Below are 72,089 nucleotides of genomic sequence, written 5' to 3'. Positions count from 1 at the left end.
AAAGAGTAAACTTGCTCAAACATCAATCACATAATACTAGCCATTCCAAGGAAGAAATTATGCAAAGCATTTAGAAACAAAGACAATATAGCAAAAGTCATTGATTATATAGCACTTGTTCCATAACAAAACAAAGAAAGAAAAGAAAAAGGAAGAAACAAAAGTTGTGTTCCTTGATGAAAGAAACAGGAACAACAAAACAACAATAAAAGAAACTAAGAAAGGGAAGGGGAATGGTGTTCCTCTACAACTTCTTCTTCAACCACATCCTCCAACTTTTTCATCACCACCCCATGATGTAGTTCAACCTGTTCCTTCAGCTCCTCCAAAGTACGAGCCATAGTGTCCATCTTCTTTTGCTGCGCAACCATGGTATCAATCAATTTCTTCATAAGACTTATCATAGTATCAGTTTTGGCATCCAAAGTCCAATGAAGATGATTGTAAAATTTTATCATATGTTGTGCAGGAAGGCAGACTTCATTAACCCAGTTAGTGTCATCCGGATTTTCCGGTTCCTTACCCTTGGAACTAGAGGCAGATGGGGGATGTTGTGAAGGAACTGGGGAGGTTTGAGTGGAAGGCTCATCTGTTCCAGGAATGGAAACAGAAGGTGAAGGGTGATAAATGGGAGGAAGAAATGGTGGTGTGGGTGGAAGAGTTGTGGAGGTGGAAGCAAAAGGATTTGGTCCTTTTATTTCATCCTTCAACTGCTCAAAACTTGAAGGAACAGAGAAAGACGAAGGTGGAATGGAGGGTATTTTTGTGAAGGGAACAGAGAGTTTGGGAGATGGTGGAGGTAGTGGTTCCTTGAGAGTTGAGGGTACCTGTTCCTCATTATCCGAAAGGACTAAAGGAGAGTCCTCATTGGAAGGAACAGGAACAGGAGCAATTTTTCGACGAGTGCTCTTTCTCACTCTCAAAGGAACAGAGGGTTTAGGCTTAGTGGCAATGTGTTTGCGCCTCTTAGGTTTATGTTCCTCTGGTGTAGGAACAGGAATAGGATTATCCAAAATTACATCATTGTCCTCTTCTAAATCTAGTTGAGGCAGTTTTCTTTTTCCTGAGGAACTGGAAACCATTTTTCCTTGAATGAGAACACCTTCTTGGACAGACAAGCCAAGTCCATTGAGGGTCTTCTCATTCAAGATGTTCCCTTGTTTGATGCCTATGGTGGTCCAACCCGAAAGTCTTACTTCAAAGTGATGAAGTAAAGAAGTTATTAGGGCACCGTACCCAATCACACAATGGTTCTCAATACAGTGAGTTAAATGTTGAATGAAGAGGGAAGGGAAGTTGATTTGTATGTGGTGATCTAAGCAAAACATGTAACACATATCCAAGAGACCCACTTCATTCCTCTTTTCAGTGCGAGGAATGAGTGCTCTCCAAACCAAGTTAAACAGTACTTTGTGAAGGGGAGAGAGTAGGTTATGGTTAATTTTGTTTTGGCCAGCTGTTCCTCCAAAATATTCTAAGATTTTGTCTTGAGGAAAATTCGGAAAGGAAACAGTTCCTTTCCTTTTAAAATACAAATCAGTTCCTTTGCAAGGAACTTCCCATACTTTGCTTAAAGTTGCTTGATTAAACCTTATTTTCTTGCCTCTAACTTCAGTTGTGCAAGTTCCATTAGTATTAACAAAATTTGCACAAAACTCGTCCATAGCTAGAGGAACAAGAGCATTATTAAAGGCGAATTCAAACAAGAATTCCATGCCTTGTTCCTTTAGAATGGAAGTTAATTCTAGAAATTCAATTTTATTTGCCCATTCTAAATCGACGCAAAAGCCCAAGACATACCTAGATTCACTTCGTTCGACCCTTTTCTTGGAAGACGAAGAAACAGTTCCTTTGGAAGGAACAGGTGCAGTTTCTTCTTCTTCCCCCTGAGATTGTTCCGGGGTTTCTTTTTCATCATCTTCCCCAATCAATTTTCTTCTTCTCATGCTCCTTCTTGGAGATTCTAATTGCTGTTCCTCGATGGGGTTTTCTTGAATTATGTCGGTTTCAAGAGTTTTAGTTGGTGATGAAGAAATTTCCATTTTTGAAGTGTCGATTGTTTTTGGTGTTGGAAAAGGTGAGTTTCTTGAAGTTTTTGCCATGATTTAAGAAGGTTTGGAGGTTTTTATGGAGTATCAAAGGGTGTGATGAGGTTTCGGATTTGGTGAAGATGAAGCGTTTGAGAGGAACACGGTTTCCTTAGATGAATTGAAGAAGGAAGTTTTGCATGTAATAGTAATTATGACATGCGGGAAAGAAATAAAGCAAAAGGAAAAAAATAAAAATAAAAGAAAGAAAATGAAAAGATAAAAAGAACCAAGATTTGATTAAACTGGTTCCCCTTAATTTTTGGAATTTTATCGGATTTTTCGGATTTTTATGAATTTTAATTTTTGAAAGAAAATAAATGCTAAGGAACTTGTGCTATAGGAACAACTAATGCTACATGTCAATATCCTTCATACCATGCATGTTTCTTGACCTTAGGAATAGTAAGGGAGTATTATGTGACATTTGTGAGTTGTTTAGTTTCTTTGACTTCATGGTTATGTTTTACAACATTTCAATTTGCAATGGTCTTAGGCAATTAACACAATTATTTTTAGCACACAAAGTCACTCAAATTGATTCAAACATGGGGAATTGATATAGGAACAATCACTTAATTTTTATTAAGCCTAACTCAAGCCTTAATTTTTCATATCTATCTCTTTGCAAAGGCTTAGTTAGGATATCAGCAATCTGATAATCAGTTTGACAAAACTCAAGTTTGATCAAACCTTTTTCGACATTTTCTCTTAAAAAGTGATGTCTAATATGTATATGCTTTACTCTAGAATGATGCACTGGATCTTTAGATATACTTATAGCACTTGTATTGTCACAATAAATAGGAACACATTCAAAGTTTATTCCATAGTCACTAAGTTGTTGTTTTATCCAAAGCATTTGAGAGCAACATGCAGCAGCAGCTACATATTCTGCTTCAGCAGTGGACACTAGTACAGAAAAGGCAATTTGCGTCGGATGTGAGGCGCCTATTTGCGTCGGACTATGGTGCGACGCCAAAGCCCTCGACGCAAATGACTCAAAAACGATCTGCGTCGTATGCGAAACGACGCAAATTAGTTAGCTATTTGCGTCGCACGTTATATACGGTGCGACGCAATGGCTACCCAGGCCCAACAACACCAAGCTCAAAGGCTAATGTGCGTCGCACATCGCCTAGGGTGCGACGCAAATAGATTGATTTGCGTCGCACCTAGGGCTACGTGCGACGCAAATTGCCATTTTAAAAAAAAAAATTTTTTTTTTTAATTAAAAAAACTTGAAATGGCACCACAACAAAACTTGAAATACTGTACTGTACCAAAAAAAAGACGCAGAGATACTGCTGTGCTTCATACAACAAAAAAAGACGGAGGACAATTCAAATCATTCAAACAATGTACTGTACCAATAATGATGAATCTGTTATACAATATACTATACAACCGTCTCAAAAATCATATTAAAAATAAAAAATTCAGATCTAACATACAACAAAAAAACGAAATTAAAAAACTAAACCTACAAAAAAAACCAGATCTAACAAACAGAAATTTCACTAAATATATTTTAAAAAAAATTACAAATCGCGAAATGAAACGAACAAATTCGCCAAAAACCAGATCTCGTTCTTCTCAAATCTCGTTCTTCTCAAATCTCGTTCTTCAATCTCGTTCTTCAAATCTCTTTCTTCAAATCGCCAAAAAACAGATCTAACAAAAAGAAATCTCGTTTTTCAAATTTTAAAACAAACATAAATATGACAAAACAAAGAAATTCAGAATAAAATTTAAACTAAAAAATACCTGAGAAAATAACGAATCTTATGTCGTTGGTGGTGTTTGCAGGCGGTGTTCGACGGACTGAGAGACGTGCAACGAAGAGAGAGACATAAATATGACGGAGATTGCGTTCGTAGAGACGTGCAACGAAGAGAGAGACGGACTGAGAGACGCGGTGTTCGACGGAGCTTTGGATTTTGCAACGAAGAGAGAGACGGAGGCGCTGACGTGCGAACGATGAGAGGGAGACGTTGATAGACGGCGTTCGACGGAGACGTTGATAGGCGGCGTTCGACGGAGACGTGCAACGAAGAGAGAGAGACGGACTGATGAGAATTGAGAGAGAGACGCTGTGTTTGAGAAGAGAGAGAGAAAAAGAGGCGATGAGAATTGAGAGGGAGGCTAGGGTTTCTGAAGACTCCTTAATATGCGTGTGACTAAGTGAGGCTAAGGATTTCTGAAGACTCCTTAATATGCGTCGCACCTTAGTGAGGTGCGTTGCAAATTGGTTATTTTTTTTTTAATACATAGACTATTTGCGTCGCATGAGTCAGGGTATCCGACGCATATTTGGCTTTTGCAACGCATGTAATGCAGGTGCGACGCAAATGGGCCATGTTGTGCGTCGCACTCCTCCCACATGCGACGCAAATCCCACCTGTGCGTCGTTTTCGTGTCTGTGCGACGCAAATCATGGGACGCAAATTGTTCTTTTTCTAGTAGTGGGATAAAGCAACTGTGTTTTGTTTCTTGGTACTCCAAGAAACTAAACTATGACCAAGGAATTGTGCCATACCTGAGGTGCTTTTCCTATTAACAAGATCTCCAGCATAATCTGCATCTGCATATCCTTTTAGTTCGAATGTATCACTTCTTGGATAGTAGAGTCCAAGATCATCTGTTCCTTTAAGGTATCTAAGAATTCTCTTCACAGCAGTGAGGTGAGACTCCTTTGGATTTGCTTGAAATCTAGCACACAAACCAACACTGAAAGCTATGTCTGGACGACTAGCAGTTAGATATAAAAGTGAACCAATCATTCCTCTAAATTTTGTTTGATCAACACTTGTTCCTATGGAGTCTTCATCTAATCTAGTTGAAGTTCCCATAGGAGTGTGATTTTCTTTGAATTTTCGAGGCCATATTTCTTTAATAGTTCCTTTATGTATTTTTGTTGGTGAACAATTATACCTTTTTCAGTTTGTTTGATTTGTAGTCCAAGAAAGAAATTTAACTCCCCATCATACTCATTTCAAATTCATTGCTCATGAGATTGAGAATTCTTTGCACAATGTTTCATTAGTAGCTCCGAATATGATGTCATCAACATATATTTGAACAAGCAAAATATCAGTTCCTTTAGATTTTAGGAACAAGGTTTTATCAACCTTTCCTCTTTTAAAGTTTTTTCTAAAAGGAACTTAGATAATCTCTCATACCATGATCTAGGTGCTTGTTTTAACCCATAAAGAGCTTTATCAAGCTTGTAGACATGATTTGGGAGATTTTATTTTCAAACCAGGGGGTTGTTCAACATATACATCTTCGTTTAGATAGCCATTTAAAAATGCACACTTAACATCCATTTGATATAATTTAAATCCCATGTAAGCAGCAAATGCAATTAAGATTCTAATGGCTTCTAATCTAGCTACAGGAGCAAAGGTTTCTTCATAATCAATTCCTTCTTGTTGGTTATAACCTTTTACTACAAGTCTAGCTTTGTTTCTTACAATGGTTCCATATTCATCTAGTTTGTTTCTAAACACCCATTTTAAGCCAATTACTTTTTGTTGTTTAGATGAAGGAACTAGATGCCATACCTTGTTTCTTTCAAACTCATTTAATTCAGCTTGCATTGCAATAATCCAATCAGAGTCAGTTAAGGCTTCTTCATGATTTCTTGGTTCCATCATTGATAGGAACGCATGAAATGCACAAAAGTTCCTTAACTGAGATCTAGTTTGCGTACCTTTGGATATGTCGCTGATATGAGTTCCACAGGATGTGACTTTTGTAATCTCCAAGGTTTTGGTTGAAACTCTCTTATAGGAACATGTTGTTCCTCATGAGTTCCTTGAGTGGATGAGGAACTCTGCTCAGTTGTTCCTCTGTTAGCCTCGGTGGACTCAGTTCCTTCATTTAGAGGAACAGGAGTATCTTCTCCTCCTTGAGGAACAGGAATATCATTGATCTCATTATTTTCGAATTCCTCGTTCCTTTCCTCTTTCACTTCTTCTTCTTCTTGTGAATCTGTGTTCCTTGACTAGGTTGGCTAACCCTATCTCATAGTCATCAACCTGTATGCTTGGATTATGTTTGTCAGATTCATCAAAGATTACATGAATCTTTCTTCAACACACATAGTTCTCTTGTTATATACTCTATAAGCTTTACTATGTGAGGAGTATCCTAAAAATGTTGCTTCATCACTCCTTGCATCAAATTTTCCAAGATTATCTTTTCCATTATTATGCACATAACATTTGCATCCAAATGTTCTAAAATAGGTGATGTTTGGTTTCTTTCCAAAGTAAAGTTCATAAGGAGTTTTATTAATGATAGGTCTCATCATGGCACGATTAATTATGTGACAAGCAGTATTAACAGCTTCAGCCCAAAAGTTCCTTGGAAGTTCACTAGCAATTAACATGGTTCTAGACATTTCCTCCAAAGTTCTATTTTTCCTTTCTACAACACCATTTTGTTGTGGTGTTCTAGGGGCAGAAAAATTATGATCTAGGCCATTATCTCTGCTTAGGTCATCAAATTTATAATTTTCGAATTCCTTGCCATGATCTGATCTAATGTGCATTATTTTATGTCCACTTAGGTTTTGAACTCTTTTAGCAAAGACAAGGAACTCATCATAAGTTTCATCTTTACTAGAGAGAAAAATAACCCAAGTGTACCTAGAGTAGTCATCTACAATCACAAGTACATACCTCTTTCCACTTCTGCTTTGAATTCTCATGGGTCCACATAAGTCCATATGAATTAACTCTAATGGTTTAGTGGTACTTACAATCGTTTTAGATTTGAAAGAGGATCTTACTTGTTTACCTCGTGCACATGCATCACAAACTTGATCAATATGAAATTTTATGGATGGTAATCCTAAAACAAGTCTTTTGATCTAAGTTTCTCAAGTAATGAAAAGCTAGCATGTCCTAGACGCTTGTGCCATAGAAGTGAATCATCTTCAATAACACTAAGACAAGTTAAATTGATTTGAGGAACAAGGTCTAGATCCACAATGTATGTGTTCCCTTTCCTTGTTCCTTCCAAATAACCTTCTTAGTTTTAATGTTGATGATTAAGCATTTTTCTTTATCAAATTTTACAGTATTTCCTTTGTCACAGAATTGAGAAATGCTTAATAGATTATGTTTTAGACCTTCAACTAAAAATACATTTTCAATGGAGTGTAATGGTGACTTACCGACCTTACCCATAGCAACAATGTTACCTTTCTTATTATCACCAAATGTTACACTGCCACCTTCATAGGTTGTGAGTGAGAGAAACTTCGTTTTGTCTCCTGTCATGTGCTTGGAACAACCACTATCGAGATACCAAGTGTTGTTCCCCCTCACTCCAACCTGCAAAAATCAACTAGTTGTTAGTTGAAGGAACCCCATCTTTCGTGGGTTCCTGTTCTTGACTAGGATTTGTTTTGACAACCCATTTTTTCTTACTTATTGTCACATTTTTCCCAATCATCTCAGATTTTAGTTGACATTGATTTATGTAATGACCTACCTTGCCACAATACATACAGAACTTATCACTAGGTAGATCAACATATTTCTTTGTCTTGTTCCTTTTCTTGTAGTTTTCAAAACCAAGACCTTCCTTCCTTTTGGTCTGTGGTTTCTCAATCCACTTAGGAACTTTCATGATTTTGCCTCTGTTCCTTGCGACAACCAGTTCCTTTTTAAGATTACAGATCTGTTCCTTTAAAATATTTTTCTCTTTATTTATTTTTTCAATCTCAGATCTGTATCCTTTCAAAGGGGTTGATCTTATATCAAAGGAACTCAGAACAGGGACAAATTCCTTCAAGTGTGAAATCTCTAAATTAATTAGATAATTTTCATTTTTCAAACTCTCATAACATTCTTTGATTTTTAAGTTTTTATCAAACAAATCAAAAAATCTAGTTTCGACATCAGTTCTCATTTTCTTAAGCCATTCTATGTGTTCCTTGCAAACCTTTAAGGCTTGTTCCGTTTGTTCACGTTTTTCACGTTCATCTCTACATTCAAGAATTGCATCATAAAGAAGATCATATATTTCAGTCCTAGTTTTACCATCTAGTTTTGACTCAAGTCCATGTTGACTTACCTCAATTTTTTTATCTTCTTTTTCGTCGATGTTTGCCATGAGGCAAAGGTTTGCTGTTTCTTCAGTTGGTTGTTCCTCTTCTTCTTCCGTCTCTGAATCTCCCCAAGCAGCTATCATAGCTTTGCGCACATTTGCCTTAGAGAAAGGTGCTTTTGATTCTTTGTTCCTTTCAGCAAAGCGTTCCTTGTTCCTTTCTTTGGTTTTGTCGTTTTCCCAAAGAGGACATTCTTTGATGAAGTGATCTGTACTTCCACATTTATGACAAGCAGCTTTGTTAGAAAATTTCTTAGTTTTACCTTTGAAGTTTCCATTCTTCATGTTCCTGTACATCTTTCGAAATTTTCGAACCATGAGGGCTGCTTCTTCTTCTTCAGAGTCCGAATCATCTTCATCATCTGCTTTGAGAGCAATTGATTTTGATTTGGAGCTTTCACCATATTCAGTATCAAGGTGAAGCTCATGAGTCATAAGTGACCCTGCCAGCTGTTCTAAGTTGAACTTAGTGAAGTCTTTTGTTTCTTGAAGAGCGTGACTTTAGCCATCCATCTATCCTTAGGAAGACTCCTAAGAACTTTCGAACCTGTTCCTCAGATGAAATAAACTTTCCAAGAGAAGCCAACTCATTTATAATGTTAGTAAAACGAGTAAACATGTCTCGGATGCTTTCTTTGGATTTCATGCAGAACAGTTCATATTGATTCATAAGTAAATCAATTTTCGATCTTTTAACTTCATTAGTTCCTTCGTGGGTTACTTCTAGTAAATCCCATATTTGCTTTGCGGATTTGCATCCCATGATCCTATTATGTTCATGGGGTCCAAGTCCACAATGCAATAGTTTAATAGCCATGGCATTTACTTCCATTTTTTCAAAATCAGATTTATCATAATCAGAGAGGGGTTTAAGAGTTACCTCATTTTTGTCATTTGTAGTTGTGACTTCGAAATCACCAACTTCAATGACTCTCCATACCTGATAGTTTTCAGCCTTGATGAATATCTCCATGCGGTTCTTCCAATAGTTGTAGTACTTCCCATTGAACATAGGAGGCCTTTGAGTGGAATAACCTTCTCTCAAGTTTCTCGGTGGTATTCATTGTTCCTTGGATCTTTTCCTCAATAGGGTTTCCTATCTTACGTGAGTTCTAGCTCTGATACCAATTGTTATTTCCCTAGGAACACTACAAGAGGGGGGGTGAATTGTAGGTGTAGAAATAAACGTAACTTTTTGCGGAAATTAAAACTTAAACGAATAAACAAGCTAAAGGAACACAAGGGATTTTTACGAGGAAAAACTTCTTGGGCCCAACAAGAAGAAACAACCTCGACCACTAGGGATTTTAAACTCAACACTTTCACTAATTAGGCCAAACAACTCTGTTACAACCTAATTCTAACTCGAGCCCTACCTTGAGTTCCTAAACTCAAGTTCCTGAACCACTGTTCCCTTAACAGCAGTTCCTCTCAACTTCACTCGAAGTTTTCTCACACATACAAGCTTCACTCAAAGCCTTTCTCTTACAGAACTTCACTCAAAGTTCCCTTACCCCAAAAACCAAAATACAATTGATCGAAATAAGCTTTGGAAGTGATTAGAGTAAGAAGGCAAAGAACAAATGGCTATTATGAGAGAATGAAGGCACTGACACTTAATAAGTTAAACTCACTTAATTACTTAGTCAGACACACTTTGGAACTTATCTAGACTTCTATATTTATAGTGGTAATCATGAAGACGTGGGATAATTTAACGTTTTAATCCATTTACCCATGATGTTCCTTCCCCTAAGGAACACGTTTTACATCATGTCCCATGATCCCATGAACTATAAATGAACGTGGATAAAATGCAGCCATTACTCCTAAATAATAGGAGTTCCTTCAACATTATCCGAAAAATTTTTATAAATCTTTTTATCTTTAAATCTGAATTTCTAATCTTTAAGAAAATAATATCTTTGAAATAAAATCTTTCTAACAACCGGATATTTATTTTCTTATTTTCCGAAAAATAATATCTTTCCAAAACAGATTTTCTTTTTAAAAACTGAATTTATCATTTGAAATTAGAAATAACTAATTTCCTATAATCTAGGCATGACTTACTCCATTATCTTTTAACCGTTACACTAAGTACACGCCTAAGTCTAGTTCCTATATTAGTTCAGTTCCTTTAACATATTTACTAAGTGCCACTGAGTTTGTTCCTTACAGAGGAACAAACGCTTCATTCTCAAATATTCTGCCACAGTTCCTTACCATTCTTTCTTTGTTCCTTTACATTGGAACTAGAAAATAAAACGCCTAGCTTCTATTATTCTTGATCCAATGCTTGCTCCAGTATCAACATAGAAACTTCTTTACTTAGCCTTTGAAATCCTCTCTTGACTTCTTCATTGACTTTGTATTCTCTCAGTTCCTTGCATTGATACCTTAGACACCATACACTTAAATAATTCATTAGTTCACTACTTAGTTTGTTCCTTTGTTTCTTTGTCATTATCAAAACTAGGGTTCAACAACTAGGCTGCTCCCACTAAATTTCTTGTAAACACAAGATTCTTCTTCGCTTTTGAGAAAATTAAATTGTTTAATTGCCTCATCACAGCGAAGATTCCAGCTCCGAGATGCCTGCTTCAATCCATAAACGGATCTTTGAAGCTTGCAAACCCTGTTAGGATTTTCTAGATCCTCAAAACCCTCAGGTTGTGTCATATACACATCCTCATTCAAGAACCCATTCAAGAATGCGGTTTAATCGTAAAATGCAGCAATCGCTAAAAGTATCCGAATTGACTTGAGCATTGCCACTAGAGAAAAGGTCTTATCATAGTCTATACCATGAATTTGCCTGAATCCTTTTGCAACCAGTCTTGCTTTGTAGACATAGACATTTCCATCTTTAAACACCCACTTGCATACAATAGGGTCAACCCCATCAGGCAAGTCGACCAGGGTCCAAACTTTATTCTCAGACATGGAGTGTAACTCAGACTTCATGGCGTTAAGCTATTTCTTAGAGTTTAGGCTCGTCAAAGCTTGTTTGTAGGTAGTAGGTTCTAAATTCTCCAACATCATAATCACCCACTAAGGAAAAATGCCTAGGAGTCTGTTCCAACCAAATTGTTGCATTTAAATGAAATGGAGGAAGTATATGAATTGTTTAATTGTGTATTTTTATATTAAATTATATGATTATCATGAATATATTTTAAGGAAGTGTGCCATACCGTCAAGTTAATATGAAGATCTTCTTATTTTTCATAAGCAAGAAAAAAAGAGTTTATTATTTATCTGAATAATTGAGTTATTATTCTATCTTTTATGATGTATTATTGTGAAGTTACTTGCAAGTTGTTGTATTATTATCTTGTATGGCATAGATATTTATTATTAGTGGATTATATGATATGGACTTGGTTATTTAGCGTCTTATATTACATGTATGCATGTGATCTAATTCATGCAAAGTGATTCCTATGAAATGTATAAAGTATGCATTATGTTTATTTTATTGATTTATAAGTGCTAGGAGAACCTATTACTTCAAAATAAGTCGAGTTGACTAGTTTTAGATACATTAAAGGTGAAGATTATTCTAGTTTATTCCTTTGAAGGAAAGAAGTTCAATATTTATGTTTTTTAGTAGGAATGAAGAAGACAATACCCTATGTTATGTGCTATAATTGTTAAATTAGTCCATTGAAGTTTTATGTAGCTCGATGACCTTTAATGTTTAGTGACATGGATAAGGAAAGTAAATTTTATGATTGTGGAAAGAAGAAATAGGAGATCAATGATTTATACTAGTTTGAACGAATTACTATGATTAATATAATTTATATATTATGTTTAGGGATATAGCGAACACCATTTTAGAAAAGATGACAAATAAGAGATATTATGAGGACCTTATAGGTATAGGAGATACCATATTTGAATTTTAGAAGGTTCCTGTAGATCCTTTTTGTTTTAAAAGGTGGAATTCGTCTATCCTTAGGAAGACTCCTAAGAACTTTTCGAACCTATACCTCTTATGAAATAAACTTTCCAAAAGAAGCTAACTCATTAATAATGTTAGTAAAACGAGTAAACATCTCTTGTATGCTTTCCTAGATTTCACGGAGAACAGTTCATATTGATTCATTAGTAGATCAATTGACCTCTTGACTTCATTTGTTTCTTCACGGGTTACCTCAAGTAAATCCCATACACTAGTAGAATAATTGCTTATTGCTGCAGTGATATTGCTGAGGTTTTACCCATACGCAGCAATATATCACGTAAAAAAATATAAATTAAAATAAAGATATTATTGTGGTTTCGGCCTAAAACCGCAGCAATATGGTGTCAACAGGAAAATTTTTGAAAAAAGTTGACTATTTGACCAGAAATATTGTTGCGGTTCTTGACAAAAATCGCAGAAATATCATTAAAAAAATAATAAGGCGCCTCTTTCCCTTTAGTATATAAGGCGTGTCACTTAGGGGTTTTTTTCCTCCTTAATTTCATCTCTCCTCTCAGTTAGGCAGTTAGGCGCTTCTTTCCTCCTTCAGATCTCACGCCTCTCACTCCTTCTCTTTCCTCTCACTCTCTCAGCCGTTCTCTCATCCTCTCTCACCTCTCACCTCTCACCTCGTCGACATCATCACCGAACAACAAAGCAACGCAAACATATTTTCTCGTCTCGGTGGCTCATCTCGAGATTTTATCATCACCGAACAACAACGCAACACAGATTTTCTCGTCTTGGTGGCTCATCTTGAGATTTTCTCGTCGTCATTTCAAGATGGCGAAGCAACGAAGCTTGTCCCTCTCTTTTATCCTCACCATGGCGAAGCAACACAACTTTTCGGCCTCCGACGAAGCGAAATTCGTCTCTAGATTTCTGTTTCTTTTTTCGTTTTTTTTTTTTTGTTTTTTTTTTTAGATCTGTTTGTTGCTTTTTTTTCCTTGTATATCGTTTTTTTTGTTGCTTTTTCATTTATCATTGTACATGGTTTTTTTTTTCCGTTTTTTTAGATATGTTTGTTGCTTATTTTTTCGTTTTAGATCGGTTTTTTTTTTTCTTTTTTTAGATCTGTTTATTTTTTTTAGATCGTTTTTTCAGTTGCTTTTTCATTTTTTATTCTTTTGTAATATTGATGTAATTAGATTTTTCATCTTTATATATTAATGAGATTCATGTCATTTTATCTTTAGTTTGTCTGCGAATTTAATGGATAGTGAATGAATTAGTTGTTTGGTTTATATTTCAAATTTAATTGGAAAATGCAAAAAAAAAAAATTTGTTACGTGTACCAGGACATATTGCTGCGGTTTTGGATAGAAACCGCAACAATATACTGGATTTTTCTGATATAAAATAATATATTGCTGCGGTTTACGCTAGAAACCACAGCAATATGTTGAAATATTGCTATGGTTAAAAACCGCAGCAATATATTATTTACCTATTGCTGCCCCCTTAATTGCCGCGCTGTGAAAACTGCCGCAATAGGCCACTTAATGACCGCAGCAATAAGCATTTATTCTACTAGTGATATTTGCTTTGCAGATTTGCATCCCATGATTCTATTGTGTTCATGGGATCTAAGTCCACAATGCAAAAGTTTGACAGCCATTGCATTTACTTCCAACTTTTCAAAGTCATCTTTCTCATATTCAGAGAAGAGTTTAGGAATTACCTCATTTTTGTCAGTATTAGTTGTGACCGCAAAATCACCAACTTCAATAACTCTCCATATTTGGTAGTTTTCGGCCTTGATAAAAATCTCCATTCTATTCTTCCAATACAAATAGAACTTTCCATCGAACATAGGAGACATTAGCGTAGAGTAACCTTACTCAAGTTTCTCGGTGGTGTTCATTGTTCCTTGGATCTTTTTCTCAATAGGGTAACCTATTTATCGTGAGTTCTAGTTTTGATACCAATTGTTGTTTCATTATGAACAATACAAGAGGGGAGTGAGTTGTATTTGTAGAAATCGACGTAACTTTTTGCAGATTATAAAACTTAAACAAAGAAACAAGCTAAAGGAACACAAGGGATATTTACGAGGAAAAGCTTTTTGGGCCCAACAAGAAGAAATAACCTCGACCACTAGGGATTTTCAACACAACACTTTCAATAATTAGGCCAAATAACTTTGTTACAACCTAATTCTACTCACGGGCCACACCTTGAGTTACTAAACTTAAGTTCATGAACAATTGTTCCCTTAATAGTTGTTCATCTCAAATTCTCTTGAAATTTTCTTACTTTAACTGGCTTCATTCAAAGCTTTCTCTTTTACAGAATTTCACTCAAAATCCCCTTACCCCAAAATCAAAATACAATGATCAGTAAACTTAGTGGAATTAGAGTAAGCATGCAAAGAACAAATGTTTTTTATGATAGAATGAAGGCACTGGCACTTTATAGTTAAACTCACTAAATCACTTGGTCAGACGCAATTGGAACTTAATTAGACATTCGTATTTATAGGAGTGATTACTTAGAACATGGTATTAAAACATGAGTTGGTGGTTTTGTATATATAGTATGTTCTTATCTACACACTTTTTTTTTGGTCGATTTATTGTTACGTGTGGTAAAAACTTATCCCATCATCTACACACTTTTATTTTTAATCTACGCATTTTTCTTTTTGGTTTGTTTCTTTTTAATCTACACACTATTGCTTTTTTTTTTTTACTCTAGTAAGACATCTACTTTCTCTTTTTTTCCAGCCATGTCACCATTTTTTTCCCACTTTTTTAGTTTCTCTATCCACCTTTTCAGGTTTTTCCCCCAAAGTGAAGTGAACAAATTAAAATAAAAACGGAGGTAGTAATAGATAAGCGATTCCATTAGCTAGTTGAACCAAACACTTCATAAAAGGTAACCATTACTATTGCCATTCATCTCTCAATTAATTCCATTCCCTTTCTATTCCGATAAGTTGAAACCCCCCCCCCCCCCCCCCCGAGTCATGTTGTTACCAAGTTTTTCAATTTATTGGTAGCAAACTGACTTGATAGTTGATACTATTAGGCCTTGTTCTTTTGAAGTTATTTTCAGTTCAGTTAATTTCAATTTAATTTAATTTATTATTATTATTATCAATATTATTATTACTATTATTATTAATACTATTACTATTATTATTATTATTATTAATACTAATATTATTAATATTAATATTTTTATTTCAATTTAGTTTAGTCGAGTTATGTTCAACTCAGTTCAATTATTTCAAATTCAGTTTTCCTCGGTCCAAAGACGAGTCCTAACTTAAAACTTAACAGTGTGTTTGGTATAGAGGAATTGGATGGAAAAGAAAGGAACTGGAAAGAAAAAAAAGACTTACCTATGTTTGGTAAAAAAAATAGCAAGGGATTTAATAGGAAAGGAAAGGAAGTGAGGGGAAAGAAAATCTTATAAATCTCCCCTTATTTTTCCTTCCAAAATTGGAGGAATTTGAGAGGAAAGAGATAATTAATTAAAAATTAATTTATCTTTGCCCAAATTTTACTTCCCTCAATTACGTTATTTTTTCCCCCTCACATATAATTCTCCCTCCAAAAAATTACACCGTATATAATACCCATTTTCTCTTCTCTCACCTCAGTTGATCCATAACCCTTATAATAATATACAAAGTCCAAAATGAAACTCAGAATGGGGCCTCAAGTTTAAAAAAAAAATAAAGAAGTAGCCCAAGCAAGCCCAGTAATAATACAAGCAAACCAATCCATTTTCTGCAAAAGTAGCACGCTGACACTACCAATCCAGCAGGCAGCAAGATAACTTCTCTCTCCTCACCCTCTCTTCGAAGTTCGATCTACGCCATTTAACCACTGGGTATTTTTTTTTGTTCCTCACATCTTCTTTACCATAAATTAGCGAAATTCAACCCTAAAAAATTAGTAATTAGTTCTTCCTCTCTATGTTGTCTATTCTTACTTCTTACACACCGCCGCCTATTAAGTATGAAACTACTGCGAGTGAAAATCAAAAATAGCATCACCGAGATATTGTTCTTCAACGGGAAAAATCGATTCCTATAATGGCTATAAATTTAAACTTTCATGTCCTCTCAATTCAAATATGAAATTCGAAATTCAGTTAATTACACTTTGCTTAGTTTAATTTACTGATTTTTATTGTTTAGTTTAATTTACCGATTTTTATTGCGTTTATGCAGATTTTGGACCTTTTGGTGTTGGAGACTGACGTTGAAGATTGTAAACAATTACACAGAATAATTGAGGTGGTTTCTTTTTTTACAATTAATATTTTTTGTGTTGTTCAGTGATTGTGTTAAATTTTATTCAATTATGCCTCCTCGATTTAGAAAATTTGATTTGGGTCATGAAAAACGAATGAAAAAATCCCAAGTCTCTAATCCGAATGAAAATTATGCTACTAGTAACGGTGATCACAATTTGAATGAAAATAATGATCCTAGTGTTGGTTGAATTTTCGACCCCAAAAGTGTTTCAGGGATAGCACTTTTTAGATAGAAGATTGTATTACTACTTATTTGGTAGGAAACAATCATAATCTAAGTATATTATAGATATTTTTGAGATCGTTGTACGTAACTTTGAATTTTTTTAATATAAGGGCTTCATTTTTAACTTTGAGCATAGGGTCTCCATTTTGTTCGGGTCGGGGTTAGGTATGTCTTCTATTATCAGTTTTTTTTAGAGAATTATATTATCTCAGTTTTTTGCAATGAATTGGTGTATATAATTCGTTGTTCTTGCCTGCAATTTCTTGATTTACTACTTTCACGATTTCATTTATACCCAGAAACCCCTATCAAAATATTACTCCTATTTTTCTCCTTGTTTTGAACATGACCCAGAAAAAGATCTCAAACATTAAGTTAATCGATTTACGATTTAGGGTAAAATATGAATAATAGAGGAGAGAGAAAGAGAAGAAGCCATTGATGTTACCATGGTTATCTGAGAAACTCGAATTAACAAACAAAGGGTGAGGAATCAGAGGAGAGAGAAAAAAGTTTGGAATTTTTATAATTAATGCCATGTCACCTTTTTATTTTTAATTAATGCCAAGTCACATTTTTCTTTTATATTTGGGGCTGATGACGGTACAAACCAAAGTTCAGTATCTTAAGTTAACAGACATCCATTTTGAATACTCTAACTGTAACTTTTGAAAGTTCAGTACCTTAACTGAAACTTTTTTGAAAGTTCAGTACCCTCAAGTACCCTCAACTCTTTCTTTTTCCTTCCTTTATTAAAAAAATACCAAACAAAGTGCAATAGTGTGTTTACTACTTTTCTTTATAATAGATTTGCAAGATGAAAAACAAAAGTTTAGGATCTTCTAAATTTGGAAGATGAAAAACAAAAGTTTAGAATCTTTTTGGGAGAGAGGCATTGCAAAATCATGCAAGTTTAACGCTTCCAATCCAAAGGTCGTCGAATGCCCTTATCATTTTCATTTATTTGAAACTTATGTATTTTCGTCGCTTTGTATTAGTTGTAATTTGAACCATTAATTGATATTGCCATTGTATTTTGAGTTGAATTTTTAGTCGTAAATTAAATCTAGCATTGTACTTTGTTTTATTTGATTTTATCTTATCCGTACCCTTATCCCGTAGTTCCTGTGATACGCCACTTTACAGCCTCGCCAGAGCTGACAGCTGGAGCACAGTGAGCTCTCTCTACCGCCAATTCTTTTTCTCACCTCTTCTCCCTTCTGCTCGTCTTTTTCTTTTTTGAGATATATGCATCATCTTCCACTTCTATTCCTTCATTATTTGTCTAATCCTTTCACTTTTTTTTGTTGAAAATTTGGTCTGTTACTGTTGGTGCCTTGTTCGCATTTTATCGTATTCTCGCGTTTTAACTTTTTAATCCCATCTTCTATCTTAGGGTTCATCATGGGAGTTCACACTCATTTGGCAATTGCAAATATTCCAAACTGTTTTTTTTCAGGTAATGACTCATATTTTCCATTTCGGTTTCATGGTCTTTCACGTCTTATAGCAAAAGAACAATTTTACCTAAGGTGTGTTCTATTCACCTGAAATTTGCCGAACTTATCTGAACTTATGTGGACTTACACGAACTTAAAGGAACTTATTGGAATTTATCAAAGTTTATACAATAACTAATTAGAACTTATGTATTTAACTTATTGAAACTTAGCTGAACTTATTTACCAAGGCACCTGGACTTGTCATGCATGGAACTATCTTTCTAATATTAACTTGGTAATCGTACATGAATTTACTCTGGTCATTTTGAACTATAAAGAGTTTGAAACGACATTAGAGTTTGTCTTACCTGACGACAAGATTGTAGTTGATAAATCATCTGAAAGTCGCTTGATTAATTCATGTCATTGCAAATTCATTACTCAGTAGATATGTATAAGAGAAAGCATTGTTTATCAAGACTTCAGTTTAAGTCAAGAAATGCAAGAGTAGTGGCGTCATCTGAGACATTGAATGCATCTTCTGCTTCTAAGAACTATGGAAAAGATAGACCTCTAGTCAAAATGTGCGGAATCACATCTGCTAGAGATGCTGCGATTGCAGCTGAAGCTGGTGCTGATTTTATTGGGATGATTATATGGCCAAAATCAAAACGTTCTGTTTCTCTTTCAACTGCTAAGGAGATTTCTGAGGTTGCTAGAAACTATGGTGCTGAGCCGGTGGGGGTATTTGTAGATGATGATGCTGACACTATTCTAAAAGCTGCTGCTGCATCAAACATAGAATATGTCCAGGTATGTGCAAGTTAAAAATGGATTATTTGCCCATAGGTTTCTGAAACATTCTAACTTTGTGCAAATTTAAAGTTATGCAGCTTCATGGAAATGGTTCACGGAGTGCTTTCCCGTTGTTGGTGAAGGACAATCGAGTTATTTATGTTCTTCACTCTGATAAAGATGGGGTGCTCCTGAATAATATTTCTCAACAAGAATGTTCTTTAGCAGATTGGATTTTAGTCGACAGTGCAACGGGAGGAAGGTATGTCTATTTTTACCCTTATGCATTCTTGAGCTTATAGAATGATCAGTGGAATTTAAAACAAGCACTATACAAGCACCAAGATGTAATCTAATACCACATTTATGATTGGATGTAAATGAATGTTGCTCCGTTGGTTTACAATTCCTGTAGATCAAAGAGAGTGAAATTTAAGTTGCTCTCCGGTTCACCTTACTTGGTCTATTATGTTAGGTTAAGGAAGGATACTTTTACTGCTACCTTTGTTAATTTAGCATCAAAGGAGATAGAGTTTTTACCTCGGTCAGTTAAGGCTCCGTTTGTTTTGGAGGAAACAGGAAAACTATTTTCCCCATTTTCCGTTGTTTGGTTTGACAAGGGATTTGAAGAGGAAAATTAAAGAGGAATAGAGTTTTTAATCCCTTATTAAATATTTTCCTCCAAAATATGAAGGAAAAGTGGAAAACCATTTTTCTCTGCTCTCTCTTCCTAACATCTCCATTTTCCCTCTTAGCTTAATAGTTTTCCATCAAACCAAACAAAGGAAAATCAATATTCATGTGTTTTCCAACTGAAAATATTTTTCATGGAAAACCATTTTCTATTCTGCTACATATTTTTCCGTCAAACCACAAGGATCCTAAGTCACTAATAGTGCAATCTGATTGTAGTCTTCCTCTTAGATTCCCCTTTTAACTTATGCTTGTGTGTGCGTAGACATGTGTGCATAGTTACCTGGACTCGGCTAGGAGTGTCGGATATGGGTACGGATCCGAGTGTCGGGTACGACAATTCCAAAAAATCAGGACACGGGGACTCTGTCCGAAATTTGGACACGGGTACCGGTACGCGAAAATAATATTTTATAATATAAAATTTAATAATTAATTAGCTAATTTATATTTTATAATTGTCTATTTATAATATATTAATAAAATTAAGGTATTGTTAAGAAGAAAAAAAATATTTTAATAAAAGAAAGTAGAACGAAGAAGGAAAGGAGAGAAAGAAAATAAAAAAGAAAAAAGAAAAAAAGAAAAGAGAAAAGAAAAGGACAAGTCACGTGCACTTTGTAACAAAAAGAAAAAGAAAAAGAAAAGATGAAGAGACAGAACAACTGAACAAGATCGAAGAGAGAGAAGAAGAGAAGAGAGAAGAAAGAGAAGTGAAGATTGAAGAGACAAAACACTTACCGGCGAGTTTGAAGTTTCGCCGGCGAGTTTGAAGCTCCGGTCGGCGAGTCAAGGTGAGTTATCGCCTTTTCCTCTTCTCCTCTTCTTCTTTTCTTCTCTTCTCCTCTTCGAACTCTAGGGTTTGAGAATCTAGGTTTTAGAGCCGCCGTGTCCGAGTGAACTTTGCCGGATCCGACACGTATTTCGTACCGGTGTCGGTGTCGTGTCGTACTGACACCGGTATATGGCAAAATTTGCCGAGTCCGGGTAACAGAGCATGTGTGTACTTATGTATCAAGTGCGATTTAATGTTTTATTGTTTGACAAACAATATAGGTAACCAATATATCTGTAAAAGTAACTAAGTTCTCCATTCCTTTTTCCTCGAAGGAAAACCATTTTCCTTCACCCTCTCATTCACCACATCTCCATTTTTCCCTTAGAGTAGTAGTTTTCCATCTAACCAAACAAAGAAAAACTAATATTCATATGCGTTTTCCACCTGAAAATACTTTTCATCGAAAACCATTTCCTGTGGAAAATGTTTTCCGTCAAACACGGACCCTAAATGTCACATCCACAAACTTTTATCTGAGAAACTTGTGAGATACAATTAGGTACTGTAAGTAATGTCATAGAGCTATAGAAGTTCCAGCAAGTTTCTCCTGCTTGCGACTTCTGTGAATTTGGTGATTGATATTTGTGTATAGTGTACTGATTTTACTTTGCAATGATTATTTGCAGTGGGGAAGGATTCAATTGGGCGCAGTTTAGCTTACCGTCAATGAAAAGCAAACATGGTTGGCTTTTGGCGGGAGGAATTAAACCCGAGAATGTTGGGGAAGCCCTTCTCACTCTCCACCCAAATGGAGTCGATGTGAGTAGCGGCATTTGTGGTTCGGATGGCATTCGTAAGGATGAGTCACGTATATCTGCTTTCATGAGTGCAGTAAATTCTTTGCGGTACTGAATTGCTCTACTAAACAGTTCTGGGTGTTAGAACAGGTTTATTGTTATCCAAATAGTTATGGTAATAAAATCTCCCATACAGCTTTCAGCCTTTCAGGGTAAATATCCGACCTTTATAAACCTTGTCATTTGGAGGCACGTATAGTAAAATGGGAATATGCAGTGGGATGTGTTCCTGTAACAGCTGTAAGATGGGTTGTTTGAGCAGCAGAATTGCTTCTATCGTCCATCATATTAGTGAAAGTTGTACAAGTTTTATGTTAGATGATGCATTTCTTTTGATAGACATGAATACATGAGCATTGGGTGAGTGTGGCATTGTAGAGTACTCACCTAAATGACAGGAAATCCTAGGTTTGGAACTCATAAAGCTGGAAGTGGGTTAGGTAGGTTGTGTACTTGTACTTGGGTGCTTTGGGAGTTAAGCCTATAGAAACTAGAACAAATTAGTGTATCACATTATTGAATTTTTGCACTACCAAATAATCCGATTTCACCATGTTTTCTTTTATTATATATTTGATTTTATCTTATATTTAGAACAAATATTATCATGTATAATATTACTGAATCTTTTCAATGTATAATTTTTACATATGATTTTTTCCATAAATTTGCTAATAGATTGTTTAAGATGCTAATGGTATGAGTGGTGAGTTGATAAACGTGTAAAGATAAATGACAACTAGAAAAAAGAGGATGTAATGAGCTTTATAATTTAGAGCCCTTTAAAATAAAAGACTATGTTGTAAGTCGTTGTGGTAGTGGCTCTTAACTTTATACTTCCTACGTTTCATTTTACTCGCTACACTTCTCAAACACGGACTTCTAGGCAGTTTTTGGAGAAGAGAGAGGTAGAGAGTAAAAAGAAAAGGGACCTATGTGGGAGGAGAGAGATAGAGAGAGTTTATTGTCCAAAAAAGAAGTGTATCAAGTAATGTGAAACTTCCCATAATGGAAAGTGTAGCGAGTATTTGAAACGGAGGAAGTAGAAATAGATACTAAAATAAATAGAAAAATGTTTGTATGGATTTAAATTTGATAGCTTTTGCCAAATACTATCCCCAATTATAGTTTTGCTAGTTTAGTTAAACACAACTTTAAAAGTAAAATGTTATTGATAAAACTAAAAAACCAATAGGAGCACGGGTTCTTTTGCTAGAGTTTCAACAAGTATAACTATATATGGCTGGATCAATCTTTTTGATCTTGTCCTTATGAAAATGTGATTATAGGCTATGATTGTGAAGATATTTGTTACCCAGATAGTTTTATCAACGTTTAGAGAAAACAAGAATAGAACAATGGCAATGAGAATTTTATTATGCTTACCCTCATGAGATGAGGTAGCAACCTCCTTACATATATATAGAATCAATCACATGACTCATTCTAGTACATATTCCCACTACCAAGGTGGATTTTGATATAACAGAATAGTACCACCTCACTACAGACAACAGACACCAGTAATAATTAACTAAGTGACAAAAAACATAAATGAGAGTTTTTCTAGTGTGTTAGGACCACAGTAACATGGTGTGTATCCTTCTACACTCCCCCTCAAGCTGGTAGTGGGGGCTCAGCCAGCACTCCCAGCTTGTGCATGAGATTGGTATGTTGAGCCACAGGCATGGATTTAGTGAACATGTCAGCAATTTGTTCTTGAGTAGGGACATACTTAGGGTGTATGCTGCCATCTTGGACCTTGTCTCGAACATAGTGACAGTCGATTTCAACATGCTTTGTGCGTTCATGTTGCACTGGATTGACAGCTATGGACAAGACATCTTTGTTGTCACACTTAAGTATTGCAGGAGGAAGATCTTTGATACCTAGGTCCTTGAGTAATTGTGTAAGCCAAGTAAGTTCACAAATAGTAAGAGCCATGGCTCTGTACTCTGCTTCAGTAGTGGATCTAGCTACCACTTGCTGTTTCTTAGCTTTCCAAGACACATGTGATGAGCCTAGGAGAACACAATACCCTGTAGTAGATTTCCTGGACATAGGACAGCCTGCCCAATCACTGTCACAATAGGCAGTGAGAATGGCTGCAGATTTGGCAGCAAGGAGAAGACCTTGACCTGGATTGGTGAGAAGGTATCTGAGAATTCTTTTAGCTGCTTGAAGGTGAACAGTGGTGGGTTTTTGCATGAACTGGCTGAGAATGTGCACAGGATGAGTTAGATCTGGTCTGGTTAGTGTGAGATAGAGAAGTTTGCCTATCAATCTTTGATAGACAAGGGGATCTGGGAGAGGATCACCTAGCTCAGGAGTGAGTTTAAGGTGTGGTTCCATAGGAAGCTGAAGTTTTCTGGCATTAGAGAGACCATAGGTTTGAATGAGATCAGTAGTGTATTTGTGTTGGGAAATGAAGATGCCTTGAGAGGACCTAGAGACTTCAATCCCTAGAAAGTAGGTGAGATCACCTAAATCTTTCATATGAAATGATGAGGTGAGGAATTGTTTAGCTTGAGTGAGAAGTTGATCACAATTAGAGGCAAGGATGAGGTCATCAACATAGACAAGGAGAGCTATGAAAGATGAGCCTTATCTTTTAGTGAACAAGGAATAATTCGATTTGGATTGAGTGAAACCAAATTGGTCTAGGGCATGCGAGAATTTGGCAAACCACTGCCTAGGGGCTTGTTTCAAGCCATAGAGTGATTTTAAGAGCTTGCACACCTTAGTTGATTTAGATGTGTCCACCTGATTAAGATGAATTCTTGAGCCTTCTCCTGAATATCCAGTAGGCAACTTCATATAAACATCTTCTTGAAGCTCTCCATGCAAAAATGGATTCTTCACATCCATTTGACAAAGAGACCATCCCTCCATTGCTGCAACAGCCAACAGGGATCTCACTGTGGTGAGCTTGGCCACAGGAGCAAATGTTTCACCATAATCAATGCCATACTTTTGCCTACAACCCAGAACAACCAACCTTGATTTATATCTGTCAATAGAGCCATCATGGTGAAGTTTTGTTTTGTAAATCCACTTGCAGCCTATGGCTTACTTGCCTGGAGGTAATTGAGTGATTTCCCAGGTCTGGTTAGACTCTAGAGCTGACAATTCTTCATTCATTGATGTGACCCAGTGATCCTGCTGCACAGCTTCTTTGAATGTAACAGGATCATGATGTTGATGCAGCTGAGTTACAAATGCATAAAACTCAGGGCTCACTGTAGCAGTGACTAAGTTAGCAGCAGGTGCAGGTTCTGGGTCTTTGGAGGCTTGATGAATGTAGTTAGTGAGCCAGCCAGGAACTTGAGTTTGTCTGGTGGATCTTCTGGGAAGGATAGGACCAGCAGCAGGTTGTATGGGTGATGCAGGAGGTGTTATAGCAGGGTCTGGACTATGTGGATCAGCCGTAATGTTTTCAGGTTGAGAGTATAGGATGTCATCAAATGTGGTGTCAACAGGTAAGGCAGGAGATGGTGTGAAAGTGGGAATGGTGACAGGTTGAGATTGAAAGTAGGCTTGTGTTTTGCTGTGCTTATTACAAGGGAAGATGTGTTCATGAAACTTGACATCCCTTGAAGTGAATATTTGCTGAGTGGTTAGATTCAGCAATCTGTAACCCTTTTGATTGTGAGGATAACCTAGGAATAGGCATGGTACTCCTCTGGGTGCCAGTTTATCTGTGGTTACAGAGGGATTATAGGCTAGAGCAAGGCATCCAAATGATTTCAAGAGGGAGTAATCAGGTTTGTGTTTAAAGAGCATTTCATAGGGTGTTTTATTGTGAAGAATGACAGTAGGTAGTCTATTGATATATGTGTAGCTGAGAGAACACAATCCCCCCAGTAACTAGGAGGCAAGCCAGATTGGAATCTTAGAGCTCTAGCCATTTCCAAGATGTTCCTGTGTTTTCTTTCCACCCTCCCATTTTGTTGGGGTCTATCAACACAAGAAGTTTGGTGTGCTATGCCTAATTTTGCAAAAAACTTCCTACACTTCACATCATCAAACTCCAAGGCATTCTCACTCCTGATATGCTTTACTCTTTTCTGAAATTGATTGTTAACAAAATTCACAAACATTTCAATCACATCAAATTAAAGGACTCAGACTTGCATTTCATGAGGTGTACCCATGTGGCTCTGGAGTAATCATCCACTATTGTCAGGAAATACCTGTGCTTGTATCTAGTGCTCACCCTGTAAGGTCCCCATACATCTAGGTGAATCAATTCAAAAGCAGATGTAGCACAAGATTTGCTAACATTAAATGGCAGTTTGCAAAACTTAGCCATGGGGCAAGTCAAACACACACCTTGAACATCAACAGTATTATCAATACAACCAATTTGTTTCAATTTTTCAAATGGAGCATGTCCTAGTCTATTGTGCCACAACACACATTGATTAGTCTTAGAAACATTGAGACTAACATGATGTGATCTATAATTTAGACTAACACATTCTTCCTTCTTTCTGCTTGATTGCATTGCTTTAGTTTTCAACATGTCCTCCATCTTCTTCACTGGTTCATCCACCAAGTAATACAATCCATGTTTGGCCTTTCCAAGCCCTCTAATCTTATGAGAAACACAATCCTATATAATACAGAATGTAGGGTAAAAGATTACTTGGCTTGTGTTGTCCTGAGCAAGTTTGTTCACAGACAGCAGGTTATATTTGAAATCAGGCACACACAACACATTTTTAAGTTGCAAACCATTTTTCAGCTTCACTGTTCCCTTGTGTGAAAAACTTGCAGTTTTTCCATTAGGCAGGTTTATTCTAGGCTTACCTTGAGTTACTACACCATCACTCAAGTTTTCAAGCACAACAGTCATGTGGTCACTAGCTCCTGAGTCAATTATCCAATCATTCATCACAGTAGATGCAGAGTAACATGAAACCATACCTGGAAAACTTGTGTCTAGTTCATCCTCAGTTTCAGAACCTCCTTTGCTGCCAGATGGTATAAGTTTCAGCAACTGCTCCAATTGTTGTGCTGTAATGTTCACATTCTCAGCTGTGCTTACATTACCAGCCCATCTCTGTGAGCCTTTACCCTTGTTCAACTTGCCCTTCTGATGCCGAGTAGAGCTTGAACTCAGCATAGTTCCTTCCTTGATCTTCTGCTCTCTCTTGTATTTTGGGTGCCACTTGGGATGTCCTATCACAAACCAACACCTCTCCTTAGTGTGATTCTTGCCACCACAAGCTGAGCATGACTCTTCACTACCCTTACTATACAGAGCTGAGGCATCTGGCTCAGGCTTCACTATATTTAAGACTTCTCTCTGAGCTTCCTCTTGTTGTATGGAGGCACATGCCATCTCAACAGTAGGCAATGTTGCACCCATGAGTAGTTGGCTTCTCTGAGCACCATAATCTTCATCAAGTCCATTCAAGAACTGGAACAATCTCAGTTCTTCCTTCTGAACATTCATTGCACTTACAAACTCATTAATTTCTTCTGTCATGGTGGTAATGGGAGGAAGATGATTCAAAGCATCAATCTCTTCCCACATTGCCCTCATTGATGTGTAATATTGACTCACTGATCTTCCCAGTTGTTTATGTTCAAACACGTCTTTGTTGAGTTTATACTTTCTGGTTCCATTAGTTAATGAAAACCTTAGTTCAAGTTGTCTCCATATCTCTCTTGCTGTTCCCAGATATAACACTGAATCTCCGATGGTGTTTGAGAGAGATGAGGTAATCCAGGCTATCACCATACTGTTGCAGGTGTCCCATTGATACTGCTTCTCTTTTTCAGATACATCTCTCTTCATTGTACCAGTCACAAACCCTAGCTTGCGTTTGGAAGCAAGAGCAATCTCCATGGAACGTCGCCATGATCTGTAGTTTGCAACTCCAGTGAGTTTTTCAACACTCACAGTATGAGGTCCATCTGAAGGATGAAGGTACAGAGGATTTTGGATGTCTGATAGAGAAACTTTCCCATTTTTGTCTCCCATTTTACAGAGGTTTTAGGAAGAAAAACAAGAAGTATGAAAGATTAATTTGCAGCGGATTTATGGAAGATAAGCACAAAGGATGAAAGGTTTATGTTGCTCACTGTTCTTTCGATTTCTCAGGCTGATAAGTACTCAGCTCTGATACCATGAAGATATTTGTTACCCAGATAGTTTTATCAACGTTTAGAGAAAACAAGAATAGAACAATGGCAATGAGAATTTTATTATGCTTACCCTCATGAGATGAGGTAGCAACCTCCTTACATATATATAGAATCAATCACATGACTCATTCTAGTACATATTCCCACTACCAAGGTGGATTTTGATATAACAGAATAGTACCACCTCACTACAGACAACAACAAACCAGTAATAATTAACTAAGTGACAAAAAACATAAATGAGAGTTTTTCTAGTGTGTTAGGACCACAGTAACATGGTGTGTATCCTTCTACATATTGATTGACGAGTCCTACATATTTCTCATCCTTTTGTTATAGGTCCTTATTCCACATTCTAATTCAACTCCAAAATAGTCACTTATTACGATAAGTCATATTTTGGTGGTTTCGTTCTCTCCATTTAATGACCCTAAAATATGAAAATTAGATTAACTATAGAAAGGACGTCTGATGTTGTTGAGTCGAAAATTAGTAGATATGATCTACAATAATTGACAAAATGTCTCCAAGTCTACATCATATATCCCATTTACACACCTATGACAATTGTCCATTGAAAAACCTTATTAAGATGGCGGTGATACACTGATATGTACGTATTATCCAAATAATAGTCATGAAAACCCTTATTTGGATGGCGGTGATATGTACGTATTATCCAAATTATGTGCAATCAATGCATTATGAACGGTACGGTGCACACATAATGCTAAGGAACATACATCAACCTCATTAATGAATAATGAAACATACAGCTAACAAGAATCACAGTGTCAATATGAATTCATGTGCATAACACATGAGGATAATGGGAGATTGAATCAGAACATCACATATTAAGTCCAGATGAATACCATGTGGACTTCCACTTGCCTAATTGATGATGTATAACTCACATTTATTTACATTCATATTTTATTTCAATAATAAAATTTGATCTAATGCAGGCCTGTCTCAAACTATATAGAGGCTTTGTACAAAGTCATATTTGAAGAATTTAATAATGTGATAGTTCATCTATTCATGATTCTTCACTTCATATAATTAGATTATAAAAAAGAGTAGCCCAAATAAGTAGATTATTTTAGGATCATTTTTTTATGATTAAAAGTAGGGCTGTTCAGAGTGCGGTCTGGACCGCACCAAACCGCAACCCAAACCGTTTTTTCGCGGTTTGGGTTAGTTTGCGGTTTCAAAATTGCGGTTTGGGTTATGATTTCAAGCAAACCGCGGTTTGCGGTTTTGGTTGGGTTTTAATTTTTGTAAACCGAAACCGCACCATAAACCGCAATCTTATATGATCTTTTTTTTAAAAAAAATTATCTATTTTTATTTTTTTTAAATACACTTGACAAGGTGGCATACAACTAAAAAAAGAAGTTTGAGGTATAAATAAATTATTATTTATATTTAATTACGAAGTCAACTTCCTACTTATTTCGACTCTTTATATTTATTAACAATTTTTTTTTACTCTTAGATTAAAAAAATTAATGTCGCGGAGGAAAAAATAGTTAAACCGCAAACCAAACTGCACCAAACCGTTTTGCGCGGTTTGGTTTGGGTTGGTTTGGGCAAAATTGCGGTGCGGTTTGGGTTGGAAAAATGCCAAACCGTATATTTGCGGTTTGGGTTGGATTACATCCCAAACCGCACCAACCCAAACCGTAAACATCCCTAATTAAAAGATAAATGTAAGTGGAAATGGATTACAAATAAATAGCTAATAAAATTTTTTTCAGTTTAAATCATATTTTTCAGTGTTTCATTTGAGGTTAATTGGAAATATGAATTGAATAATTATGTTGAAGCGATAATTAGAGGTTTGAATTACGAGTAATCAATATAAGGTGAATGCGTTTCCAAAAATGGTTTTGGAAATTAAGACTTACAAAAGATTAGAAACATGCATTAGTATTGTGGGAACTGGAAAGTCAATAAATCTTTTCTTTTTCTTTTTACCACTTGGACTTTCTCTATTTTGGGGACCTTATAATTAAAGAGTCCTGTTTCATGAAACACGTTGAACATAATAAAAGCCAATCCTATTTTAACGATAAGATTTGTATTTCATAATCTTTAAGTTGTAGGATCAAAACAGTAGTAGGTTAACTGCACAGAGGTGGAGACCCTTCACCTTTTTATCTGATTCTAATACACCCTTGCTTGTTTAGCTGACTCAAATTAACATGTACAAGGTTCTAGCATAGTATGACACTTTTGTCATCAACTTATAAAAAAAAATCACATTCATATATTTTATGGTTAATAAAACAAACAATCCAATCCCATACTTTAAACAAATCTAAAGAAAGCAGCAATTTGTTGGTTTATATTTTGATTTTATTCGCGGTTTTTCTGCTGGGAAATCCATGTGGGTATGTGATGTAATAGGAGGAAAATGTTAAAAAGCAGAACGTGGAAATTATTGATGGGGGATCAGACTTTGCAGGGATAATTCCAATTATATAAATTCAATATTCTTTTAATTATTTGTTTTAAAATATATATAAAATTTTTGTTTCTTCTCCTACTTCTATATTGGTTCCATGTGAGGTGGTTACTAAAGGCTAGAAACTAGAGTATACTTGAACACATATAAAAGGAAGCATTACACCAACATTTATTTCTGCAATTACAACATCCTCTGATCCAGATCTCTTCATTCTTAGCTGCTTCTTCATCTTTCTTCATAAGTGAAAAGATAAAAAAAAAAATGAACAAAGCAGCCTTAGCTTTAGTTACTACTCTTCTAGGATTATGTTACCTTAACACTAGTGTTCATGCTTTTGTTGCTTCTGGATGGCAAAAGGCTCATGCCACTTTCTATGGCGGTGGCGACGCTTCTGGAACTATGGGTATGTCTTTTTTTTTTACTAATGTTTCAATGATTATATTAGTACTCTGTTTTAAACGAATCGAAGCGACATAGTGCTGAATCTTGTGTTTCGTGATGTCCGCAGGAGGAGCTTGTGGATATGGTAACTTGTACTCTGCAGGGTATGGGACAAGGACCGCGGCTTTGAGTACTGCGTTGTTTAATAATGGTGCATCGTGTGGACAATGCTATAAGATCATGTGTGACTATAAGACTGATCCGCAGTGGTGCAAGAAGGGAGTTTCCGTAACTATTACCGCGACTAACTTCTGCCCTCCGAACTTTGCCTTGCCAAATAACGCTGGAGGTTGGTGTAATCCTCCTCTACAGCACTTTGACATGGCACAACCTGCTTGGGAGAAGATTGGCATCTATAGAGGTGGAATCATTCCTGTCATGTTCCAAAGGTTAGAACATTTGATCCTTCAATACTTAGGACATCTTGCCACATTTCTATTTTGTTGTTTTATAACTGCAATTGGAAATGTCCTAAAATCCTTTCTGTTCCCTAATAATTATTTCAGTTCATTTGTATACGCATTTAAGACAGGAAGTTAAAGGTAAAATAATGTACAAATAAGTCTATGTGATTTGCCAACAAGTAAGAGAGATAAGGGATAAAACTTAGTCTACTTAATCGGTCGTTTATTTGCTATTATTAAAATTTAATACTCTCTACGTTTCAAAATATAATCCATGTTTTTATTTTAGGTGTCAGACTTTAGAAATTTTGATCAAATATTCTCACTAATATATATAAAAGAACATATTCATGTGGGATCTTGTTAGATTCGTCACAATGTGTATATTTATAATATTTTTTTACTAATACTAAATAGAAGATATCGTAGTTCAAAGATACATCTTTAATCATATGCAAAAAGGAACTTGAACTATTTTTTGGACGGAGGGAGTATATATGATTCAACTTAGTATCAACAAATATTTTTAAATTGTTTATCGGAAGTGGGTAATCTATCCATTTATAGGTAGAAATAAGAGTGGTTGTGTAAATCATAGGAGCCCATGTGTTTTTCAACTACCTAAAATTTTCTAAAAGAAGAAGCAAACGCCTAACAGCCAAAGTAGACGCAAAGACAAATTTGTGTTAGAGAGCCAAGGGAGTATGTGATTTCTATTGCCACATCTAGAGGTGTAAATGATATCATCAGATACCTCGCGAGCTAATCGAGATCGATTCGATTAAAGCTCGACTCGGATGAGCTCGAATTGAACCCGAGACGTTGGCGAGCTGAGATGAGTAATTCGATACTTTATTCGAAAACTCTTGAGAAGCTCGAATACCTAACTATCAATAGCGATATACCTAGATTTAGCAATTTTCTACATTAGGGTTGCTTTTAAGATGAGACACTTGTAAGATACTCAAAATCTACTCGGTCAAAACTCGACTCGGCCGACGCTCGAATCGGTCACAGCTCGACTCGAGTGGGCTCGACTCGGAATGCTAATGACTCAAGTCGAGCTAGCTCATACTTGAACTCGACTCGCATTATTATACCCCTAGCCACATATGGTTAACTTTAACAATTACCCTAGCACTAAAAGTTGTAATATGAGAAAATGATAATATTACCATTGATCAAAACTATCAAGACTTAGTTAATGAAGTGAAATAAAAGAAAAGAATGAGGGTTTGCCCAAAACAAAAGAAGCTCCTAATCACCCTAGAGTTGTTGATTTTGTAACAGGGTACCTTGCAAGAAGCATGGAGGAGTGAGATTTGCCATCAATGGAAGGGACTACTTTGAGCTAGTTTTGATCAGCAATGTAGCATCAGCAGGATCTATCCAATCTGTTTCAATCAAAGGATCAAAAACTAATAACTGGATGGCGATGTCTCGAAACTGGGGAGCTAACTGGCAATCATTGGCCTATCTCAATGGACAATCTCTTTCCTTCAGAGTCACAATAACTGATGGCCAAACCCAAGTTTTTAACGACATTATTCCTGCTAATTGGCAATTTGGACAAACTTTTTCGAGTCGAGTACAGTTCCACTAATATTATGGGGCGCGCTTACAGTACAGTTTGTGGGTGATAGAGTATTAAACTATTCCTGGGACTCCAGTCATCAGCTTAAGCTTTATAAGTGGGTTTAAGCCACCGAAATTCTTGATAGGCAGAGGCGTGCTCATTGCTTGTTTTTCCCCTTTGAAGCAGCCCGCCAAATCTATCAGTTGTAATATATTAAGTGGCATTGATTTTCATTGGAAGGTTGGTGGTTAAAAATGGAGGCAAACCCACAAACTCAAAGCTACTGTTAGTGAATGAATTTGCAAGAGGAAAAAAAAAGGTGGGAATTTTAAGTTACCCATACTATAGTTTTATACATATTTAAGTTGGGAGGATGTTTTCGTGCATCAAATAAGAAAGCAACCACTAATTTTATTGCTTTCACAATATACATAGTATATCTTTGTAATTTCTTTTGGTTTGTTTTGTGTATTCAGTAAGAGTAAATTCTTTAGTTTATGGATTCATCATTCAGGATCTTGTCTTACCATACAATGTTTTAAAAACAATATATGTTTATAGTTCAGAGTATAAATAAATATGTGTTGTAAATAAACAGAAGAGAGAAGAGATAATAGTGTTGTCTATCTTATTCCATATAGTCCGATATATATATATATATATATATATATATATATATATATATATATATATATATATATATATATATATATATATATATACATACACAATACAATAGTTAGGGATCTGCTTGCAATTGAAGAACAAAACCCTAGAATATCCCGGATATATTAACGGGGGTATAAATGGGCATCCATATTATATTTCATAATACTCCCCCTTGGATGTCCATTATATAAAATAAAAGTTCTCTCTTAAAATAAAATATTTCCTCATGCGCATAAGATGCTGACTCATTAAAAATCTTACCAGGAAAACCCAGTGGGAAAAACCATGGTTAAGGGAAAAAGAGTGCAGTGCACATCTACTCCCCCTCATGATTACATAACTTGAGATCTTTGAGACGACGCAATCCAATATGGTAAACTAATTTCTTGAAAGTAGCAGTTCGAAGTGCCTTGGTAAATATGTCTGCCAAATTTTCACTTAAACGAATCTGTAGAACCTGTACATCACCAATTTTCTGTAGTTCATGGGTGAAGAAGAATTTTGGTAAAATGTGCTTTGTTGTATCACCGTTGATGTATCCTTCCTTGAGCTGTGCGATGCATGCTGCATTATCCTCATACATAACTGTTGGAGCTTCTTTCCCTATAGATATGCTACAATCTTCTCGTATATGTTGAATTACGGACCTTAACCATACACATTCACGACTAGCTTCGTGGATAGCTAAAATCTCTGCATGGTTGGAAGAAGTGGCTGCAATTTGCTTCATGGAACGCCAAGAAATTGCAGTACCACCACTTGTGAACACATATCCTTTTTTGATCAAGCATTATGGGGATCAGACAAATACCCTGCATCTGCAAAACCAATTAAGTCTTCTTTGGGCTGGTTAGAAAAGAATAAATCCATATCTTTCGTTCCTTGGAGGTAACGAAGTACATGTTTTATTCCATTCCAATGCCTTCGAGTTGGACATGAGCTAAACCTTGCTAACAAGTTCACAGGAAATGATATGTCAAGTCTCATATGACTAGCAAGATACATCAATGCCCCTATTGCACTTAAGTATGGTACTGAAGGTCGTATTATCAACTTGCCTTTTGAGCAAGCAGCACATGAGAAATCATTAGGAAGAATCTTCTGGTTCTTCAATGAATGTCCACATGAATTTTCAATTATTTTCCGCATCATTATTGAACCAGGGTGGCCCAACCGTTCATGCCAAATAGTGAGATTATCTGTAAACTTCATGTTTACTATGGCATATGTTTCAATTGTATTGATTTTAGTGTAGTACAAACCAATGGAAAATGCAGGTAATTTCTGCAAAATATGCTTAGTGCCTTGGGTAATACTCGTGATATGAAGGTATTCAACATTTCCTTCACTTATTGTCTCAACATGATATCCATTATGGCGAATATCTTTAAAGCTCAATAAATTTCTTTGAGATTTGAGAGAGTATAATGCATCAATGATTTCAAATTTCTTTCCCATAGGCAATAATATATTTGCTCTTCCAGAGCCTTCAATTATCTTTGTACTACCTGATATAGTACTCACACTTGTTTCTTTAATTGTCAAATAAGAGAAATATCTCTTGCTTTTTAGTATGGTATGAGTAGTTGCACTATCTGCTAGGCATAAATCTTTACCATTCATTGCTAAGTGAACTTGAGGGGTATTCATATTCTTCAAATAAATGAAATAACAATAATATATAAGAATAACTAAATAACCAGAATTTAACAATGTCATATAAAATCATAGTACTAACAAATAAAATCTAAAATAAAAAATATCCATAGTAATAACTTAATAAACGAAAACAGAGTTTTATTCTTTAAATGAACATAGATTAGTTATTCCCTTCATGGGTGGTGAAGAAATCAGCAACTTCCAGTTGAGGTGTATTGCCACAATCAAAGTCACCTTCGCCATCTTTGTACACAAGATTTGTTTCTACTTTCTTTCCCTTTTGCTTCAATGATTTTTGATAGAGGTCAACCAAGTGTTTTGGTGTACGACACGTACAAGACCAATGACCTTTTCCTCCATATCGGTAACATACATTGGTCACGTTCTCATTTTTATCTTTCTCTTGTTTGTTATAATCTTTATTGCCCCTCTTCTGGTGGGAATATGAATTCTTGAAAGAACCACCTCCGCCTCGACCTTGACCATATCTGTACCCACGTCCGCAACCTCGACCATATCCATATCCATATCCACGTTCACGTCCACGTCGTCGACCACTATTGTTGACATGATATTTTTCTTTCCCATTATGGGATGTCGCATTCGCTTCAGGGAGTGGAGCAGAACCAGTTGGACGTGATTCATGATTTTTCATCAGTAGCTCATTATTTTGCTCAGCCACAAGGAGACAAGATATAAGTTCTGAATATTTCTTAAATTCCTTTTCACGATACTGTGTCTACAGGACAACATTATTCGCATGAAAGGTAGTGTATGTTTTCTCTAGCAAATCTGCATCAGTAATTTTCTCTTCACATAATTTCAACTGTGAAGTAATTTTGAACATAGCTGAGTTATATTCACTTACAGACTTAAAGTCTTGTAGTCTTAAATGTAACCAGTCATAACGAGCTTTGGGTAATATTACAGTTTTCTGGTGGTCATACCTTTCCTTTAGATTTCTCCAAAGGACTTGTGGATCTTTCATAGTCAAGTACTCAATCTTAAGACCCTCATGGAGGTGGTGGCGAAGAAATATCATAGCCTTAGCTTTGTTTTGACTTGTTGCTTTATTTCCTTCTCCGATTGTATCACCAAGGTCTTTTGCAGCTAGGTGAATTTCAGCATCTAACACCCAAGACAAATAGTTATTTCCAGTAATATCAAGGGCCGCAAATTCACGTTTTGTAAGGTTCGACATAGTTCACTATATACCAGTGAATATTGCAACATTAGTACTTACATTCACAAAAGTCGAAAATGGGTTGCAAACCTCAATGACAGATGATTTCTTTGGTTTCTTGTTTGCTCAGTCGGCTAGGGTTTGGTGCTGATAACGTGTCGTAAATAAACAGAAGAGAGAAGAGAGAATAGTGTTGTCTATCTTATTCTATATAGTCCGATATATATATACATACAATACGATAGTTAGGGATATGCTTGGAGAACAAAACCCTAAAATATCCCGGATATATTAACGGGGGTATAATGGGCATCCATATTATATTTCATAACAATATAGTCATTTTTCCATTTTAATTTGGGATACTACCTGTTCAATTTACAGTCGTTCAAGAGTCTTATGAATCGAGTTAGTACTTTGTGCTTGATTTACGTGTAAGAATTACTGTGCTATCAAATTTCACAAGGCTCTTGAGTCGAGTTTAGATCATGAAAAATTGAAAATCTTAAGTCAATTGACGGCATTTTAGAATTAGTCAATTGAGCTTAGGTTGATGAATTTTAGAATTAGTCAATTGACGTCGATTCACTTAATTACGGCATTGATATCCCTCTTCATATCTATACTAATATATTAAAAGACGTGCGTAAACCAGGAACGGTGCCACGTGGCGCTCTCCCTAGGGAATTTTAGTTCATGTAATCCATGTACAATGAAAAAATTTAGAAATTGCATAGTATAGGTATTGATCCCGTGACCTCAAGTTCATGTACTAAAGTTTTATCCACTAGACCAAGTTGTATTTAGTGATATCATATCAAAGTACAATATTAATAAATGAAATTTTTCTTACCCGAGGCATAGCCCGGGCCTAATAACTAGTACTAAGCTTAAGTCTTGTAACTTTAGCCTGACACAGGGAATAAAGCTAATTAGATAGGCTCATTATGACTCCAAATCATAAGTCATAAGTTTGTCAAGGACATAGCTACATCTACAAAATGTCGAAATGGGTGGATTACTTACTCCTAATAGATCATCAAAAAATAATTATTAATGTTGAGTTGGATTCCACCTTACATTAAATTCTATTAGTAGTGGGTAATTTACCCATTAGGTCAATTAAGTTTTATCGGTTTTTCAACAGAGTACTTATTAATGCAACTTCGACAGTATGATGTTATCCATATTGACAAGTTAATTAGTCGAATCTAGAAAAACATGTCATTTTAAGCAATGTGAGGGACCAACTACAAGAGAATAATCTAAGCTAGATTGCGAAACAAAAACTTCAAAAAAACATCCCCAGCAGAGAAGAAAAAAACTCCTTGTGGTAATAGCATATGGGGTGTTAATGTTATGGCATATTTTATATGATCAAAGATTATATAACCAAGGCAAGGTATTTTCTTATATTAGGGAATCATCATGCCCACTTATATATCAAAGTCAATAAACATATGTGGAATAGAATACTTGCTAAGCAAGGCTAAGTAGGTTAAGAATATGAAGGGAACAATCGGAGAAAAACAAGAAGCACACTATGTACCAGTACCACTAGCAAGAAGATAACTATATGTACTACTACTATAAAAGAGGCAACAACTTTCTTCCTAAAGGCCAAAAGATCCCACGTTCAATCGGTCACTATTTCCTCATTATATTCCCAAGAAACCACTTTAATTCCATTTCCATATATATTATTTTCTCTTTCTTACAATGAATGAACAAACTCCATGGTATTACCACAAAATACCCAATTATATTTTCATCCTCCATTAGTATATTTCATACACCCAAACTATGAGACCCATCAAATATCCTATATTCTTATGCTCATTTATTTCTACCATTAATCTCCACCTAGATATTCGACTAAGAGCCTAAAAAGTATTATTATTTATTGGAAAAATTGTCAAAAACAAGTCAACCTTTGGCTGGTCTTCCAGAATTAAGCCAAACATTTGAAAATTAAGATATAAGTCAACCTTTGCATCATATTAGCCAATTTTAGGTCAGAGATTTCGTTTACCTGCTATAACAGGTTGTAACAGGTTAACCATCTTATTATTAATTTAATTATAATTAAATTTAATTTTAATTACAATTTAAACTTAATTTTAATTATACTTAAACAAACAAAAATTATTCACCCTAACACCACCACTGTACCAAAACTGCAACCCCTCCTCCAACTCACCACCACCCCAGCAACCACTACTACCACCACCATCATCCTAACCCACAACCCCAACCAAAAACCCCAATCCAACCACCCACGCTGAACCCGCCACACCACTGCAACCAACTCAACCGCCCAAGTCGAACCCACCACCGCCCCAACTCAACCGCCTAAGCCGAACCCACCACCACCCCACCGAACCCACTACCGTCACCCCAACCAACCTTACAACCTGAACCTCATCACTACCCAAACCGAACCCAGAATTCCAACCCCAACCCCACTACCCCAACTCAACTATCTAATTCGAACCCACCACCACCCCACCGAACCCACTACCCTAACCCCAACCAAACCCACAATCCGAAAGTCTTCACCACCAACCAATCCTACAATTTCAAACCCAACTCTATCACCTGAGTTGAACCCCACCACCCTAGCAACCACCCAAACTCAACCACCCAAGTCGAATCCACCACCACCTCACTGAACACACAACCCGAATCCCGTCACTACCCCAATCGAACCACAATTCCAACTTGAACCCCACCACCCCACTGAAATCGACGACTTGAATCCCACCGAAACCCATGACCCTAACCCTGCCCCCAACAACGCAACCCCCAACCCCACCCGAATTCGAGACCCACAACCCCACCCCAATCAAAAACCAAAAGCCACGACCCACAACCCCAACCTAAAAGGAGGAACACAAAAAGAGAAGAGAGAAGAGATGCATGTGGCGGCGACGGTGGTGATAGTGGAGGTGTCGGCTGCATCTTGGTTGAAGAGTAGTTGAGAGAGATCAGAAATGAGAGAGAGATGGGAGAATGAAGAAAGAGAGGAGAGAGAAAGAATGAAGAAAAAATCAGAAAAAAATTTAACCGGTTAAACAAAGTTGCAGGTCATATGACCTGAAATTGGCTTCTATCTGTATTTTCAAAAGTTTGGCTTATTTCCGGAAGACTAGCCAAATGTTGGCATATTTTTGGCAATTTTTCCTTATTTATTTTCATCATATTCCTTCTAACTACAAGTTTCTAAACACAGCCACAACAACCAAATACTCTATGCTACTTTACCATCTAATAAATTCATCTATACACTCCACTATTACGGAAACCAAACTACTATATTCAATTTACCTATAAGCCCAAATTAACATCATCGAATCCTACTACTATACTACCTACATCATTCTGATTAAGGTATGACATCATCAGGTATCTGCTTGTGCAATCATCTCTCGACCTCCTCCTTTGGTAACATTTATATTTATCTACATTATGTTTTTATCTTATAAATGATCAAATATTTTACTTGTAATTAATGGCTTTGTGTCCATATTATAGTGGATTGGTGGACTCATAGCCACCCATGATTTTACCCCTTTTCCATTGATTTTTCGCATCACCATCTTTTGTGTCTCCTATACTCTTATTCCCGCTCTTTATTTTCTGTTCTAGTCTAGTTTTCAATGTCCCATCCAAAAATTGTCACTTAGGGGATTTTTATCATAAACATGGGGACGTTGGAATACAAGAATGATAGTTTAGGGATTAGAAGATGGAATGTGGCATCAGATTTTTTTTAAAAAAGACTAGAAGTCCTATGAGTTACCCACACACAGCGCCCCCACCCACAGGCCATGTGGAGTGGAGTTGGAGTGTGAGAAATGAGAATTCAAAAAAATGTTGGTCATACCTTGTTTAATTAGTAAGAAAATAAGTTGGACTTAAATAACAAAATTACACGGAGACCCTTACTGATTCTCCTCCTTCTCGCCTCTACTAATGGCAAATTGGTCATTTTATGCTCCTTTTCAAGTTCCACCCCTTAAGACATGTCCTCCGTCTTACTTTCATAGGTAAAGACCCTATAAAATGTCACTCTCAACCTCTTATAAAATCTCAATCCCACTAAACAAACAAGGTAATATAAAAAGTGGGACTTTAAATTTCCATTCCCACACTCTATTCCCATTAAACAATCAAATGGTAAATCCATTGATTTTTGGATGATGACTAGCTTTCTATAGGGCCTATATGAAGTTTTATATATGATCCCTTCTTTAAATTGGAAGCCCAGATCCAAGTCGCTAACCTTATCTCTAATGGAGTAGTGGGGTTTGGGATCTTTTTCCTTTATCCCTCATCCCTAATCTCCTCATTGTCCACCGAATCCTTAGCACTCCCCCTGGTGACTCCTCCCATGCATGATGATGACCTCCTCATCCCAGACTTTATTTCCCATAAAGGTTTCTCTTTAGCTCTTCCCTACAAAGTACAACTCTTCCTCTGCCTCTACCAACCTTTAATGGATCTGGATGTTAAGTTGTGGAGATACTGAAGCATCAAAACAAGAGGAAGAAGGAAAGAACAAGTGAAGGGAGTGTAACAACGACAACTGCCCGAGCGGGTAGCCGGCTGCCATGGCGGGCGATAGCATGGCTCGGGCGACCAGTCACTTCTTTGCTCCAGCGTATAATTAGGAAAACTGCAACGCCGGGGGGGGGGAGCATTTTATCCTGGCGGGCAATTTGGCCCATGTGGGTGGTTATCGGGCCCAGGCAGACAAACCCAGATGTGGACATGTTTTTTGCGACTTAAGTTTTAATTGTGGCTCTTGGATTGCTTTTAGTCATATAAGTATAATGACACTATGTTATGGTTTTAGAAAGAGTAGCACACCACTTCATTATTAAAACTTGATATCTCATCTTTTCTAGGGTTTCAGGAGAGAGACATAGTTTGTGGGAGAGTTATTTATTCACCTTTGTTCTCCATTAATTCCATATAGTGCAAGTTTGTGAATTTTTCTCCCGGAGCTCGGGTTTCCCACATTAATATTGGTGTGTTCTTTCCTTGCTTTTCCTTTTCTTGGTTTGCTTGGTTGTTGTTTCAATTTCATGCTTGTTCTTGATTATTTTTAGGGAAAATTCACAAGAGCTCGACTATTATCCATTTTCTTTTATAAGTTTCTACTATGGATTATTCACTGTAGGTCCCAAGTTTGTCATTTTGTGATTTTTATAAGGCCCGGTATGTAAGCAACAAAGCAAGTTGAATGTCATGTGCTCATAGTTTAATTACAACACATGAGTTTTAAAATGTCAACCCCCCATTTGAATCTCATGTGAACTTCCCTGTCATTTCCTCTCCTTTCTCTAATCTCACTATGGTTGCACAAAAAATTAGCTTGTTGCCATTAATCGTAAGAAACCATGGCCCTTTAATGTCGTTAACCTAAGAAACCCTGTAACACCCCCAAATTTCTCTATTTTAAAAACTTATGCTTTCGTAAAATACTTGGAGAAACTTAATTAGGGCATTACCGCCACGTAAAAATACATTTTGGCAATACTATAACTTGATACACAAAATATGCAGCGAAAACTTCTAACTTTATTTATAAAAATAATATTATTATCCAAAAACCACAATACTAATATAAAAAGTCTAAAGACTACTAAAATAGTGATCTAGTTCTAGTGATCCCAAAAGGCTCCTCCCATGCATCATGAATCATCAATGGACCTGAAAACTACTCCCCGTAAGGAAAGTAGGGCAAAGCTAAAACAAATAAGAAATACGAGTCAGTTGAAATACTGTAACACCTCGTATATTTATACCCGTTTAGTAATTATCTGCATTAATTTATTTAATGAAAATATTTCAGATTTCTTTTATTTAAAATACTTTTTTTATTAGCTTTGACTTTACTCTATAAGTGGTAAAAAATAAACTCCTAAATTTACTAGGTTAAGTTAGAACCCAATACCTAGTCCTTAGTATTATAAGGAAGGAGAAAGTAGAAATAGAAAAGAAAAAAAGAAAAAAACTTAAAAAGTGGAAAAGCAGTACTACTCCTCCAAACACCAGACTCACGATATCACCATTTTTTTTCTTCATTTGGCAATTGTCTTCTACTTCTTGCTTCAACCAACGAAACCAATCAAAACTACAAAATTTATCGTCAACCATCATCACACTTCAACTCTTGTTCGTCTCTTCAATAGTTCTCGATTTTTTTTGTGGGTTTTTCGAAGATGTTAATATTGTGATTCGGCTTGTGATTTTCGAGCTAAGATTGGATCAAAAGAATAGTATTTCAGATCCTTCTCTGAATAATATTACTCTATTACTTCACCTTTATTAGGAAAGTTCTAACACTAAGTTTTAATTTTCGATTTTTTATATTTAATTTTCGAAATTGGAGATTTGTTAAATTAGGGTTCTAAAATAAATTGAATTGGGGAAAATTTATGGTGTGCGAAATTTATATGAAAGGTTCATGTTTGATGGTTAATTTGATTTAATTAACATAATTTAGGGGTTTAATTTGCTAGTTGTTAGTTTCAAAATTTATTATGAAATTCCCATTATATTGGTTTGATGTGTATTGGTATAGGTTGTGGTTTCATTACAAAACAGAGTAGTAATCTTAGCTTGATTCAATATGGTTTGCTGTTATAAAAGTTTGTTTTCGTTGTATGTTCTATTTTGCACACAGCTACTGTTTTGGCGATTTCTCAATAATTATGTCGGTTTTTAGACCTTGGATCCTTAATGAAAGATGTAGAGCTTGAAGAATCAATGAATTTAGACTCAAAAATTTTGTGATTTGGAGTTGTATACTAGGAGTTATGCTTTGTGCAAGTTCTTGGTGTTAGCTATTTTGGTGGTATTGGTTGTATGCGAGTAGTATGGCAGTTACAGAGGTTTAATCATTGATGGCAGTAGTTTAGTTGAGTTATATTGGGGTTGATTATTTTTCCCTTTAATCTATTTAGTTTGTCTACGTTACTTTCTTGTTGTGTTGTGCTGTTGTTGTGGTGTGGTTAACGTTGTGTGTTTCGTTATTGTTTTTGGGAATGGTTAATGCTCTTTAGCTAGGTAATGCCAATTATAGTTGAATTAAGCGACTTATACAATACTATTATTATATTGTAGATTGCGGGTTCGTAGAGGAACCTTTTTTACTTGAGATTGAGATTCGCTAATTTTGATTGCTGATAAGGTAATATTTCTTACTGTGCTTGTACAGATGAGTTCAGAAATTATTTTACATTGCTTAGAAATTTATTTTAACAACGAGATTGTTTTATGAAGTTTATACTTTGAGATTTATATTGTTCTTGATATTTTATTAAAAAAATTGAGATATGTTTATGAGATTTATATTGGAAGGAGGAAGTTCCTCTATGATACCAAGTTGAGATTTTGAAAGGAGGAAGTTCCTCACCCTTACGAGGGTTTATAGAGTTTTATTGTGGGGTTGCCGGTAAGCGGTATTCTCCGAGTTTGGAAGTATTTTGAGTTAACAATGTCTCAACAATATATTTTAGTAGTTAGGAGTATGTTGATCAATACTCTTGCCATTTGTCTTCCTTCTTGGTACGTTATCAAGTTAGGGGTATGCATACTAGGGACTTTGGTGTTTATCTTATCTAGTGAGCCTAGCTAGCTCATTGGATTTTTATTACTTCCTACTCACAGATTATGAAAGGTTATATTTGAAAGTTTTACAGAATAGTTCAGAAAGAAAGAAAGATTGGATTTGGGGTTTTTAGAACGTTAATATATTTTGTATATAATCTGTACAACTTTTAAATGAATTTGTAAGATTCTAGGATGGGAGCTGGTGAGTATACTACAATGAAGGAGGTGTACACTCGTGCTTGTAATGCTGAGAGGATTGAGGAAAAGAGACTAGCTGCAAAGAAGTTGAAATCCACTCCAGCAGGGTCTACTCAGGCGACAGAAAAGGGTGATACATCTGGTTCCACTAGTTACAACAAAGCTAGAGGGGGTTTCAATAAGAATCGAAACTTTGGGAACCGTGATTCTGGTGGTAACTATAACAAGGGAGGTTCCAGTCAGCAGTATTCTAAGGAAAATCAGAACTCCACTCCTTCCCGTAGCCAGCCCCAAGGTCAGATTCAGAGGACTGATAGGATTTTCAAACATTGTAGTGAGAACCACCCTGGCAAGAATTGTGATGGTAATTTGGTGGAGTGTAATCACTGTGGGAGGAAGGGGCATCGTGTTTATGAATGTTTTAGTAACCCTACATCGAGGAACTTCAGGCCTGATATGAGTTCACGAAATGGGGACAAGCAAATAAGAGACCCCAGAATGGTAACAACAGTCGTCCTGCTCTTTCTACACCGGGGAATGCTGCACCTAATCGCAATGAAGTGACTGCAAATGCTACTCATACACATAGAGGTGATATGAGGAGGAACACTGGACAGGTTCATGTGATGAACCAGACTGAGGCAAACACCAAGGGTAACATGGTCACTGGTACTTTTTCTATTCATTTGATGCCTGTTTATGTCTTATTTGATTCTGGTGCTTCTCATTCTTTTATGTCTGAACTCCTTGTGAAAAAGTTAGGGTTAGAGAACTCTAGGACTTGTGATGTAGACATATCTATTCTTTCTAGTGTGATTATAAATTGTAATAACTTGTATCCAGATGTCCCTATTATGTGTGGTAGTACCACCCTAGTAGCTGATTTAATAGCTTTTCCTTTGCATGATTTTGATGTAATTTTAGGGATGGATTGGCTTAGTAAGCATAAAGCCAAAATAGATTGTGAGAAGCAGAAGGTGTCTGTAGTTGGTCCTAGTGGAGTTCATGAGTTTTATAAAGGGTCTTCTTTGAAAATCATTTCTGCTTTGACTCTAAAATCCTATTTGAGGAAGGGTTATCCTATGTACTTGTGCCATGTTCACGACACTAGTAACGAAGAGCCACGTGTTGAAGATGTTCGTATTGCTAATGAATTTGTAGATGTTTTTCCTGATGATATTCCTGGCATGCCTCCGAGACGTGATGTTGAGTTCAGTGTTGACTTGATGCCTGGAACCGGACCTATTTCTAAGCCTCCTTATAGAATGGCGCCTGCTGAAATGAAAGAGCTTAAGGCTCAATTAGAAGAGTTTCTTGATAAGGGCTACATTCCACTACTACAAATATGTGCAAAAGTATCACCTATCAGAGACCTCCTTAATGACATGAGTGATTATTCAGCAAAAAAAAAACCTAATTTGTTGGAAAGGTGGTCTGCTATAATATGATAAATGAGACCTCTTATTTAAAAAGGTGGTTTTTCTTAACCTGATCAAAATTTTCCAATATTAAAGTAACGACTTATTCCTATTAAGTGGTGATATAACAACTATATTTAATTATTAATTAAAAAGAATCAACATACACATCTATATCCACTAACAGTTAGTTACCTCTTATATCTTTAATTTTTTTTTTTTTGAGGGGAACCTCTTATATCTTTATTTTAAAAAGATAAAACCTTAAATATACTATTCTTTAATTACTTAATTTTACTTTTAATTTACTAACTCCATCATTAACAAAATATAGGCAAATGCAATTTGAAAGCGAATAAAACAAAAAAGCCAAAAGCGTAGTTCTGCTTGCTTGTTTCTCATCTTCCCACTTCCCTCAAACACCCGATAGAACAGAACTGCACCACCCGCCTGAATTTTGCGTCGAAATTCAATCGCCGGAAACCGTCGCATTACCTTGCTGGCCAATTCATCTGTCTGTGGAGTCGTGTTTGTCGTCTAATTACGTCTTTGCCGGTATCTCAATTTTGTCCGCCAGTGTTCTATTACCACCACCACGCCCCAGCGACGTCACCACGCCATAACGACGCCAATTCGTCCGCCGGTATCCTGGTAATTAACTAATTGAACCCAATTCATCTCGCCCTCCAACTTGTTTTGTTAGGGTAATTGAAGTATATATATTTTTATCAAAATTCTTGTTTAATTTCTTTGTAGATTTTCATTATAAATTAAATCGTGTCCTAAAATATAATCTTTTTGAAACTTGTTAGAGTATGATGGTAGATGAATTGTGTGAAAATCATTTGTTAACGAAAAAAATCAGAATTAGTTCAACTAGTTCATTATAGGATCAAATTCTGATCACATTTTAAGGTTTAACTTGATTAGTAGCAACTGAATTTGGGGTAATCATAACACAATTAACTTGAAATAATTAATTCTGAATATTGTTTAATTACTTAGTTTTCTATGATTTATATATTTTCTTTGGCTATGTTATGATTCTATTTTAGGATGCCTTGGCTGTATGCTGATGAGTGTATATGTAGTGGATTTTTTTTAGAGCTAGGCTTTGTGAGGCTTTCTTGTGCTCCCTGATAATGTTATACAACACTCTTAGTTTTTATTTCGAAACCATGCCTGGCATATCCAGCAATGCTTCTGCTGGAATCACAGTGTGTGTAAATACCCCACCTGGTTTGATTGGACACTGAGTTATGTACTCAGGTCCATCAGACCACAGGTTTCTTGGTTGTTTCACTCCATGCCTGCAAAAGGAACTGCTATCATGTTCTTTTACTTCTCTCGTCCTGCTATTATAGTAATTATAAATAAACTAATAGAAACCGATTAATTTAAAAACTATCTTACCAGTGAATTGTGATGTTATATTTGCTTATGTTGACAACTTTGACTATAACTATGTCCCCTTTGTGTGTATAGATCGTTGGTCCTGGAAATTGTCCATTTACTGTCAGAATCTAGGGTAATCACTTATGAAAGTATTCAGTCGCATATTCATAATCACTTAGAGTCAGAATCTTTAGCCTTTTCTATTGCGATTGACATTAATGACATCAGTTATATCTGTCATGGCTTCAGCTACATAGTGAGTTCTTGATCTCTTTGTATTGATCACCACCTTGCTAGAAACAGTGGTGTTGAGTAGTCACTACTCACTCGAATATACTAGATAAAGAAAGGGAGGTGGTAGGATCAGGAGAAGAGGGTAGTGAAGGTACAAATTAAAGTATATAACTACTTATGTTGCTAGGCTTCTGCTTTCTCTCTCCTCCAACCTAGATCATGCTTCGTTTTCCTTTTCTTCTCTTTTAGCATTATGATATTCTAAGAACTCACTGATGCGTCATTTTACATCACTTTGAAAGATGCATTGTTTTCTTATGGATTGTGGTTGGATCTAATATTGGGTGGACCCTTGTGATTTTGTGGGGCTGACACTTTTGAGCGGGTATTTATTGCTTAATTTATCTTGTTACTTGAAATTTTTGTATTAGAATTCAGAAGTGCAGCATCCGACTTCTATTACTAGAGTCGGCCCTATGTTGTGTTCCTGTTCAGATGTTTGCTTCTGATGTAGATTTAGTGTTTGAGAAGTTAGGCCAGTTTGTCCAGAAGATCAAAATTAAGAAACTTGCTTTAGTAAGTTGTGCTAAAAAAACCTTACCTTGTTTTAGGGTAGCAGAGATTTTGCTGATGTGCTTTCTGGCATCAACTATTCATAAATCTTGTGTCATTGTGATGCGGAAATAATGTTTCTTCCTTGCTCTTCTGGAGATGCCTTTTGTTATAGCCCACTAAATTGAAAAGTTTAAAACAAAATGATGAGGCTTACTCATACTTCTAACTTTGAGAAAAGTTAGACAGTAACAGTATAATGTTCTAGTTTTAGGTGAAAAGGTAATGCAACTTTTTTTCCTCTTTCGTGGACTCCACCTCAGATCTTTCCCAGCTGTAATTTACTCTCTTGGTCTATCACTATAATCTTCTTTCATTACCCTGCGTCTTCAAGAGAGAGTTTGCTTACCAGGTAATGAATGCACTAGGAAAGTAGGTTTATCGGAAAAGCTTGTGGAGCATACTTCGGTCTAAAGACCATTTGTATTCAGTGTTTGATGACCATTTTATCTCATGAAATGCCACTTGTAGAGTCTCAAAAATATGTGGGCTGAGACGTGAAAATTTTGCCTCGGAGTCTAAGCACCTGTCGTTAAGCATATAAACGGGATTCTTCATGCATCAAAGCTTGTTCTGCGGATGATATGACTCTTGAGATTCCATCCAAAAGAATTCTATATCTCTAACATTATATTATGAAGTTCCTAGTGAAGCTTTTAATTTATCTTTTCCCTTTATCTGGGCTTAGATAGCCATATGCAGTTTCAAGGTTGTGATATTAATTGGCATATTCCTACTAGGCATTCAGCTAAGATATCAGTGTAGCTAGTTCTAAAAAGACTCTTTAGCTGGAAGATCAGTTACAGTTTTCTGTTCAGATGAGGGATATCTGCTGTTTTAATACAAAAAACTAAATTGAATGTATTGCCATTTTTATGGAATCTCCGCTGTGTAGTTTCAGCTCATATTCATCAGCACTCTTACTAGCTTCCACCAAAACGCACATGTTTATCACCTGTATCTTCTTACAGGTGCAGTGTTATAATTGTGGTGTACTTATCCTGTACACGTTGGCATCACTCTGAGTCTTTGCATATCTCTTTAAACTGTCCTATTTTATGGTGTCAAATTACAAAATAAGTATTAGAAAAGTAGGAAAGCTTGCCACATTAGAGTAAAAAACATTCCAGCAACGTTTTAGCATGTTAAAAGAGTAACAACAACAAATACAAATAAATACTTGTTTGGAGTCAGGTCTTGTACTTTACTTTCCTCTTACCGTGATTTTGAAAATATAAACTCTTGATTATTGCCAAACAATTTTTTTGACTGCCTGAAGTTCATCACAAGAAGATTTCTTGAAACACATGTAATGAATGAGCACATGATCTGCATAAATACAGAAACTAGTGCAATTGATGAATGCATTTTTATACATAAAGAGATGATTCAGAAATATATAATAGGATTTCAGTCTTTAATGATATAGTTAATAACTGGACGAAGGGCCTTGAAAACTAGGTAGTAAGTCATCTCAGTAGGGTGGATGGAATCCCAAAACATACACTAGGTAGTAAGTCATCTCAGCAGGATTACACAAGTATGTTGTTTCCATGTAACCTGTACCACAACACCCACTGCTTAGCTCCTCAAAACCTACGTAAAGTATAGAGGATAAATTTTAGTATTATCTCAGCCTAGGATGTTCGGACTCGGGTACGAGTGTCGGACTCGGGTACGTGTCAAGTGTCGGACCCTTCAAATTTTAATTTTGAGGATTCGGGGACTCGTTTTTGAAGAGTCCAAAATTTGGATATGGACTCGGGGACACGTGACAGCGATACATAATTTAAATCTAAAATTAAAATTGATATGTAAAAAAAATTATGTGTAGAAAACAGTAACTTAATAATAGAACTTTCATTCACAACAAGCTTCCAAGTTCCAAAACATAATATCAGCTTTAGCTAACATAAAATTGCTGACATGAACTCCCAAAAACTTCCAAGTCTGAATTAGAAAAAACCAAAATAAACTAACACAACAAAACAGCTTCATGCATCATCTTCAACTTCATCATTAATGCCTTCAATGTCCTGCTCCTCAAGAAAGAGATTTCCAAAACCTTCAATGTAATCTTCATCAACAAAAACTGAATCTCCACCTTTAAAGAATTAGTAATCAAAATAATCTAAGTTAGTAATCAAAATAGTCAGAAAATTGAATAAAAAATGCATGAAACTTGTTGTTTATTAAGTTGAAAAACTAAAAACTTACCAACATCCCAAAAGCTTGATGGACCAGCAGTGTACTCTTCCTTCTTTCTAGATAACACACGCAAATTAGAGTGAACATAAACAAGATCTTCTGCCCTGCTAGAAGCTAGCCTATTTCTCTTGATACTTTGAATGTTAGAGAAATCACTCCAGTTTCTTTCACAGCATGAAGAAGAAGCAGGCTGTGAAAGTAACTTGAATGCAAGAGCCTGTAATGTTGGTGTGGATGAACCATAACTGGCACACCAACTCAGGGGATCTTCGTGTGCCCTAGCTTCCATTACATGAGCTTCACTAAAATAGCCCAAAGTACCCGAGAATTGTCCATACTCAGCATAAACTTTTCGAAGATCATCAGAGGTTGTAAACATTTTTTTGAAGCATTTATCTCTATTGTGAGACACTTCTTCATCCTCATTAGGTGCTACCCTTGGAACCAATGGATTCCCTCCTTGTAACCATGACTCACTATAGTATTTTGGAACAAGTGAATGTGCCATACAGTGAAGAGGTGTATTACTTTTGTTCCACCTTGCTTCAAGTACACCATGAATCACATTAAAAAAAAGATGAATGGCCTCTAATTGCATCCAAACTTTCATGCTCAAAAATTTTATCCCTAACTTCTTCAATCATAGTATCCCACCAATCATATATCAAATGCAAACAAGGAGCATCAAGATCAGCTTTCCTTATCATATTATAGATGGGTGTTGTGAAATTCAGAAAATATTCTACTTTGTCCCACCATCTATCAGAAATCACACATTCTTTTACTCCATCAGCTTTAGTCTCTAAATGTGTCTTCCTAAAGGTTTTCCACTGAACATCTAATACCATTTTTTCAAGAGCATTTTTTACTTTGAACAAACGTTCTGCCATAATAACATGAGAGGCAAAGCGAGTTTCTGCTACCTTAATAAGCATGTGTTTGGAATAATTCTTAAAAATAGTAAGGGCTTTTCCATGATTCAAAACAAAAGTGACAACACCATCACATTCAGATATTAAGGAAGAGATCCACTTACATTCATCATATTGGCTTGAATTGTTGGGGGGTTCACAGATAGCTTTGAGCGCCAAATTCAAAGTGTGCACAACACAAGGTGTCCAGAAAATGTGGGAATATTTGGCTTCAATACTCAAACCTGCTGCTTTGAAATTCCCTGCATTATCCGTGATAATCTGAACAATGTTATCAGCCCCTTCTTTATCTATAACCTCTTGAAACAGACTTGCAACATACTCAGCATCCTTCAAATTTCCACTTGTGTCAAAAGCTTTGAGAAACATAGAACCTCCTCCTGATGCAGCCATGACATTGATGAGGGGCCTCTTTTGCCTATCAGTCCACCCATCTGAGCATAAGGACACTCCTTTCTTCTTCCAAGAGTTCCTAAAAGGTTGGAGTAAAGTATTCACATGTGTTTTCTCTTGTTGCAATAAAGTGAGCCTTAACCTATTGTAAGTTGGTGGAACATACCCAGAACACCTACTGTTTGCAAGTTTAAGAATAAACTCACGAAAACATGGATTTCTGACAAGTGAAAATGGAAGAGCAGCGGAATAAAACATCCGAGCACATTCCTTATCTAAGTCATCTCTTTCTACAACATTGAAACATGCTTCTATTGTACCCTTGTTTCTTTTTTGTTGCAGCAAGTCAGAACCGAGAGGGAGTGTCACATAATCAAGTTTCCTCTTTGCTTCAAAAGACTCTCTAGTCTTTTTAGCCTCTGCCATATCATGTTCTTTCTGAATTTGATCTTTAATTTGATCAGTCACCTTCATACATGGCTGCACACCATGCCCTGGTAATTTTAGGAGGTGGGCTTTCACTTTTGAGTATGAACCAGTAACCATTTTATTACAATAGTTACAGGTCCATTTTCTATTTCCACCACTACCGGGATTTTGAACAACAATAACATGGTTCCAGAGTGGTTTATCATCATATGAGGTAAGTTGTGATGGACTAGGTCGTTTTGGGGCTGAATTTCTTTGGAGGTTGAGCATGGAGGAGTTTGGTGAAGCCATTGAAATTAGGAGATATTAGAAGTTGAAGAAACTCAGAAAGATTTGGTTGTGGTGTGAGAATTGGGAGATACATGAGCTTCATATTTATAGTTGAGAGAGAAAGGAATTTAAGCTAGGAAAATTACAAGAGGGAAACGAAGAGTTGAGTTGATGATACTGGAAGTCTGGAAGAAAATTGTAGAAGACTTAATTGTAATTGGGAAGATGAATACAACTGTACAACATAGGGAGGATGAGATTTGTTGTACTGCTCATAAAGTATTACTGTATGTGCCGTTTTCTTTCTTTTTTTATTTCTTTTATCTTTTTTTTCCCTTTTTTAAAGGTAGTTTGTTATGTATTAGTTATCTTTATTAAAAAATTATATAAATGTTTTATGTTTATGGTAATTTTTTTTAATAGAGTAAAAAATTATTATTTTGAACGTAAATGTTTATGATCATAATATATTATATCATTTTTTAAAAGACAACATCACTTATAATAGATTTGTTATGTATTAGTTATCTTTATTAAAAAATTATATAAATGTTTTATGTTTATGGTAATTTTATTAATAGAGTAAAAAATTATTATTTTGAATGTAAATGTTTATGATCATAATATATTATACGGTTTTTTCACCAAATACCCCTGACAAAAAAATTTATTCACCAAATACCCCAACTTTTTTCAAAATTTACCAGATACCCCTAACTTTTAAAAAAATTCACCAGATACCCTTACTATTAACGAACGTTAGTGCTCCGTTAGCTTATATTTACAAGTTTGTCATTAGTCAATTTAATTAGCCCTAAGTCAATCTAATTAGCCTTAATTAAGCCCTAATTAACCTAATTAACTTAATTAATCTAATTAACCCAACCCCAACCCCCAAACCCTAGACCCACCACCCAACCCAGCCACACCCCTCCCCCTCGCCGGCCCCTCCCCTCACGTCGCCTTTCCGGCTTGCCCCCTCCCCTTCCCTCACTCTCGCCGCGCCTCCCCTCCCCCTCCCTCCTTCTTTCGCGGTTCTCTTTCCGGCAGCGAATTCAACAGCAGCGAAAACAACAGCAGCAGCGGCGGCCGGCGAGAGTGAGGGAGGGGGAGAGGGAGGGAGGGGGAGGGGAGGCGCGACGAGGGGGGGGGAGGCGCGACGAGAGCGAGGGAGGGGGAGGGGAGGCGCGACGAAGGGGGAGGGAGGCGCGCGCGACGAAGGGGGAGGGGAGGCGCGCGCGACGAGCGACGAGAGTGAGCGAGGGAGGGGGAGGGGGCTGCCGGAAAGAGGAGCGCGAAGGAAGGAGGGGGAGGGGAGGCGCGAAGAGAGTGAGGGAGGGGGGGCTGCCGGAAAACTTGGCGCGAGGGGGAGGGGGGTTGCCGGCGAGGGGGTTGCCGGCGTAGGGGAGGGGGGCTGGGTGGGGGGGTGGGTTAGGGGAGAGAGAGGGAGTTAGATTAGTTAGGTTTTTTAGGGTTTTTTAGAGTTTTTTAGGGTTAATTAACTCTAATGACTAACGGAGTTAACCGCCGTTAGTCATTAAGGGCATTATTTGTCATTTTTTTCAAAATTTGGGGTATCTGGTGAATTTTTTAAAAAGTTAGGGGTATCTGGTGAATTTTGAAAAAAGCTGGGGTATTTGGTGAATAAATTTTTTTGTCAGGGGTATTTGGTGAAAAAACCGTATATTATATCATTTTTTAAAAGACAACATCACTTATAATAGATTTGTCGATCATATATTATTTTTCATGATGATCACTACATTGATCATAGCGGTCACTTATAATAGTTTGTCGGTCATATATTATTTTTCATGATGATCACTACATTGATCATAGCGGTCATTTATAATAGTTTGTCGATCATATATTATTTTTCATGATGATCACTACATTGATCATAGCGGTCATTTATAATAGTTTGTCGATCATATATTATTTTTCATGATGATCACTACATTGATCATAGCGGTCACTTATAATAGTTTGTCGATCATATATTGTTGTTGTTTCTAATTCATTCATGATGATCAATACATCGATCATAAATGTCAGTTATAATAGTTCATCGATCATATAACATTGTACTACATTGATCATAGCAGTAACTTATAATAGTTTATCGATCATATATTTTTTGTTGTTCCTTATTCGATTATCATTTTGTTTAAGGATGATCGATCATATATTGTTATTGTTCCTTATTCCATTTATGATGATTGTTGTTCCTTATTCCATTTATGATGATCAATGCATCGATCATAGGCGTCAGTTATAGTTCATCGATCATATAACATTGTACTACATTGATCATAACGGTAACTTATACTAGTTCATCGATCATATATTTTTGTTGTTCCTTGTTCCATTATCATTTTTTTAGGATGATCGATCATATATTATTATTCCTTATTCAATTCATGATGATCACTACATTAATCATAGCGGTCACTTATAAGTTATAAGTTTTAGTTGATCATATAACATCGTCCTTATTACATTATCATTTTGTTTGTGGATCATATATTGTTGTTCATAATTCATTCATGATGATCAATCATCGATCATAGGCGTCAGTTATAAATTCATAATAGTTTATCGATCATATAATAACATTGTTCTTATTCTTTGATCATTTTGTTTAAGGATGATCGATCATATATTATTATTTCTTATTCAATTCATGATGATCACTAGATCGGTCATAGGCGTCATTTATATTTTCTTATCGATTATATAACGCTGTTTAATTCGAATTTTAATTATAAACATTATGTATCTATTATGTTATAACCTCTAGTTATTATAGTATATACTAAATATTGCTCTCTCTTTTTCGGTGTATAGTCATATATTTGAAATGAAATAATTATTCATCTTGATCTTTGATAAGTATGGCTTTTCTTCGAACCTACCCATATAATTTTTAATTATTCTCCTGTAAAAAAAGATTTATTATTCTCACTTTTTTTATTTAAAAAATATCATTCTATTCTAAAATTGATATATTACAAAGTTACAAACAGTTTTATTATTCAGTCATTTCAACTTTTTTTTTTTTTTTTATGTTATACGTTGAAATATGATTTAAGGCCATAAAAAATATAAAGAAACTAAGAAAGAGGGAATAGCAATTACTACTAATTAGGAGGTAGTTGGCCGATAGAGTTTTCACTGTTTAATATTTCACTATTTTTAATTTTTTTGAAAATTATGAGTCGTTCCTTTTTTTTTTTTTTATCTTTTCCTTATTTATCTGATCATTTACTCCAATCTATTCCCCAAATCTCTCTTTATTTATTTGTTGTCATAATGCTATCTTTTCCTTATTTATTTTTTTGAGAAAATAAATAACTAATAGAATTATTTATTAACATACGCTTTTTTAATAAAATTATTTTTAATTATAAAAAAACTTACAGATTATATACTCAGTCAGTTACTCTTTAATTTTTTTTGTTGGCTAATAATTATTTTAATTATTCTATTGAGTAACAATTATTTTTACTATTCATTTTAATATTTTTTTTTTTGAAAACCTACTATTCATCTAAATGTTGAGTAATGAAATATCTTTTTTATTGTTTTTGATGTATTGAGTTCTATTCCCTGGTGATAATAATACAAAAATTATATATAAAAAAATTAGATATACATCATATTTTGCTTAAAAATAAATAATTAGTACATCGTCTTTAATAAAAATCACAACATTGGAAGACTATAAGTGTATAACTTATGGGGAGTGAAAACTTTTTAATATTGTTGAAAGGGAATTGCACATAGTTGCATTATTTACTATTTAGTAGGCAAATAATAATCTAATAGGATAAACTTGGTGTTTCAAAATTATTATTCCTCTTAATATTTAATATATAAATCTTTTGTTATTTTCTCCTTTTCGAGCCTATTGGTGTAAACTTAATTATCAAAATAAAAATCTTTTATTTTGTGTTATTTTTGATAAGTATCAATTTTTTCAAACCTTTCCATATATAAAATTTTCAAATAGTATTTTTTTTTTATATTTTATAGTTCATTTAAACTTTAAACTTTAAACTTTATTAGTTTATTATTCTCCCTGTAAAAATTTTTTATTATCAAATATTCAAATCTATGGTACATTAGAAATAAATACATCTTTGCATATCATAGAACGAAAATATACAAAGAAAGAAAAGAGGAACTTGTCAAATAAAAAAGAAAAAAAAGAAAAGTAGGTAGCCACTAGGCACTAGCCCATTTTTAATAGGACATACTAATTAAAGGAAAAATATTAAATACCCCTCAAAAAAAAAAAGGAAAATTATTAAATAAAAATAAACACTAACAAAAAAAACTTTACAACTTCCACAGCCTTTCCCCTAAAAAAAAGGAACAAAAAACAAAACTTGAAAATCTCGTTCCCACCTTCCACGCTCATCTTCCTTCCTTCGAGTTTCCACTTTCCAGATCCACCATAGATAGAAGCTTGCAGGTTCACCGACCTGCAAAAAAAAAAAACAGACATTGACGCGTCCACTTTCTCATCCCCGCGTCCAGTCCGGATTCTGTGTCGGCACCGGTGTCGTGTCGTGTCGACACCGGTACGGTGGGGTGGCTGGCCGAGTCCGAGCTTCCCAGATCTCAGCAAAGTAAAGTCAAGGACTGTTAATCCAGAGCACAATTAAATAATTAATAGTAGTAGTAAGTAAAAATAGGAGTACTAGTAATAATGAACTACTAGAGTGATAGCAATGTGACTTTTTAAAACACAAGTATTTGTTTGGAGATTGTTTAGTTGACCTAAAATATATGAGAAGTGAAATTTCCTAGAATGTATAATAAGGTAACATTGTATGTTTAGTAAAAATGTTGAAAGTTGCACTTCTTAGGAAGTTCTACTTCCCATCAAATAGAGTAAGTTTTTCTTCACATGATTAACCTAACTAATAAAGTTGTTGACAGCTTCCCCTAACTAATAGACTATGATGCCACCAAGGGGAAGAGTGTAATGAATAAGGGAGGAGAAGAAATGGAATCAGGCCTAGATAGGTAGATAAATTGTTTTGTTGTAGCATATCCAGCTTGTATGTTTATGTTTTTAATGTTTTATACTTTGCAGTACTTTGGCGGAGTTACAACTGAATTTTCTCAAAATAAGCTTGATGAGCTCAGAGACTTGTGGATCAAATATGTGGATGAATATAAACAAGTGGATGAAGAAGAATCGAAAGATATGACTATTTTAAATAGGATGTGTGTATTTTCTTTTTGAGCGGGATTGGAAAGGTGCTTCTATTTTTGTGCACATGAATTGGAAGAAACAGGCCTAGGTGCTCTATTAGTTTTTATTAACTTGAATTTTTGGAATCTTTTAAACATTACATTGATATGCATGTGATTTTATAGTGAATGATATTGAATGAATGATATCCTGATCGAAATGAATCTAGTGAGAGAAACTTTCTCGTCTCTCTAGGATTTCAATAGAACAGTACCTCCATTGATCATCTCTGTGTTTTCTTTCGGTGCAAGTGCATCATTGCCATGGCAAGGAAGACTGGAGCTAAATCACAGGGGAAAACTCATAATGATGAAGATAGAAAAGCTAGAGGACCAAATTCTGACTCGGAAGCTTTATGAACTCGTTCGATTGATGAAATAATGGGGGTTGAACCTCTGGATTTTGGACTTGAGAATGAGATTCTAACTCTGAAATCTTCCATTCAACATTTGAAGATTCAATCAGAGGTAAGGCATAATTTTAGTGAATGTATGCAATCAATACAGAAAACATCTACAATACTATCGCAGAATCGATTAGCCAACATGGAAATAGGTACACTAACTGTGCCAATCCTACAACAGTTTGAGGACTGTGTAATTGAGAAAAATATGCAGAATACTGAAGGATTGAATGTCAATCTGGTGAATGAGACAAATAATCATGATATTGTTAGCATTGATTCAGATGATATCCAGGAAGAGGTGGATTACTGGAATTCAGCCATAGTATGTTATATAGTTGGGGCTAATCCACCAGTTCAGGTGATGGAAGGTTACATTAGAAGAATTTGGAAGGATTTTAATGTAGATAAAGTTATAATGGTGAGGAAGGGGATATTCCTGGTTAGGTTTATGGCCATGGATACTAGAGATAAGATACTCACAGGTTATTGTTTCTTTGATAATAAGCCTCTTATCATGAAGCCATGGGATGCAGAAATGGATTTGGAGAAGGAGGAACTTAGGTATCTTCCTATCTAGATTCAACATAAACTGAACTTTAAGTATTGGGGGGGAATAGAGCCATATTTAAGATTGTTAAACAAATAGGCCAACCTATAAAATGAGATGATGCTACAAAGAATCGTGATAAACTGCAGTATGCCAGGGTTTTAATTGAAGTGAATCTGATGTAGAAACTACCTGAACAGGTCTAATTCAGGAATGAACATAGTGAAATGATTGATGTTAGGATTCATTATGAATGAAGGCCTGCATTATGTGGCAACTGTAAAAAGATTGGTCATCTTGCTATTGAGTGTAGAAACATTAGAACCAAGAAACAATAGGTTCCTAAAACCACTGCAGTAGTTAATGAAGAACAGTGTAGTGATAAGGCTACACATGTTGATGTTGAGGTGGATCAGGAAGGTTTTCAGCTTGCTCTGAAACCTATCAGTGTAAGAGTGTCTCTTATTCAGGTTACACACACAGCAAATGGTTTTAATGTGCTTGATGTAGAGAATCATGATAAAGGGGAAAGCTCACACCAAGGCCAACAGAGGATGGTAATAGGTGCTGAAGGCATGGAGGGAGGGAACTCTCTCCTGTCTAATGGATAGAATACTGAGTTGGAATGTTAGGGGTCTCAACACAGCCAAGAAGCAGAATAAGGTGAAGGCTGTCATGTAGAGATATACAGTAGGGCTGGTGGGACTTCTGGAGCATAAGGTAAAGATTACTAAACTATGTGATCTTTACTAAAGAATGTTTGCTAATCGGTGTTTCTCTTCTAATAGTAGCTATCATAAAGGTGGTAGAATACTTATTGCTTGGAATCCAATTTGTTTTCACATTAACATAATAGCTGCATCTAGTCAATTTATGCACTGTTATGTTGAACCAGTAAGTGGAATGTGTGGATTTTATTGTTCCTTTATATATGCATTTAATGATAATGCTGGTAGAAAGAAGCTTTGGGCTGATTTGAGAGCTTTATCTACTCAAGAACCTTGGCTCATTTGTGGTGATCTCAATTGTGTGATGGATCATGAAGAGCATATAGGGGCAATTATAAGGCAAGCTGAGATGGTTGATATTATTGAATGTATGCAAGATTGTCAACTGCATGATATGAAGAGTGCAGGGAACTTGTATACTTGGAAAAACAAGCAAAAAGGGATGCATAAAGTATACTCTAAATTGGATAGAGTAATGATAAATGATGATTGGCAAGAAAAATATCAGTATGCTGAAGCTTGTTTTCTAAATGAAGGAGAATTTGATCATTCACCTGGTGTGATCACAGTATATCCTAGGCTTGTTTCAGGGAGAAAGCCTTTTAAATATTATACAATGTGGAAAGCATCTCCACAGTATTGTGACATAATTGAGATTCACTGGAGGGAGGAAGTCAGGGGGACAAAAATTTTTAGTATCTGCCAGAAGTTGAAGAAAATCAAGGGTGCTTTGAAAGAGTTGAATAAAGAAGGGTTCAATGATGTGCAAGCTGCAGAGGTGAAAGCTTACAAGGAGATGATTTATGCCCAAACTCAAATGCACAATAATCCAGGTGATATTGGATTAGCTAATGCTGAAATTGATGTTCTGCATGAGTACCATGCTAAGCATAGTATCTATGTTAATTACCTGAGGCAAAAAGCCAAAGCTGAGTGGATTAGAGCTGGAGATGAAAGCACAGCTTTACTACATCAGAGTATCAAAGCCAGGAGAAGTCAGAATCAGGTATATAGCATATTTAATGCTCAAGGTGTATGGATAGATAAACCTGAAGAGGTTCCTAATGCCTTTCTAGCTTTTTATAAAGAGCTATTGGGGACTGTATTTCCCCAAAGAACTCAGACAATAAAACAAATAGTTCAAGAGGGCCCTGTAATCACTGAGCATCACAGAGAGATATTGAATGCTCCCTACACCAGAGATGAAGTTAGGAAAGCTCTTTTCTCTATCCCTGGCTCTAAGGCACCTGGGCCAGATGGTTTTGGCTCTTCCTTTTACAAGGACAGTTGGGATATCATTGGTGATGAAGTATTGGATGCTGTTCTGGATGTCCTACAAAATGGTAGATTGTTAAAAGAATTGAATCATACAATTGTAACTCTCATTCCTAAGACTAAATGTCCTAAGAATGTGAGTGAATTTCGTCCAATTTCTTGTTGCAATACATTGTATAAGTGCATAACCAAAGTACTTAGCAACAAAATTGGTCAAATACTTCCTGATTTGATCCATGAGAATCAAGGAGGCTTTGTTCAAGGAAGAAATATTGTGCACAATGTTATGGTGGTACAAGATATAGTTAGACATTATGGGAGGAAGTCTGTTCAGCCCAGTTGCATGATGAAGCTGGATCTCCAAAAGGCATATGATACAGTTGATTGGCGATTCCTTAGGGAGATGCTTGAATTCTTAGATATTCCTATAAAAGTGGTGGAGCTAATCATGGAGTGTGTCACTACTCCTATGTTTTCATTAGTGATTAATGGAACAATGCATGGCTTCTTCAAATCACAAAGAGGTTTGACATAAGGAGATCCTATCTCCCCTCTCCTATTTGTTATTTGTATGGAATATTTCTCTCGGATTCTGAGTAAAGTGAGTGAGCTTCCCCAATTCCATTATCACCCAAGATGCAAGGGCATAAAGCTTACTCATATGTGCTTTGCAGATGATCTCATTCTCTGCTGTAAAGGTGAAGTCATTTATTTGAGCTTTTAAGAGCCATGTGAAAACATGCTACTATATATCTCATGATGCAGGCTTTCAAGCTCTTCTCCAACACCTCAGGCTTGCAAGCAAATAAACAAAAATCATCCATTTACTGCTATGGTATGCAGGACTATGATGTCCAAAGGTTGGTGCAAGTCTCGGGGTTTACACAAAGCACCTTACCATTTAAATATTTAGGTGTTCCTATATTCTCCAGGAGAATATCACAGGCACAATGTGAATTACTGGTGGATAAGATGATTGCAAGAATCAAAGTATGGAGCTCTAGACACTTGTCTTTCACTGCTAGAGCATAACTCATTAACAGTGTGCTTGTTAATATCCACATGTACTGGTCTCAGGTTTACATATTACCCAAGAATGTGCTGGTGGAGGTTAATAAGATTTGCAGAGCATTTCTGTGGAGTGGTCAAGCATTCAGCAACAGACCAGGTAACATTGCTTGGGAGAATTTATGCTTCAGTAAACATCAAGGGGGCCTCGGGATTAGAAATGTGCAGTTGTGGAATGTTGCAAATATGGGTAAATATGCCTGGGTTGTGGCTACAAAGCAAGATAATATATGTATCAAATGGATCCATTCAGTTTACTTGAGGAATGAGGAGTGGTGGAGCTACCTGCCCAACCATAACGCAAGCTGGTACTAGAAAAAAATTTGCTCAACTAGAGATCAGTTGAAGCAATATTACAGCCAAGATGAGCTAGGTGTCATGACTAAATATTATGTGAAAACAATATATGAGAAGATATATAGTTGGACCAAGGACTGTGGTTCAATGGGAAGATTTGTCTGGAGTAGACTTAATACTCCCAAACATAATTTTATTTGTTGGCTTGCAATTCAAGCCAAGCTGAATACTACAACTAGGTTGGCTCAATTTGGTATAAGCAATATGGATACATGTTTGATATGCTCTAATGGTACTGAAGATCATGAGCATTTATTCTTCAGATGCCATTATAGTAAGGAATGTCTTGGTGAAGTAAAGTAATGGCTCAGCATCAGGAATACAATCAACACACTGCAGCAGCTAGTGCATTGGTGTATGCATAGAAGATGTTCTAAGTTCAGGAAGCAGGTGTACTATGCAAGTATTGCTGCTTTGGTTTACTTGATAAGGTACAGTAGGAATCAAAGCTATGGGAATCAAGCTGTCCCTATTGTCCAATTTACTGTAAAGCATCTTAAACAAGGTGTAAGGATGAGGATCTTGGATGTGATGCCAAAGAATGTAAAGAGGACTGAATTAGAGTGGTTTTCTTCTCTATAAGCTGTCTGTATTAGTTTGAGCTTGCTCTTTCGGAGGGGGTCCAACCTAGTTGGTTTGTTTCCCATTGAGTGATGGCTAGGTTGTATGGTGGTGTTGATTAATGAAAAGCTTGCTTACGTATCAAAAAAAAGATATTGAATGAATGAAAAGGTATTCCAATTTTAAAGTCATCTGAATTATCTCAATACAAGTGCCTAAATGTTCTATAATATGTAAATTAGGAGCAGGTGAAACGGATTGGAGAAGCGCGCGTATAATAATATTAAAATATTGTTATTGTCGTTTTTTTTTTTGTAAAAAAAAGTTAAAGAGACCACCTTTTCCTTTCAGGTGGTATTTTATGGAATGATAAAAAAGACCACCTACATATTAATAATGATTTCTTTGTAAGATAAAAAAGACCACCTATCTGTAAAATGTGGCGCATTATCCTTCTTTTTTGTTCCCTATTTAAATTCATAAATAACCACTTATTTTAAGGAAGTGGTCTCTTTTATCAAATTAAGAAACCACCCGCAATAAGTGGTTATTTATCCTGAGAGACCTATGAGCTGAAGACCACCTCTCATGTGGTCTCTAAATGAGATTTTAGGGGGTCTCTTTAGGCTTATTGTAGTAGTGTTCGACCTAGTGTATCTCCATGGGGTGCACCTGTTTTGTTTGTTAAGAAGAAAGATGGGAGTCTTCGTTTGTGTATTGATTATAGAGAGCTGAACAATGTTACTGTGAAAAACAAGTACCCCTTGCCAAGAATAGATGATTTGTTCGATCAGTTGGTGGGAGCTGGAGTTTTCTCGAAGATTGATCTGAGATCTAGATACCATCAACTTCGTATTGTAGAGAATGATATTCTCAAGACATCTTTCAGAACTCGCTATGGGCACTATGAGTTTACTGTTATACCCTTTGGGTTGACTAATGCTCCAGCAGTGTTCGTGGACTTGATGAATCGAGTCTTCAGGCCGTACCTAGATAAGTTTGTGGTGGTGTTCATAGATGATATACTGATTTATTCAAAGGATGCTAGTGAGCATGAAGAGCATCTTCGCACTGCTCTGCAGGTCTTGAGGGAGAATAAGTTGTACGCTAAGTTCTCGAAGTGTGAATTCTGGCTCGAGAAAGTTGCTTTTCTTGGTCATATCATTTATAGGGAGGGCGTCTCAGTTGATACATCAAAGATCCAAGATGTTTCAGAATGGCCTACTCTAAAAAGTGTGACTGAAATTCGCAGTTTCCTTGGCTTGGCAGGTTATTATAGGTGGTTTGTGAAGGACTTCTCGAAAATAGCTCGGTCATTAACTGCATTGATGAGTAAGGATACTAGATATCGTTGGGATGATGATTGTGAGAAGGCATTCCAGATTTTGAAGGAGCGTCTCACCACAGCTCCTGTGTTGACTTTACTGATGGTAACCTTGAGTACGAAGTGTTCACAGATTCTTCGAAAATGGGCTCGGTTGTGTGCTATGCAAGATAAAAAGGTTGTTGCTTACGCTTCTAGGCAACTGAAGAACCATGAGTTGAATTATCCGACGCATGATCTAGAATTGGCAGCTGTTATTTTTGCACTTAAGATATGGCGTCATTATCTGCTTGACACATAATTCAAGATATTTTCGGACCATAAGAGTCTGAAATACATCTTCACTCAGAGAGAGCTAAACATGAGACAAAGGAGATGGTTGGAACTGATACAGGATTATGATATGGAGATTGAATACCATGAGTGTAAGGCCAATGTTGTTGCAGATGCATTTAGAAGGAAATCTTCTCACTATTTGCAGACAATGCGTTCGAGGAATCGTATTCCAGAGGAGTTTCAGAATCTTGATGTGGAGATAGTGCGATTGGGAGCTCAACTTAACTCTATTATGATTCAATGCACTTTGTATGATGAGAACAAGAAAGCACAAGCACATGATCATTTCTTAAAAGACAAGCAAGCTAATGAGCCTGTCAATTTCATAGTGGCTGAGGATGGTAGTGTGAGATTCAAGGGGAGATGGTGTTTTCCTAATGTTCATGAGTTGAAGGAAAATATCTTAAAAGAAGCTCACTCAGTAAAGTATTCAGTTCATCCTGGAGGGGATAAGATGTACAACGATCTCAAGCAGACTTTTTGGTGGCCTCATATGAAGACGGATGTTGCTAAGTACGTCTCCTCGAGATGCTTGACTTGTCAAAAAGTCAAGAGTGAGCACAAGAGGCCTCAGGCAATGATTCATCCTTTAGAGGTTCCTACATGAAAATGGGACTTGATCTCAATGGATTTCGTTTGTGGACTTCCGAGAACACTAAAGGGGAATAATATGATTTGGGTTATTGTGGATCGTCTTACCAAGTTTGCTCATTTCGTTCCCATGAAGGATACTTGGAAGCATGAACGATTGGCTACTTCTTATAGAGAGCACGTGATTAGACTTCATGGTGTTCCGAGTGATATTGTTTCGGATAGGGATCGCAGATTCTTGTCTAACTTTTAGCAGAAGCTTCAGGAAGCTTTGGGGACTAAGTTGAAGATGAGTACAGGTTTTCACCCTGCTTCAGATGGTCAGACGGAGTGCACTATTAAAACATTGGAGGATATGTTGAGGGCTTGTGCGTTAGAGTTTAAGGGATCTGGGGAGGATAAGCTTGATTTGTTTGAGTTCTCATATAATAACAGTTATCATTCTACCATTCAGATGGCACCATTTGAAGCCTTGTATGGTAGGCGTTGTCGTACTCCTTTGTGTGGGAGTGATATTGGTGAGTCGGTTGTGATTGGTCCAGAGATGATTCAGGAGACTGTTGAGCAGGTAAAGCTCATTCAGCAGAAAATGAAGGCGGCACAAGATAAATAGAAGAGCTATGGTGATAAGCATCGTCGCCATGAGGAGTTTCAGGTGGGAGAGAAGGTGTTTCTTAGAGTTTCTCCTATGAAAGGAGTGATGATATTTGGGAAGAAGGCTAAGTTGAGCCCTAAGTTCATTGACCCGTACGAGATTCTGGAGAGAATAGGAGAGGTGGCTTATAGATTGGCGTTGCTGTCAGGCGTGGATCGTGCGCATAAAGTGTTCCATGTTTCTCAGTTGCGGCGATACATTAGTGACCCTTCGCATGTGATACAGCCAGAGTCTCTCCAATTAGATGATAGCATGACTTATGAGGAGTTTCCAGTTCAGATTCTAGATCACAAAGTTCGAAAGACTCACAAAGGTGAGACAAAGATCGTGAAGGTGCTGTGGTCAAACCACAACTCGGAGAAGTCTACTTGGGAGGCTGAGGATGCGATGCATCTTAAGTATCCTCATCTCTTCACCCAGGTAAATTTTAGTTACAAGGACATAACTCCCTTTTTAAGGGGGTAGAGTTCATACTAATTCTTGCATATTATCATTGGAAGTTTCATATTAACAAGTGTGATTCTGTGTCTTTGAGTTTACTTATGAGAAATGTGAAATACAAGTTGAGGTTTTATATTTCAAGTGATAGTAGTTGGCTGACCTATAGAGTTAATGATATGTTTTTATAAACAAGAGTATTAGCTTGATCATTTGTGTAATACTTTAAGTTTCGGGACGAAACTTATTTTAAAGGGGGTAGATTGTAACACCTCGTATTTTTATACCAATTTAGTAATTATCTGCATTAATTTATTTAATGAAAATAATTTCAAATTTCTTTTATTTAAAATACTTTTTTTTTATTAGCTTTGACTTTACTCTATAAGTAGTCAAAAATAAACTTCTAAATTTACTAGGTTAAGTTAGAACCCAATAACTAGTTGTTAGTATTATAAGGAGAGAGAAAGGAGAAAAAGAAAAGAAACAAAGAAAAAAATAAAAAAGTGGAAGAGCGTACTACTCCTCTAAACACCAGACTCACGATATCACCATTTTTTTCTTCCTTTGGCAATTGACTTCTACTTCTTGTTTCAACCAAGGAAACCAATCAAAACAACAAAATTAATTGTCGACCATCATCACACTTCAACTCTTGTTCGTCTCTTCAATAGTTCTCGATTTTTTTGTGGGTTTTTCAAAGAGATTAATATTGTGCTTCAGCTTGCGATTTTCGGGTCGAGATTGGATCAAAAGAATTGTTTTTCGGATCCTTCTCTGAATAATATTACTCTATTACTTCACCTTTATCAGGTAAGTTCTAACACTAAGTTTTAATTTTTGATTTTTTTTATTTAATTTTCGAAATTGTGGATTTGTTAAATTAGGGTTCATAGATAAATTGAATTGGGGGAAATTTATGGTGTGCGAAATTTACATGAAAGGTTCATGTTTGATGGTTAATTTGATTTAGTTAACATATTTTGGGGGTTTAATTTGCTAGTTGTTAGTTTCAAAATTTATTATGAAATTCCCATTATGTTGGTTTGATGTGTATTGGTATAGGTTGTGGTTTCATTACAAAACAAAGTAGTAATCTTAGCTTGATTCAATATGGTTTGTTGTTATAAAAGTTTATTTTCGTCGTATGTTCTGTTTTGCATGCAGCTACTGTTTTGGCGATTTCTCAATAATTCTGTCGGTTTTTAGACCTTGGATCCTTAATGAAAGTTGTAGAGCTTGAAGAGTTAATGAATTTAGGCTCAAGAATTGTGTGATTTGGAGTTGTATACTAGGAGTTATGCTTTGTGAAAATTCTCGGTGTTAGCTGTTTTGGTGGTATTGGTTGTATGTGGGTAGTATGGCAGTTACATGGCAGTTATAGAGGTTTAATCATTGCTGGCAGTAGTTTAGTTGAGTTATATTGTGGTTGATTATTTTTCCCTTTAATCTAATTAGTTTGTCTAAGTTACTTTCTTGTTGTGTTGTGATGTTGTTGTGTTGTGCTGTTGTTGTGGTGTGGTTAACATTGTGTGTTTCGTTATTGTTTTTGGGAATGTTTAAAGCTCTTTAGCTAGGTAATGCCAATTATAGTTGAATTATGTAAAGTATAGTCAAGCGACTTATACGATACTATTATTATATTGTAGATTGCGGGTTCGTAGAGGAACCTTTTCGACTTGAGATTGAGATTTGCTAACTTTGATTGCTGATAAGGTAATATTGCTTACTGTGCTTGTACAGATGAGTTCAGAAATTATTTTACATTGCTTAAAAATTTATTTTAACAACGAGATTGTTTTATGAAGTTTATACTTTGAGATTTATATTGTTCTCGATATTTTATTAAAAAAGAGTTGAGATATGTTTATGAGATTTATATTGGAAGGAGGAAGTTCCTCTATGATACCAAGTTGAGATTTTGAAAGGAGGAAGTTCCTCACCCTTACGAGGGTTTATAGAATTTTATTATGGGGTTGCTGGTAAGCGGTATGCATACTAGGGATTTTGGTGTTTATCTTGCCATTTGTCTTCCTTCTTGGTACGTTATCAAGTTAGGGGTATGCATACTAGGGACTTTGGTGTTTACCTTGTCTAGTGAGCCCAGCTAGCTCATTGGATTTTTGTTACTTCCTACTCACAGATTACGAAAAGTTATATTTGAAAGTTTTACAGAATAGTTCAGAAAGAAAGAAAGATTGAATTTGAGGTTGTTAGAACGTTAATATATTTTATATATAATCTGTACAGTTTTTAAATGAATTTGTAAGATATTCCTATATATCTTACCTGCACAATGAATGATTTTGTTTTATTACAGTATTAAATCTTGCTCAGCCTTTGGCTGATATTACAGTGTTTAATGTGCAGGGACTTGAAGATAGTTAGCTCCAGTTGGGTTAAAGAGTGCGTTGGATCTCTTTCGATTTAATAAGACTTCCGCTGTTATTTATTTGAATATAAGATTTATGTTCTGGTTTGTAATAATTAATTTACATCTATTTAGTTGGTCTGTAATAATTAGTTAAAACTCATTGTTTATTATTTAAATTAAAACCATTAGCCTTGCGGTTATTATTACTAATTATCACGGCGTATGACCTATGGATTTCCGAGTTTATTTATATTAAGTTGTTTTTAGAAGTATTGGAAATTCAGGATTGTTATAAATACTGAGTACAATTACATGGAAGACTTGTAAACTTTGTAAATATATAATTCACATACTTTCATAAACATGCTGTATTTCGCAATCTAGTAATAAAAGATAAGACTAAACCATTCTTAATCCACGTTACCACGAAAGAATATATCTCCTTTAATAGTTCCATTCAAAGTGGAAAACAATAATACAAGAAATTAACTTAAACCCCTTTTCTTGATCCGCGGATCCTAAGTGTGCACACCCCCCCCCAGCTAGTATCCTTTTATGAATACAAAGACATTGGAGTAACCTTGATGCCAACTAGTGGACTTGGAAGAACCCTTCTTGAACAAAGCCAAGGGGTAATTGTAATAAGAATAACAAAGGGGTAAACCTTTCCTTTAATTCAAATAAAGAATTATGATAAACAAACTTAATTATAGGGAATTAAAAAGGATAATTTAAACTTTTAAAACTAAAACTCATGATAATATTTTTGAGTTACTCAAAGCCACTAATTTGCAAACGTGGATTCATTCATATATTAAGAGTTGGATGCCTATACATGGAAAATGATTTTATTTTTTCTAAACAAACAAAACAATATTTGGTTGGTTTAGCATATCTACGAGTCAATAAAGCAAGAGAAAATACAAGCTTTTATCTAGCTTAAATGATAAGAAGGTTTGATTAAACCAATTACATATACCAATTCATATAATTTATACTACAACACACATAACTAATGTATACATAACAATTAAAGATCAAGCAACGTAAACGTACCTTGATAATTCACGAAACAAGAAAATCAACTAGTAAGGGAATGCTTACGAACGAAATCCTCCTATCAATTATAAACTAGTTCTAATCAAAACGATGAACAATATATGAACTCTAAAAGAGAATTATGCTAAACTAACTAATTGTAAACATGATTCATACTCAAACAATAAAAACATGTTTTTATAAAACTAAAAAAAGATCAAAAACTAGGAAATAAAACAACTTGAAAAAGAGTACTTACAAAATCTCCCGCTAAAACTCCTCGGTGAAACTACTCAAAGAGTCCACTCACTTTAGGGAAAACTTTATAAAGAACTCTCAAGATTTTTGGTGAAGAGAAAGTGAAAGATTAGAGGGGTATCTATAGTGTAAACTAGGGTAGAAAAGAGGTAAAACTTTTCTAAACATGGTTGCTAAATACAACCTCACTTTACTAATACAACCCTACAAAATATCTAAAATACCCTTTGCCTCAAAACCCATTTCTCTCTCTAACTACTCTCCACTCCTCACTCTCCATCTTCCTCTTCGTCCTCTTCAGATTTCCATAGATTTTAACCTCACTTTCCTCTTTAGATTTCCATAAATTTGAACAAATTGGGGTGATTTTCATAGATTATTCATTATTCTCTCTCCATCTCTCCATAATTCTTCTTTCTCTTTCTCTTTCTCCATACTTTTTCATTCGCGATACTCAGGAACTGAGTATTGAATTGGGAATTGTCCCCAGTTGTCAGGTTGATGTGCAGTAACTTTAAGAGAAGACTTTCCTCTCTTACAACATGTCCCTGATCTGTTGCTTGATGGTCGTCATCTCACTATTCTCTAATAAGCTCGATTTGTATGAAACAGATCATACTATATTCCGTTTCGTGCAATGTGCAAGAAACGGAATATAGTATTTCGTGCAAGGTGCACGTAACGGATTCAATTGTTTCGTGCAGATTGCACGAAACGGAATCAACTGTTTCGTGTAGTCTACATGAAACGGAATCAATTGTTTCGTGTAGTCTACACGAAATAGACTAATCATGTATTACGAATTATAATTACGAAAAATAATTCACAATTTGAATCATAATTACGAAAAAAAATTCACAACTTACTTCATATTGAAATTCGATTGGGTCAAAATTATGGTCCATTGAATATCAAATTAAAATTTGTAGATCTTCAATGAAGTTTTTTATATCTAACACTTAGAGAGGAGGAGAGAATATTTTTCGAGAGAGAAAGGGTTTTTTAAAAAGGATATGATAATAAGGGTTTTTTGGGGTTTTTTTAAGGCTGCGTTAGTAAAGTGAGGATGCGTTTAGCAACCCCCTTTCTAAATCATTAAATTAGGGAAAATGAATGTAAAATTTTTCTTACACAATACAAAGCTGCCGTGCAGCTGTAGTTACAACAGAATTTTTTATTTATTTTTATTTTTTGAATTTTCATTTATTTATAAAAATTCTTTCCTAAAATCAATTTTGTTTGATTTTAAAGAGATTGTTAAATCTTCCCAAATCAATTAAAATCCCATACTTTCTAACTCAATATAAATCTCATAAAAATCTGATTTTATAAGACATAACAAAATATTTTAAATATTTAAAGTTTTCGGTTTTATTGAAAAGAAACCGATTTTTCAAAACAACACTTATAAAAAAATCCGAAAATTACATACTAAAATGTATAATATGATTTTATTACCCAAAAATGAATTTTGAATTTTATAAAATTATTTATCCAACATTTGTTTAAATAATTAATTAATTAAATAAGATAGTGACAAGAGCAACTATTGTTTAAAAAAATTACTAAAATAACCCTATAAAATTCAAACTATATTTCCCTCCAATGTGATTTTAAAAATAGTTTAAAAAGATTTTTGAAGAGAAAATTTAAAATTTTTTAAAATAATCTCAATAAATGCCTAAAAAATACGGGGTATTACAACCCCTCCCCATTTTTCTTCCCTTTGGTCTTTTTCTTTACCTAGCTTGTTTCCACTAACAGTAAGAATGGGGACAAAAAATAGAGACGACAGATTTGGGAGAGAAGGAAAGAGGCTGAGCAGAAGTAACTGCATTGCATCACCGGCAAGAAGCACCAGAATAACCATGGCACCAGTGGAACAACCAACCCTGGCCTCCAAAATGCCTATAACATCCTATTATTCTACTAGCAATTTTTGTTCCTTTGGATGCAAAATTGCAAGGCAGTGATTGCGGCTGCAGCTGCGGTGTTCAGCGGCGACTTCTTGTGTGAAGGAGAAGGCGAGAGGGCGAGGGTGGAAGAGAGAGAATCAGGGTAGAGAAAATAGAATGAGGGGTGAGGCTAGAGGTTGGGGCAGGGTTGGGAGGAGAGAGAGAGAGAGAAAGATGTTGTGTGAAAGAATGAGGGGTGAGGCTAGGAAGGCGGTGTCAGGGGTGGCTCTGCCCCAATTTTTCGGACAGGTGCTGATTCGGCGACTTCTAGTGCGAAGGAAAAGGAGAGAGGGCGAGGGTGGAGGAGAGAGAATGAGGGGTGAGCTTAAGGTTGGGGTGGGGTTGGGAGGAGGGAGAGAGATGTTGCGTGAGAGAATGAGGGGTCAAGCTGGGAAGGGAGGTAGCGGTGGCTCAGCCCCTGTTTCTGTCCAGCTGATGCAGAAGAGGAGAAGTGAAGGAAGAAGAAGAAGTAGGTCCCACATTTAAAAAAATTTAACCTTCATAAGTAAATCATGATCTATAAAAATCACAAAGACTATAGGAAATAATCTACAATTGGGACTTACAAAATAAAATGGGAAATAGTTGAGCCCGCTCTTGTGAATTTTTTATTGTTTTTAATTGCATAATTAGTTTGCGCTTGTTTCTAAATCATAGTAATTAGTATCTAAGCCAATGTTTAATTTAGTGAAAAGTGGTTTAGTGCTGTGTTGAAAATCCGTAGTTGTGGTTGAAAAATCAAAATTTGGCTTTTTTGGTTAGAAAAATCAAAGTTACAATTTTTGGGTCAAAATCACAATGGAAGAAGGGAAATTGAGGATTGAAAGATTTGATGGTAAATATTTTGATTTTGGAAAATGCAAATAGAGGGTATTCTGTATCAAAAGAATCTTTACTTGTCTCTTAAGGAAAAGAGACCAAGTGGTATGCTTGAGGATGATTGGAAAGTTCTTGATAGAAAATCACTTGGAGTTGTGAAATTTACATTGGCTCGGAGTGTGGCTTTGTATGTCAAGGATGAGTAAACAACGACTGGTTTGATGGAAAATTTTTCAAGTATGTATGATAAACCATCGGCTATCAACAAAGTCTACTAGATGCGTCGCCTGTTTGAAATGGAGATGATTGATGGTAGTTTGGCCGCTGAACACATAAATAAGATCAATTCGATTTTGGGTCAATTGTCTTTGATGGCTATCAAATTTGATAATGAAGTGAAGGCATTGATTTTGTTGTCTTCTTTTCCTTTGTCATGGGAAACTATGGTGTCCATCATTAGCAACTCCTCTGGTAAAGAGAAGTTGAAGTGTGATGATGTGAGGGACTTGATTTTGAGTGAAAGCATTTGAAAAAGACAGTATGGTAAATCGCTGGATGGTGATTATAGTAGTGA

At 35.8% G+C, this 72,089-nt stretch overlaps 5 protein-coding genes and 1 long non-coding RNA gene across 10 annotated transcripts; 4 read left to right on the top strand and 2 right to left on the bottom strand.

The window, feature by feature from the left end:
• Positions 1-15,873: 15,873 nt before the first annotated feature.
• Positions 15,874-21,894, top strand: LOC104884028 (N-(5'-phosphoribosyl)anthranilate isomerase 1, chloroplastic). Of its 5 annotated transcripts, none has more exons than XM_010668619.3 (6): positions 15,874-16,023; positions 16,367-16,432; positions 18,075-18,137; positions 18,569-18,933; positions 19,014-19,177; positions 21,073-21,894. In XM_010668619.3, the coding sequence occupies exons 3-6, from the start codon at positions 18,083-18,085 to the stop codon at positions 21,296-21,298; spliced, it is 810 nt and encodes a 269-aa protein (XP_010666921.1). In that variant the 5' UTR covers positions 15,874-16,023; positions 16,367-16,432; positions 18,075-18,082; the 3' UTR covers positions 21,299-21,894. The 5 variants fall into 5 exon arrangements, with proteins under 5 accessions (XP_010666921.1, XP_010666918.1, XP_010666920.1 ...); XM_010668616.3 differs by having other exon boundaries at positions 18,566-18,933; XM_010668618.4 differs by lacking the exon at positions 15,874-16,023 and adding an exon at positions 16,026-16,088 and having other exon boundaries at positions 18,566-18,933.
• Positions 21,895-29,889: 7,995 nt separating this feature from the next.
• LOC104884026 (expansin-A11) lies at positions 29,890-32,802 on the top strand. The gene is made up of 3 exons (XM_010668615.4): positions 29,890-30,278; positions 30,384-30,705; positions 32,011-32,802. The coding sequence occupies exons 1-3, from the start codon at positions 30,137-30,139 to the stop codon at positions 32,321-32,323; spliced, it is 777 nt and encodes a 258-aa protein (XP_010666917.1). The 5' UTR covers positions 29,890-30,136; the 3' UTR covers positions 32,324-32,802.
• Positions 32,803-33,281: 479 nt separating this feature from the next.
• Positions 33,282-33,695, bottom strand: LOC125494154 (uncharacterized). Its single transcript, XM_048637744.1, has one exon. The coding sequence runs from the start codon at positions 33,693-33,695 to the stop codon at positions 33,282-33,284; it is 414 nt and encodes a 137-aa protein (XP_048493701.1).
• A 1,089-nt stretch (positions 33,696-34,784) lies between these two features.
• LOC125494156 (uncharacterized) lies at positions 34,785-35,825 on the bottom strand. The gene is made up of 2 exons (XM_048637746.1): positions 35,493-35,825; positions 34,785-35,363 (listed from the first exon to the last, which is right to left on the bottom strand). Exons 1-2 carry the CDS (start codon positions 35,823-35,825, stop codon positions 34,785-34,787), a joined length of 912 nt encoding a protein of 303 aa, XP_048493703.1.
• Positions 35,826-45,217: 9,392 nt separating this feature from the next.
• LOC104884025 (uncharacterized) lies at positions 45,218-56,945 on the top strand. Its single transcript, XR_788637.4, has 2 exons — positions 45,218-45,697; positions 56,624-56,945. It is a non-coding gene; the product is annotated as an uncharacterized LOC104884025 (long non-coding RNA).
• Positions 56,946-63,412: 6,467 nt separating this feature from the next.
• On the top strand, positions 63,413-63,994 carry LOC125494164 (uncharacterized). The gene has a single exon (XM_048637756.1). It carries the CDS (start codon positions 63,413-63,415, stop codon positions 63,992-63,994), a length of 582 nt encoding a protein of 193 aa, XP_048493713.1.
• Positions 63,995-72,089: the final 8,095 nt, after the last annotated feature.

This window comes from Beta vulgaris, chromosome 1 (assembly GCF_026745355.1).
Source record: "Beta vulgaris subsp. vulgaris cultivar EL10 chromosome 1, EL10.2, whole genome shotgun sequence".
NCBI lineage: Eukaryota > Viridiplantae > Streptophyta > Magnoliopsida > Caryophyllales > Amaranthaceae > Beta > Beta vulgaris.
Note: the sequence above shows the minus strand (reverse complement) of the source record. Positions and strands in the feature narration are given on the sequence as shown.

What these genes read in the sequence shown, in the direction of transcription:
- LOC125494156 (XM_048637746.1), bottom strand. Translation starts at nt 35,825, where the DNA reads ATGTCGAACCTTACAAAACGTGAATTTGCGGCCCTTGATATTACTGGA. An exon ending in GACTACAAGACTTTAAGTCT is followed by an intron (nt 35,364 to 35,492) that starts GTAAGTGAATAT and finishes GTTGTCCTGTAG; the next exon opens with ACACAGTATCGTGAAAAGGA.
- LOC125494154 (XM_048637744.1), bottom strand. Translation starts at nt 33,695, where the DNA reads ATGAAGCAAATTGCAGCCACTTCTTCCAACCATGCAGAGATTTTAGCT.
- LOC104884028 (XM_010668616.3), top strand. Translation starts at nt 18,083, where the DNA reads ATGGGAGTTCACACTCATTTGGCAATTGCAAATATTCCAAACTGTTTT. An exon ending in CAAACATAGAATATGTCCAG is followed by an intron (nt 18,934 to 19,013) that starts GTATGTGCAAGT and finishes AAAGTTATGCAG; the next exon opens with CTTCATGGAAATGGTTCACG. An exon ending in GACAGTGCAACGGGAGGAAG is followed by an intron (nt 19,178 to 21,072) that starts GTATGTCTATTT and finishes GATTATTTGCAG; the next exon opens with TGGGGAAGGATTCAATTGGG.
- LOC104884026 (XM_010668615.4), top strand. Translation starts at nt 30,137, where the DNA reads ATGAACAAAGCAGCCTTAGCTTTAGTTACTACTCTTCTAGGATTATGT. An exon ending in CGACGCTTCTGGAACTATGG is followed by an intron (nt 30,279 to 30,383) that starts GTATGTCTTTTT and finishes TGATGTCCGCAG; the next exon opens with GAGGAGCTTGTGGATATGGT. An exon ending in ATTCCTGTCATGTTCCAAAG is followed by an intron (nt 30,706 to 32,010) that starts GTTAGAACATTT and finishes ATTTTGTAACAG; the next exon opens with GGTACCTTGCAAGAAGCATG.
- LOC125494164 (XM_048637756.1), top strand. Translation starts at nt 63,413, where the DNA reads ATGAGACAAAGGAGATGGTTGGAACTGATACAGGATTATGATATGGAG.